Here is a 72089-nt window from a genome sequence, read left to right as displayed (position 1 = left end):
TGGTATACAGTGCCATTGTCTGACTGGGAATTCAAAGAATATATGGGGGTTATGTGCACCCACAATTTTTACTACTGGTATATAGTGCCATTGTCTGACTGGGAATTCAAAGAATATATGGGGGTTATGTGCACCCACAATTTTTAATACTGGTATACAGTGCCATTGTCTGACTGGGAATTCAAAGAATATATGGGGGTTATGTGCACCCACAATTTTTACTACTGGTATACAGTGCCATTGTCTGACTGGGAATTCAAAGAATATATGGGGGTTATGTGCACCCACAATTTTTAATACTGGTATACAGTGCCATTGTCTGACTGGGAATTCAAAGAATATATGGGGGTTATGTGCACCCACAATTTTTAATACTGGTATACAGTGCCATTGTCTGACTGGGAATTCAAAGAATATATGGGGGTTATGTGCACCCACAATTTTTAATACTGGTATACAGTGCCATTGTCTGACTGGGAATTCAAAGAATATATGGGGGTTATGTGCACCACACAATTTTTACTACTGGTATACAGTGCCATTGTCTGACTGGGAATTCAAAGAATATATGGGGGTTATGTGCACCCACAATTTTTACTACTGGTATACAGTGCCATTGTCTGACTGGGAATTCAAAGAATATATGGGGGTTACGTGCACCCACAATTTTTGCTACTGCTATACAGTTCCATTGTCTCACTGGGAATTCAAAGAATATATGGGGGTTATGTGCACCCACAATTTTTAATACTGGTATACAGTGCCATTGTCTGACTGGGAATTCAAAGAATATATGGGGGTTATGTGCACTCACAATTTTTACTACTGGTATATAGTGCCATTGTCTGACTGGGAATTCAAAGAATATATGGGGGTTATGTGCACCCACAATTTTTAATACTGGTATACAGTGCCATTGTCTGACTGGGAATTCAAAGAATATATGGGGGTTATGTGCACCCACAATTTTTAATACTGGTATACAGTGCCATTGTCTGACTGGGAATTCAAAGAATATATGGGGGTTATGTGCACCCACAATTTTTAATACTGGTATACAGTGCCATTGTCTGACTGGGAATTCAAAGAATATATGGGGGTTACGTGCACCCACAATTTTTGCTACTGCTATACAGTTCCATTGTCTGACTGGGAATTCAAAGAATATATGGGGGTTATGTGCACCCACAATTTTTAATACTGGTATACAGTGCCATTGTCTGACTGGGAATTCAAAGAATATATGGGGGTTATGTGCACCCACAATTTTTACTACTGGTATACAGTGCCATTGTCTGACTGGGAATTCAAAGAATATATGGGGGTTATGTGCACCCACAATTTTTACTACTGGTATACAGTGCCATTGTCTGACTGGGAATTCAAAGAATATATGGGGGTTACGTGCACCCACAATTTTTGCTACTGCTATACAGTTCCATTGTCTCACTGGGAATTCAAAGAATATATGGGGGTTATGTGCACCCACAATTTTTAATACTGGTATACAGTGCCATTGTCTGACTGGGAATTCAAAGAATATATGGGGGTTATGTGCACCCACAATTTTTACTACTGGTATATAGTGCCATTGTCTGACTGGGAATTCAAAGAATATATGGGGGTTATGTGCACCCACAATTTTTAATACTGGTATACAGTGCCATTGTCTGACTGGGAATTCAAAGAATATATGGGGGTTATGTGCACCCACAATTTTTAATACTGGTATACAGTGCCATTGTCTGACTGGGAATTCAAAGAATATATGGGGGTTATGTGCACCCACAATTTTTAATACTGGTATACAGTGCCATTGTCTGACTGGGAATTCAAAGAATATATGGGGGTTATGTGCACCCACAATTTTTACTACTGGTATACAGTGCCATTGTCTGACTGGGAATTCAAAGAATATATGGGGGTTATGTGCACCCACAATTTTTAATACTGGTATACAGTGCCATTGTCTGACTGGGAATTCAAAGAATATATTGGGGTTATGTGCACCCACAATTTTTACTACTGGTATACAGTGCCATTGTCTGACTGGGAATTCAAAGAATATATGGGGGTTACGTGCACCCACAATTTTTGCTACTGCTATACAGTTCCATTGTCTGACTGGGAATTCAAAGAATATATGGGGGTTATGTGCACCCACAATTTTTAATACTGGTATACAGTGCCATTGTCTGACTGGGAATTCAAAGAATATATGGGGGTTATGTGCACCCACAATTTTTACTACTGGTATACAGTGCCATTGTCTGACTGGGAATTCAAAGAATATATGGGGGTTACGTGCACCCACAATTTTTGCTACTGGTATACAGTGCCATTGTCTCACTGGGAATTCCACAAATAATTTGGAGATTCATTCACCCTACATCTCAGGCTCTTGCCATATTCACCCAGGTTGTCAGTGCTGCACCAGCTCGTTCCCAGACAGCTCGGCCCGAAAAACACGTTACCTATATAGAGGATTTGGACAATGAAGACAACATGTTCTAAATCTAATGTCTGCACCTTCTCCAGAATTAAAATAAAGGCAGCGTTTAACTTTCAAATAGCACTGCACAAAGGAAGAGCTTATCAGCTTGTCTCATGACATGCTACTGAAAAGTTTCATTTGTGTATCTTAATGTAAATATAGTTGTGTAAGCTTTTTGGGTTTTAGGCACTGCCAAGTTATTTATTACCACCCGCTCCCTTATAATGATGATGACGCCAAAGTCACTGTGGGTGTTCAGAGCTCACAGCTTTGGGTGACATTTGTCTTGCTCTCTGTCGGTACCAGCTGTCTTTTTGGATACCGTAAAGTTATGTTGACTTTATTAACAGCTATAGAAGCTTTAGCCAGGTTGTGACGGTGTGTAACCCTAACAACACTAAGTGGGATACACATTAATAGTCAGTCTATGTACGCTAAACGTATCACTGAAGTAATTTTTTTCCCTCTCCCCTAATATAAGAAAGGAACAGACATTAGACCTAGACCGGGGTTCGAGGCTTGAAAAAATCCAGTATTATTTGTTCTTCATGATGTGAAATATGTGTTGAAAAGCAACCCAAGATGAAGTCAGCCATGTGTGCCAGTGTGTTACTTGGCATGCCTTTGCTGGCCCCAACTGTAAGGGTCACTCTCCATTTCCTCCATTTTCCACTCCCCTTCACACCATTTGTGGTGAAGCAATGGGATGCACTGAAGTGCACCCTCTAGCCTCGTGTGGAATAGGGACATCAGATGCCACTCCAACCCCCTCGTCTTCCTCCGCCAGCCAACGGTGCGAAGATGAGAGGAGTGTGCTCTGAATGTTTTCTGCCTAGCAGAGGCTAGTTCTCACTTACGAAAATGGCCCACTTTGACCTGTATATCAGGCACAATGGTGTAGGTTTCAAAGAAACATGGCACCAACAAGTTGGAAAACGTGGGCCATGCGTGGACCGTGTTTGAGTCTGGCAAGCTCCAGATCTGCTACCAGGTTCCAGCCATTATCACAGGCGCAAAAATGCCAGGCCCCAGGTGTAGCAGGGAAAAAAAATGCCATCTCAGCCAGGATGGCATCCCTGACCTCGGAGGCACTGTGCTGTCTGTCCCCCAAGCTGATCAGTTTCAGCACGGCCTGCTGACATCTCCCCATGCCAGTGTTACAGTGTTTTCCGCTAGTAGCTGGGGTGGAGGTTGCAGCTTCGTAGGGTTTCAGTCTACTCCTGCCATGAATTTTGGCCTGGGAGAGGAGATAGGCCACCCCAGTTTGCACCCGGGGAACAGACTCCACCACATTCACCCTGCCTGTCATTAAAGATAAGCACTGCAGCATCCCTGACCACAGGCGCTTGTCCATGTGTCGGTGGTCAAGTGGACCTTGCAGCAAAGCGCAGAGCTCTGGGCCCGACTGATGTTATGGGACACATGCAGGCGCAAGGCAGAGACAGCACACCAAGAGAAGTAGTAACGGCTAGGCCCAGCATAGGGAGGTGCCCCAGCTGCCATCTGCTGACGGAAGGCCTGGGTCTCCAGAAGCATAAACAAACACCAACATCTCCAGGGCCAGCAGTTTATCGATGAGGCTGTTACAGGCTTGGGCATGGGGGTGGGTTGTATTGTACTTCTGCCTGCAATGAAAAGCTTGGGAAATGTGGAGTGGCTGGGAAGAGGCGCATGATGGTGCAGGCCAAAAGGGCGCATGAGGGTGAACTCCCCAATGTGTCAGAGATAGGTGTGTAGGTGTCCTTGCATCATATACTTGCACCATATTTGGCTTTGGAAGTTAATTTTGTGCCAAAAAGTGGTTAAGACAGCGATCCCTCAGCTACTCCCGTTACACTGTCTATTGAAGTTACCATCTGTGGAAGTGGACCACCATTTCTAAGATCCCAAAGGAAGCAGGCAAGAGATGTGCAGTTCAGAAAAAAAGATGAGAAAATAAGTTTAGGCTGTAGAGCACAGAGGGATCGGAGAGGACAGAGCTGGTGTCGGCCAGGTATTCCCACAACATGCGCCTATACTTGTCCCTCCTGGTGACACTAGGCCCCTGAGTGGCAGTAATTTGTCCAGGGGGGCCATTAACGTGTTCCAGACCTAGGAATAAGTCTTCCAACAGGGTAGAGTTTTGCATGCCTTTGCTTCTACCCACTGTTTTTGCTGCTTAGCTTCCCTCCACATCTACTCTGCTTTCACCCCTAAACATCACCCCAGTTTATGCCTTTGCTTCTACCCAGGTTTTTTGTTGATTTAGCTTCCCTCTACATCTACACTGCTTTAGCCCCTAGACATCACCCCTGTCCATGTGGGGTCGGTGGCCTCGTCATCCACCAACTCCTCTTCCAATTGCGCACTGCCCCCTTACTGCAAACCGCACATGACCACAGCTTGCCTTGATGGCAACTGTGTCTCATGATCCCCACTTAGGTCCAGACAAGTCGGTGGCGGGTCCAAAACCCCAAAATTGGAAGGAAATGGCAGATGCTGCAGTATTTCTAACACCTGTTCCTGGTGCTCGGGCCTGGTCTGTGTTGTACCCTGCACCCTGCTTAACGCATCTGCCATATCCGAAGTTGTGCTGAGCGCATGCTAATGTTTCGTGTCCAGTGCAATGGATGGGATGGGATTTCACATAAGTCTGCCACCCATGGCCACTCATGGTTGAGCAACTGAGGGAGTTGACTTTGACGAACCCGAGGGTTTTGGAGTTGGAACTACATCAAAGGTCTGTGCTGCTCACACACTCTACTCAACACATGATATGTTTAGTGCCAGCAGTGTGGAGACGTCGCACAACAGCCGTTGTTCCAGCAGGTACAGGCGTTGTAGGAGTGCATAGAGGCTAGCAGCGGCAACTATACACTTTAAAAACTATCCGCACAAGCACCACACTTTCACCAGTAGCTCAGGAACATTGGGGTACCTTTTTCAAAAGATTAGCAGCAATGAGTTAAAAACGTGGCCCAGGCATGGAATATGTTGCAGGCTGCCAAGCTACAGAGCCAATCCCAGGTTACGGCCATTATCACACATGACAACATGCCTGGGCCCAGGTGCAGTGGCAAAAACCACATTGCCGTCTCATCGAGGATGGCATGACTCACTTTGTAGGCAGTGTGCTGTCTGGCCCCCAAGCTGATGAGCTTCAGCACGGCCCGCTGATGTCTCCCCACACCAGTGTTGCAGCGTTTCCAGCTCGTAGCTGGGGTCAATTTAACAGCGGAGGAGGGTGGTGTTTCAGCCCTCCTCCCAGGAATGTTGTGTGGGGAGACAAGTCAGGCCACCACATTTTGCGACCCGGTCCACGCCTCAACTACATTCAACCACAGTGCCCAAATTGAAAGTTAGCGTCCCTGTCCGCATGCACTTGTCCATTCGTAACTGGTCACATGGAACTTTAGGGCTAAGCGCTGAATTTAGGGACCGCCTCATGTTTGGGGGAAAGTGCTGGTGTGGACGGCACAGTGCGGTGGCGCAGTAGACACTCTGCCCAAAAAGGGCAGAGTGTCCCCCAGCCGGGATTCCAACATCTCCTGGGCCAGATTTCTTGAGATGAGGCCGTTGAAGCCTTGGGCATGTGGGTGGGTTGCGCTGTACTTTAGCATGAAATGAAAGGCTTGGGAGATGGGGAGTTGCTGGGAAGAGGCGCATGATGGCGCGGGCAAAAGGAGAAATGGCAGGAAAAGGTGAGGATAAGGGTGAACTCCCCAAAGTGTCAGAGGCAGATGTGGAGGTGTCCTGGCTCCTGGTCTGGACTGCAGCGCCAGCCCTGTCAACAGTGGAAGAGGCAGTGGCCGCCAGGCCAAACGACGATTATCCTGCGCTTGCTCTCACCCACTGAGCCCAGGGCTTGCCTTCCAAATGATGGCACCCGCAAGAGGTGGTGAGATTCCTCTCCGCAGATCTCCAAACCATCTTGGACTTGCAAATTGCACTAAATTTGTCATGTAACTGACATGTATATGATGAGTCTATCCATTGTCTGTTCATTTTGGTGAAAGTCAGCCTGTCAGCTGACAGACAGCTGTGCTTGTCAGTGATGATGTCACCGGCTGCTTGTACCCCCAGTTTTTGCTGCTTAGCTTGCCTCCACATCCACACTGCTTTTGCCCCTACACATCACCCCTATCCATGCCTGTGCCTCTAGCCATAAGTCTGCCACCCATGGAAACTCATGGTGCAGAAAGTGAGGGAGCTGACTCTGAGGAACCCTTGGGTTTTGTAGCTGGTACTCCATCAAAGGTCTCTGCTGCTCACACACCCTGCTGAACATACGGTATCTAGGGTTAGAGCGTGTGGTGACCTCGCACAACAGTAGGTGCTTCAGGCAGATGTAGGCCTTGCTGGAGTGTATTGCGGCTAGCTCCAGGTACTGTAGACTTGGGAAAGTGGGTGTCCAAGTGCCGCACTTTCACCCTTAGCTCAGCTAATTTGGGGTATGTTTTTAAAAATCATTGCACCACTACATTGAACATGTGGGCCAGGCATGGAACGTGTTGGAGGCTGGCAAGCTCCAGAGCCCTCCAACAAGCTAAAAAACCTGGCCCCAGGGGCAGCGGGGATAAACAAATTGCCATCTCATCCAGGATGGCATCCCTGACCTCAGAGGCAATGTGCTGTCCGTCTCCCAAGCTGATGAGCTTCAGCCCAGCCTGCTGACGTCTCCCCACACCAGTGTTGCAGCGTTTTCAGCTCGTAGCTGGGGTCAATCTAACAGCGGAGGAGGAGGAGGGTGGTGTTTCAGCCCTCCTCCCAGGAATGTTTTGTGGGGAAACAAGTCAGGAAAATTCTTGAAACGGGAGAGTTTTGCATCTTTGCCCTTGCTGCCTATGGACATCCCTTTGCCTCTAGCCACCATTTTCCCTGCTTTGCTTGCCTCCACATCCACACTGCTTTTGCCCCTAGACATCACCCCAGTCCATGCCTTAGCTTGTACCCCCAGTTTTTCCTGCTTAGCTTGCCTCCACATCCACACTGCTTTTGCCCCTAGACATCACCCCAGTCCATGCCTTAGCTTGTACCCCCAGTTTTTCCTGCTTAGCTTGCCTCCACATCCACACTGCTTTTGCCCCTAGACATCACCCCAGTCCATGCCTTAGCTTGTACCCCCAGTTTTTCCTGCTTAGCTTGCCTCCACATCCACACTGCTTTTGCCCCTAGACATCACCCCAGTCCATGCCTTAGCTTGTACCCCCAGTTTTTCCTGCTTAGCTTGCCTCCACATCCACACTGCTTTTGCCCCTAGACATCACCCCAGTCCATGCCTTAGCTTGTACCCCCAGTTTTTCCTGCTTAGCTTGCCTCCACATCCACACTGCTTTTGCCCCTAGACATCATCCCTATCCATGCCTCTTCCCCTAGCCATAACTCTGCCACCCCTGGAAACTCATGGTGCAGAAACTTTGGTTGCTGACTTTGAGGAACCCTTGGGTTTTGTAGATGGAACTCCATCAAAGGTCTGTGCAGCTCACACACCCTGCTCAAGATATGGTATTGTAGGGTTTCAGCATGTGTGAATGACGGACAACAGCCTGTGTTTGGACAGATGTAGGCCTTGCTAGAGTGTTTTTAGGCTAGCAGCGACTCCTGTGCACTTGCAAAAGTGGGCGCACAAGCGCCGCATTTTCAACAGTAGCTTCGGTACATTTGGGTATGTTTTTAAAAAACTTTGCACCACTAGGTTAGACGTGGGCCAAACATGGAACGTGTTGGAGGCTGGCAAGCTCCAGAGCCGCTACCAGGTTCCAGCCATTATCACAGGCGTAAAAATGCCAGGCCCCAGGTGTAGCAGGGAAAAAAAAATGCCATCTCAGCCAGGATGGCATCCCTGACCTCGGAGGCACTGTGCTGTCTGTCCCCCAAGCTGATGAGCTTCAGCACCGCCTGCTGACGTCTCCCCACACCAGTGTTTTAGCGTTTGCCGCTAGTAGCTGTGGTGGAGGTTGCAGCGTCGTAGGGTTTCAGTCTACTCCTGCCATGAATTTTGGCCTGGGAGAGGAGATAGGCCACCCCAGTTTGCACCCGGGGAACAGACTCCACCACATTCACCCTGCCTGTCATTAAAGATAAGCACTGCAGCATCCCTGACCACAGGCGCTTGTCCAAGTGTCGGTGGTCAAGTGGACCTTGCAGCAAAGCGCGGAACTAAGGGCCCACCTGATGTTGAGTGACACGTGCTGGTGCAAGGCGGGGACGCCACACCGGGAGAAGTTGAGACGGCTAGGGACGGCATAGTGAGGTGCCACAGTTGCCATCAGGTCCGGGAAGGCGGGAGTTTCAACAAGCCGGAACGCCAACCTCTCCTGGGCCAGCAGTTTAGCGATGTTGGCGTTCTAGGCTTGCGTGGGTGGGTGGTTAGCGGTGTATTTATGCCGGCGCTCCAATGTCTGAGAGATGGTGGGTTGTTGTAAAGAAGCGCCTGATGGTGCCTTTGATGGTGCAGGAGAAGGAGATAAGACAGAAACAGGGGAGGATGAGGGAGAAGTCAACAAAGTGGCGGAGGCAGATGAAGTGATGTCCTGGCTCGTCCTCTGGAGTGCATCGCCAGCACTGTGAGCAGAGGCAGTGGCATGAACGGCGGGCGACGTTTGTCCTGCCGTTGCTGCCTGCCACTGATTCCATTGCTTGGATTCCAAATGACGGTGCATTGAAGTGGTGGACAGGTTGCTCTTCTCAGGGCCCCTACTCGATTTCGAGAGGCAAATTGTGTAGACGACACTATATCTGTCCTCGGCGCATTCCTTGAAAAAACTCTACACCTTCAAGAAACGTGCCCTCGATGGGGGAGTTTTTCTGGGCTGGGTACAAAAGGGAACATCTTCGGACATTCCGGGTCTGGCCTGGCTTCGGCAAAGCAGCTGACCTCTGCCTCTGGACATGTCTCTGCCTCTAGCTACCCTTTTTGGTGCTGCACCTGCCTCAACATCCACACTACTTTCCCAGCTTGACATCTGCCTTGTCCAGGTGGGGTCGGTGTCCTCGTCGTCCACCACCTCCTCTTCCAACTCCTGTCTCGCCTCCTCCTCCTGCACAATGCGCATGTCAACTGGCTGCCCTGACAGCAACTGCGTCTCATCGTCGTCGATGAGGGTGGGTTGCTGGTCATCCGCCACCAAATCGACCGGAGATGGAATGGAGGAGACTCTAGTGTTTGAGCATCTGGACACAGATACTCGTCTGTTAGGTCCGTGGAATCGCGAAATGGAGGGGCAGGTTGCGGTACAGTCAAAGGAAGGGAGAACAGCTCTGGGGAGCAGGGACAGTTGGGGTTATTGTTCTGGGAAGATTGGGAATTTTGGGTGGAAGGAGGACAAGACTGTTGGGTAAGAGGAGGTAGAGGCTGACTGGCTGGTGGACAATGTGCTTTAAGCGTTATCCGACAGCCATTGCAAGACCTGTTCCTGGTTCTCGGGCCTACTAATCTTTGTACCATTCAGCCTAGTTAATGTGGAACTTTTGTGCAAAGCGCAGAACTTAGGGCCCGCCTGATGTTAAGGGACACACGCTGGTACAAGGCTCAACTCACCCTAAGTGCCAAAAACACTGCTGGTGCAAGGCTCTACTCATGCCAAGGGCCTCAATCTCTGCTGGTAGCTCAGCTTAAGGTCATGTAACTTTGTTTGGAAGGGCTCATGTTAAGGGCTAGAAAAGTGAATTTTGGAAGGTCTTACCACATCACACACACACACACACACACACACACACACACTCAAAATGACAGTTAAGGGTGAGGGCTTTTGGAATTCCCATTGAAACAGGAATAATTTGTGGTTGTCATGGGGAACGTGATTTAAAGGGGTGGTTGTTACTGTTTGTTGAGCTTAAATTGGGGTTTGTGTCCATCCATTTGGGGAGTAAAGAAGGTTTCCAGGTATTTTCCCACTTTGATAGAGGTTTTTTTGAATGTGGAAAGTGTGTAGTTGTTAGGCAGTGATGTTGGGGTAATAGAGGGTCTTTGGTGTGTTAGATGCCCCCAGACATGCTTCCCCTGCTGTCCCAGTGTCATTCCAGAGGTGTTGGCATCATTTCCTGGGGTGTCATAGTGGACTTGGTGACCCTCCAGACACGGATTTGGGTTTCCCCCTTAACGAGTATCTGTTCCCCATAGACTATAATGGGGTTCGAAACCCGTTCGAACACACGAACATTGAGCGGCTGTTCGAATTGAATTTCGAACCTCGAACATTTTAGTGTTCGCTCATCTCTAATCATGACATCTAATATGGATCTAATATAGACATTTGAACACTTGTACATCTCTGCAAAAATTGTAATATTTTTTACATGTGTCTTATTGTTCTTTTAACAACTTGATGAGAATGCTCTAGGCTGAAACATTACTTTTTGGTCACTTCAGCTACTTTCATTACTTAGTATAGAAATTTGATGATTCCTATGACTAGAGTGCTCTGGTATTTCTCTACATTGAACTTGGCTCACAACCAGACCACTAGCACCATTGACACTGAGCGTGGTATCACATAAATATTATTTCTCCTAAGAGTACAATCAACTCGTCTGTTCATAGGATCTTGAAGGTTGGAACCACCTTTAGCATGTAGGACAGTACCACGGGATAATTCTGCATCTGTCATATTCCACTTTATTAGGGAGCCCCCTTCTGTTGAACTGTTCTTCTTGAACAGGAAAAAAGTTATTAAATCTCCTGTACATCATAAAGGGTTTTTCTTGGTGAATCCATTCTGCTATTGTTGCCTGATGGCAGAATGTAATGAACATTCAATTTCTTGAAAGCTGTGCAAAGGAGTGCTTTATCTCTTACATGAACTCTTTAGCGTAATCTTTGACCTATGCCACAACATATTGGATATAGGTATTGTTTGTGGGTCTAGGTCTTTGTACACTGGTGACATCTGTTGTACTCATATCCATGAAGAAGACGAATGTCAAAATCAACACAGCCTATATGTCTGTGCTTAGACACATACTTCCCACACTAGTATTCTCTGGTTCCAGAATCAGCAGATGACATCTACCAGGATAAAACAGGCATTAGCATAGGTTCAAATATGCATCAAGCCCAAAAGAAGAGAAGAGTAGAAAAAACAACCACTCTAGAAAGTTGAATAGAAAGCAGTGACTACTGCATAGACACAGTAACAGTTCAAAAAGCTTCAAAGGCTCCAAGGAGAAAAGGCCTTATAAGATCCTTTGCATAGCCTAGAATGCGCTAAAATAGCTTACCCATCCACACTGGCCACTCCTGCCCAGCCATTGTGGCACCATGTGCCAATAGAGACTATCCATCTGTCCTTCCAGTACACGGGTAGAAATACCCCATATTGTGCTGCTGGTAGGATGCAAGGGAAGGGTAAAATAATACCCATGTTAGTTACACCCACACCATTGGGTAAATCTAGAAAGATGAAAAAACTGTGAGTAATTGTTGATGATAAACTAAATTAAAGTATGCTAAGCCAATCTTCGGTATTTAAAGCTGACAGGTATTTTTCTGTATTAAGAAAATCATGGTTTCTAGAGAGGAACATATAATGTTACCCCTGTATAAAACATTTCTGCAACCACATCTTGAGTATACCATCAAGTTGTGGACACCAGTTTATAAATAAACACCAAAGAGTTGAAGAAAGTTCAGAAAAGGGCAAACAAATTAATAAGTTTTATGAAAATAGACTATCGAAATGAAATGTATTCAGTCTAGAGAAAAGAAGGTTGAGAGTGGATATGATGTCCTTTCATAAATATGTAAATGTCCTGGTACTATAAATTATTTGTTCTATGAACTGAACAAAGAACATTGGCTAAGAACAACTAACTCCTTATAGTTACAGGAAGGGGAATTTCATCACAAAGTTCAAACATAACTTTACTGCCTAAACTGTAAAATTATGCAACATACTTCCATAGGATTTCCATAACTGAAAGTGTGTCAAGCTTTAACAAAAAGGTTAGATATTTACATTTTAAACTGAAATATACAGGATTACTGGTGTTAATGTGGAATGTTAATAAAGACAGCAAGGGTCAGGAAGACATTTTGTTTAAACTTTATGACGAATTTGGCAGAGTGTGTTTTTCTTTCCTCTGAATCAATTGGGGAGGGGGGTTATGTATATGGCTGAATTTGATAGACCTAAGTCTTTTTTCAGTCCTCTAATTATGTAGCTATTAAAATTGCAGCAAAGGTGATACCTATGGGTTTGTGCAGGGCTGGCGTCAGCACTCGGAATAGTCAGGCAAGTGCTGGGGCCCACAGAGCCTCCGGGGGCCCCCCGGCACTTGCTCGAGCCAGCACTTGCCTGTCCCGATTTCAGCTCATCGGCGTCCGACGGCGTCATCACATCGCACCTACACACGCAAGCCGGGCCGCAGCTTTAAAGCAGGAGCTGAGCTCACAGCTCCTGCTTTAATCGCCTATGTGAATGGAGTGAGAGAGCGGAGAGAGGAGCGTCAGGGGAGCGATGGAAGGTGAGTGTAAGTGTTTGTTTTGTATTAAATATCAAGGTGGAACATAATGAAGGGGGCCCATGAAACTGGGGGGCAAATGAAGGGGAGGGGGGGGCAATGGCATGACACTGGGGAAGATGAAGGGGGTGGTGAGAGAACGGCATGAAACTGGGGACAGAGATGGAGGGGGCCCAATGTAACTGGGGGGCAAATGAAGGGGAGGGGGGGAATGGCATGACACTGAGGAAGATGAAGGGGGTGGGGAGAGAACGGCATGAAACTGGGGACAGAAATGGAGGGGGCCCAATGAAACTTGGGGGGGCAAATGAAGGGGAGGGGGGAACGGCATGACACTGGGGCAGATGGGGGGGTAGAACAGCATGACACTGGGGCAGAGACGGGGGACATGAAACTGTGGGCAGATGAAGGGGGAGAACGTGATGAAACTGGGGACAGAGATGGAGGGGGGACATGAAACTGGGGCAGAGGAAGGGTGTATATGAAACTGGGGGAGAGATGGAGGCGGGGCATATAATTTACGGGTGACTGTAGGAGGATTATATTGTGTGGGAGCACATGATAAATGAATGAGAATGGGCGGAGTCAACATAAAAGTGAGTGGAGCCAAATTTGCAGTGGCAGCACATTTTGCCCCTCTTTCTACTCTTTAAAAATTGGGAGGTATGGCGTTGCTGACGCCACACTCCTGCGTGACGTCACTCGCTTCATCTGCGACACACAGTGTCTCAACTCCCCCACCTCCTTTACAATGGGGCCCACTGAGGCTCTGTCACCCAAGGGCCCATAAAAACCTGGAGCCGGCCCCGGGTTTGTGCAAAATAAGGGACCACTGAACATTATTGTTAAGAGAATTTTGCAAATTTTAATCACACTTACTATGTATATTAGGGTTCTAAGAAAATATTGTTATTTCCCTTTTGTATTCTTATTAATATAGTAGACCTTGTATTTTGCCCACCAATGTATAGTAAAACAGTCAATGTCAGAATTGTTATTTTCAGAATGCACAATGCAACAGAATGATAAACTATCCTTTATGCTAAAATGGTAGAAACCATGGTTAGGTTCCTTGTCCCTAAAAAATAAAGCTATCTTTATTTTAGTAATTGGATTTTTTCTTGAATTTTATTATTCGTTTCTTTAATTACATTTTGTTTTCTACTTTTTCTCTTGTAATATACAGTCCTATGAAAAAGTTTGGGCACCCCTATTAATCTTAATCATTTTTAGTTCTAAATATTTTGGTGTTTGCAGCAGCCATTTCAGTTTGATATATCTAATAACTGATGGACACAGTAATATTTCAGGATTGAAATGAGGTTTATTGTACTAACAGAAAATGTGCAATATGCATTAAACCAAAATTTGACCAGTGCAAAAGTATGGGCACCTCAACAGAAAAGTGACATTAATATTTAGTAGATCCTCCTTTTGCAAAGATAACAGCCTCTAGTCGCTTCCTGTAGCTTTTAATCAGTTCCTGGATCCTGGATGAAGGTATTTTGGACCATTCCTCTTTACAAAACAATTCAAGTTCAGTTAAGTTTGATGGTCACCGAGCATGGACAACCTGCTCTCAAATGATCTGAAAACAAAGATTGTTCAACATAGTTGTTCAGGGGAAGGATACAAAAAGTTGTCTCAGAGATTTAACCTGTCAGTTTCCACTGTGAGGAACATAGTAAGGAAATGGAAGACCACAGGGACAGTTCTTGTTAAGCCCAGAAGTGGCAGGCCAAGAAAAATATCAGAAAGGCAGAGAAGAAGAATGGTGAGAACAGTCAAGGACAATCCACAGACCACCTCCAAAGAGCTGCAGCATCATCTTGCTGCAGATGGTGTCACTGTGCATCGGTCAACAATACAGCGCACTTTGCACAAGGAGAAGCTGTATGTGAGAGTGATGAGAAAAAAGCCGTTTCTGCAAGCACGCCACAAACAGAGTCGCCTGAGGTATGCAAAAGCACATTTGGATAAGCCAGCTTCATTTTGGAAGAAGGTCCTGTGGACTGATGAAACAAAGATTGAGTTGTTTGGTCATACAAAAATGTGTTATGCATGGAGTCCATAAAAAGCATTCCAAGAAAAACACTTGCTACCCACTGTAAAATTTGGTGGAGGTTCCATCATGCTTTGGGGCTGTGTGGCCAATGCCTGCACCGGGAATCTTGTTAAAGTTGAGGGTCGCATGGATTCCACTCAGTATCAGCAGATTCTTGAGAATAATGTTCAAGAATCAGTGACGAAGTTGAAGTTACGCCGGGGATGGATATTTCAGCAAGACAATGATCCAAAACACCGCTCCAAATCGACTCAGGAATTCATGCAGAGGAACAATTACAATGTTCTGGAATGGCCATCTCAGTCCCCAGACCTGAATATCATTGAACATCTGTGGGATGATTTGAAGCGGGCTGTCCATGCTCGGCGACCATCAAACTTAACTGAACTTGGATTGTTTTGTAAAGAGGAATGGTCCAAAATACCTTCATCCAGGATCCAGGAACTGATTTAAAGCTACAGGAAGCGACTAGAGGCTGTTATCTTTGCAAAAGGAGGATCTAATAAATATTAATGTCACTTTTCTGTTGAGGTGCCCATACTTTTGCACTGGTCAAATTTTGGTTTAATGCATATTGCACATTTTCTGTTAGTACAATAAACCTCATTTCAATCCTGAAATATTACTGTGTCCATCAGTTATTAGATATATCAAACTGAAATGGCTGTTGCAAACACCAAAATATTTAGAACTAAAAATGATTAAGATTAATAGGGGTGCCCAAACTTTTTCATAGGACTGTAAGTGGGTGGAGAAGGGATGGTCAGGATTTTCTACTTTTGAGGCTTATATTGTCATTGTTATTGTGAGGTGCTAGCTTTTTAAAATTCCTTATGCAGATCAAAAAAATTTTTAAATTGCACCTTTTAATAGTCCATATAATGTACTGGAAAACAATTTTGAAAGAGGTGGATTTGGAAAAAAATACAGTTGTCATTTTATTATGGGTTTTGTTTTTACAAAATGTACTGTGCAGTATTATTTATTTATTTAGCTCACTTGTACAGCACCATCATATTCAGCAGCGCTTTTTTAGAAATTGTCAGTCACTGCACCACATAGGGCTCACAATCTACATTCCCTATCAGTATGTCTTTAGAGAGTGAGGGGAAACTGGAGTACCTGTAGGAAACCCATGCAAACATGGGGATAACATACAATCCTTGACAGGATTCGAACTCCAGTGCTACAAGGCTCCAGTGCTAACTACTGAGCCACCATGCTGCCCCAGTAAAAACTTCAACATGGCATTTGAAATTAATTGTCCATAATCATGGTTGAGCACATCATAGACCCTGCTGCTGCATCTGTGCTCTGTGAAACAGCAGAGACCTACAAACAGGATTGTTTTAACACATTGGTGGGCTCAGTGCAAAGGTTTCATAAGTGGGCCACCTCCCCATATTCACCCACTATTATACCCATCTGAAAGCTGCCAAAAACTGTGATTTTATATGGTGACATTCAATGGGTGAAAATGTGTTATGTGACTGATGGAACTTTTTCTTCCTTAAAGAAATATTTTATACATTCATCTCTAGTAACAATCATTATTGCCATTATTTTAGCATGTAATGGATATTGCTAGAGAGGCCGGTCAGCATACAGGCTCAAATGTAAAGTTTATTGATGAATTTGTATATGTTGTGTAATTGGTATAACTATTTTGGTGCTGTCACCTCGACAATGGTAAATGTTTGGGTTACATAATTTTCTGGTTATGTTCAGAGGAGTATTACATAAAAATATCCCTGTGATTAGGCTCAGAGGGGTATTACATTATCCCTGCATGTGACAATCAGAGAGAAAAAGTATATTATGCTCTCTGATTGATAGCAGAGGTGATTACACAGACAGAAGTCCTCACTACCCCTCTCTTACCACACAAAAAACAAAACAAAACACACACTAATAGTCACCTCTCCTTTCTCCCCTGCTGTCTTGATATAGAGTCTGCAGGGAGCTGCAGGTGCAATGTCAGTGACTTCATCATATCGTACCTGCAGCTCCAGGGGAAGAGAGGATGAATGGTGAAGTAGGGAACGTCATCATTGTATGCAACTGGAGCAGCCAAGTGGGACAGCATATGCAAGACTGTCCTGCTGTCCCAACAGAATCCCTGTTGGCCCTATGGTTAAAGCAGCTCTGCCTACAAACGATCTCATCTAATCAACGCTTAAGTGGAAACCATGTTTAACCCCTTCCAACATCTGCCATAATAGAACAGCAGAAGTCATGTCATTGTCTTCAAATATGGCAGCTGCTCAGAAGCTGAGCTGTATTATACAACAGAGACCTGGCGGGAATGCATTTACCCTAGGCTTTAATTCTGTCAAAGATGGCTGAGGTGCTACTTTCTCCATGGTTCATTGGTGGCCCATTTTGTGGTGGATAATTGGCCCCCTGTTAGGAATCAAACACAGCCTAGGGATTAGTAGTTAGTCCCAGCACCAGACACATTGATCAAATGGCAAAATCTGTGCTGAGCGTCCAGCACACTCTGAGCCATACCAAATCCAACCTTCCAGAGATGTTCATCAGAGCCACTGATGATTGGGTATGGACTTGGAAGCTACTGTCGGGCAGGGCGGTTACAGATCAGAGAACACAGGATGCAAAGTACACCACTAGTCTCAAAAGACCCAGAAACTGACATCACTTACCGGAAGACTTCTACAGACAGGATGAAGGTCTAAAGAAGCAGAAAGCAGCAGATGGCAGTGACCAGAAGGTGGCAGCAATACACCAATAGAGTAGTCATCCAATCCTCATCCAATCATTAACAAGAGGTCAAGAAAGAGGTCAAACAAGCCGGGTCAGTAACAGGAGAGCAGAGCAGTACCAAATCGTAATCAAGGAGCAGGAGTCTAAAGGCCGAGGTTGTAGCAGTAGAGAGTGGAGTTATAAAGTCAGGTGATGAGAACAGAGACTGTGACATATCCAAGAAGTCAGGCAAGAAATACACAGAACACAGGAGAGGAGAGCTAACATCCAATACAGACCGAAATGCCAGCGGTGAACGGGAGCGGAAGTGAGGAATAAATAGTTTACTATACAACCTCTAGGAGGATCATTACCTGCCCCAGGCTCAACCAATGACAACCCTGAGAAGGGAGTTCAGGTGTATGGACATTTGTAGTCCATGCCAGGAGGAGCAGTGGAGGACACTGACAGGAAAAGTTCACTCGGGCCTACACAAAGTTAACCAGATTCCTGTCAGGACTCCCTGTATCATCATCCCCAGTATCCATAGCTGGGAGAGGCATGAGAGGAGAAGTAGTTGGAAGAAAAGTCTGCCATAGAGCCTGTGTTATCCCTTGGCACCTTTCTATAACCATTAGAGATGAGCGAACAGTGTTCTATCGAACTCATGTTCGATCGGATATTAGGCTGTTCGGCATGTTCGAATCGAATCGAACACCGCGTGGTAAAGTGCTCCATTACTCGATTCCCCTCCCACCTTCCCTGGCGCCTTTTTTGCTCCAATAACAGCGCAGGGTAGGTGGGACAGGAAATACGACACCGGTGACGTTGAAAAAAGTAGGCAAAACCCATTGGCTGCCGAAAACATGTGACCTCTAATTTAAAAGAACAGCGACGCCCAGCTTCGCGTCATTCTGAGCTTGCAATTCACCGGGGACGGAGGTTTCCGTCCAGTTAGCTAGGGCTTAGATTCTGGGTAGGCAGGGACAGGCTAGGATAGGAAGGAGAAGACAACCAACAGCTCTTGTAAGAGCTAAATTCCAGGGAGAAGCTTGTCAGTGTAACGTGGCACTGACGGGCTCAATCGCCGCAACCCAGCTTTCCGCGGATCCTGAATGGAATACACTGACAGTGTATTCCCGTATACCCGATATATACCCCCGATACCCGTTCCAACGGTGTGCCCCCCCACCTTCACCCCAGAAATACCCTGCAAGTCCCCTAGCAATAGAATTGGGGCTATATACACCCACTATTTTTGCTACTGCCATATAGTGCCATTGTCTCACTGGGAATTCAAAGAATATATTGCGCTTACATATAACTTCAATTCCAGGGAGAAGCTTGTCAGTGTAACGTGGCACTGACGGGCTCAATCGCCGCAACCCAGCTTTCCCAGGATCCTGAATGGAACACACTGACAGTGTATTCCCGTATACCCCATATATACACCCCAAATCCCCGTTCCAACGGTGTCCCCCCCCCCTTCACCTCAGAAATACCCTGCAAGTCCCCTAGCAATAGAATTGGGGCTATATACACCCACAATTTTTGCTACTGGTATATAGTGCCATTGTCTGACTGGGAATTCAAAGAATATATTGGGGTTACGTGCACCCACAATTTTTGCTACTGGTATATAGTGCCATTGTCTCACTGGGAATTCAAAGAATATATTGGGGTTACGTGCACCCACAATTTTTGCTACTGGTATATAGTGCCATTGTCTGACTGGGAATTCAAAGAATATATTGGGGTTACAAATACCCTCATTTCTTGCTACTGCCATATAGTGCCAGTTTCTGACTGGTAATTCAAAGAATATATTGGGGTTACATGCACCCACAATTTTTGCTACTGGTATATAGTGCCATTGTCTGACTGAGAATTCAAAGAATATATTGGGGTTACAAATACCCTCATTTCTTGCTACTGGTATACAGTGCCATTGTCTGACTGGGAATTCAAAGAATATATTGGGGTTATAAATACCCTCATTTCTTGCTACTGCCATATAGTGCCAGTTTCTGACTGGTAATTCAAAGAATATATTGGGGTTATAAATACCCTCATTTCTTGCTACTGGTATATAGTGCCATTGTCTGACTGGGAATTCAAAGAATATATTGGGGTTATAAATACCCTCATTTCTTGCTACTGGTATATAGTGCCATTGTCTGACTGGGAATTCAAAGAATATATTGGGGTTACAAATACCCTCATTTCTTGCTACTGCCATATAGTGCCAGTTTCTGACTGGTAATTCAAAGAATATATTGGGGTTACGTGCACCCACAATTTTTGCTACTGGTATATAGTGCCATTGTCTGACTGGGAATTCAAAGAATATATTGGGGTTACAAATACCCTCATTTCTTGCTACTGGTATATAGTGCCATTGTCTGACTGGGAATTCAAAGAATATATTGGGGTTACAAATACCCTCATTTCTTGCTACTGGTATATAATGCCATTGTCTGACTGGGAATTCAAAGAATATATTGGGGTTACAAATACCCTCATTTCTTGCTACTGCCATATAGTGCCAGTTTCTGACTGGTAATTCAAAGAATATATTGGGGTTACGTGCACCCACAATTTTTGCTACTGGTATATAGTGCCATTGTCTGACTGGGAATTCAAATAATATATTGGGGTTATAAATACCCTCATTTCTTGCTACTGGTATATAGTGCCATTGTCTGACTGGGAATTCAAAGAATATATTGGGGTTACAAATACCCTCATTTCTTGCTACTGCCATATAGTGCCAGTTTCTGACTGGTAATTCAAAGAATATATTGGGGTTATAAATACCCTCATTTCTTGCTACTGGTATATAGTGCCATTGTCTGACTGGGAATTCAAAGAATATATTGGGGTTATAAATACCCTCATTTCTTGCTACTGGTATATAGTGCCATTGTCTGACTGGGAATTCAAAGAATATATTGGGGTTACAAATACCCTCATTTCTTGCTACTGCCATATAGTGCCAGTTTCTGACTGGTAATTCAAAGAATATATTGGGGTTATAAATACCCTCATTTCTTGCTACTGGTATATAGTGCCATTGTCTGACTGAGAATTCAAAGAATATATTGGGGTTACAAATACCCTCATTTCTTGCTACTGCCATATAGTGCCAGTTTCTGACTGGTAATTCAAAGAATATATTGGGGTTATAAATACCCTCATTTCTTGCTACTGGTATATAGTGCCATTGTCTGACTGGGAATTCAAAGAATATATTGGGGTTACAAATACCCTCATTTCTTGCTACTGGTATATAGTGCCATTGTCTGACTGGGAATTCAAAGAATATATTGGGGTTACAAATACCCTCATTTCTTGCTACTGGTATATAGTGCCATTGTCTGACTGGGAATTCAAAGAATATATTGGGGTTACAAATACCCTCATTTCTTGCTACTGCCATATAGTGCCAGTTTCTGACTGGTAATTCAAAGAATATATTGGGGTTACAAATACCCTCATTTCTTGCTACTGGTATATAGTGCCATTGTCTGACTGGGAATTCAAAGAATATATTGGGGTTACAAATACCCTCATTTCTTGCTACTGCCATATAGTGCCAGTTTCTGACTGGTAATTCAAAGAATATATTGGGGTTACGTGCACCCACAATTTTTGCTACTGGTATATAGTGCCATTGTCTGACTGAGAATTCAAAGAATATATTGGGGTTACAAATACCCTCATTTCTTGCTACTGGTATATAGTGCCATTGTCTGACTGGGAATTCAAAGAATATATTGGGGTTACAAATACCCTCATTTCTTGCTACTGCCATATAGTGCCAGTTTCTGACTGGTAATTCAAAGAATATATTGGGGTTACGTGCACCCACAATTTTTGCTACTGGTATATAGTGCCATTGTCTGACTGGGAATTCAAAGAATATATTGGGGTTACAAATACCCTCATTTCTTGCTACTGGTATATAGTGCCATTGTCTGACTGGGAATTCAAAGAATATATTGGGGTTACAAATACCCTCATTTCTTGCTACTGGTATAGAGTGCCATTGTCTGACTGGGAATTCAAAGAATATATTGGGGTTACAAATACCCTCATTTCTTGCTACTGGTATATAGTACCATTGTCTGACTGGGAATTCAAAGAATATATTGGGGTTACAAATACCCTCATTTCTTGCTACTGGTATATAGTGCCATTGTCTGACTGGGAATTCAAAGAATATATTGGGGTTACAAATACCCTCATTTCTTGCTACTGCCATATAGTGCCAGTTTCTGACTGGTAATTCAAAGAATATATTGGGGTTACGTGCACCCACAATTTTTGCTACTGGTATATAGTGCCATTGTCTGACTGGGAATTCAAAGAATATATTGGGGTTACAAATACCCTCATTTCTTGCTACTGCCATATAGTGCCAGTTTCTGACTGGTAATTCAAACAATATATTGGGGTTACGTGCACCCACAATTTTTGCTACTGGTATATAGTGCCATTGTCTGACTGGGAATTCAAAGAATATATTGGGGTTACGTGCACCCAAAATTTTTGCTACTGGTATATAGTGCCAATTTCTAACTGGGAATTCAAAATGCGCAAGGCTCCCGGAAAGGGACGTGGACGAGGCCGTGGGCGAGGTCGGGGGAATGGTTCTGGGGAGCAAGGTAGCAGTGAAGCCACAGGGCGTCCCGTGCCTACTCCTGTAGGGCAGCAAGCATTGCGCCACTCCACAGTGCCAGGGTTGCTTGCCACATTAACTAAACTGCAGGGTACAAACCTTAGTAGGCCCGAGAACCAGGAACAGGTCTTGCAATGGCTGTCAGAGAACGCTTACAGCACATTGTCCAGCAGCCAGTCAGACTCTGCCTCCTCTCCTCCTATTACCCAACAGTCTTGTCTTCCTTCCTCCCAAAATTCCGAAGCTTCACAGAACAATAACCCCAACTGTCCCTGCTCCCCAGAGCTGTTCTCCGCTCCTTTCATTGTCCCTCAACCTGCCCCTCCACGTCACGATTCCACGAACCTAACAGAGGAGCATCTGTGTCCAGATGCTCAAACACTAGAGTCTCCTCCATCTCTGTTCGATTTGGTGGTGGATGACCAGCAACCCACCCTCATCGACGATGATGTGACGCAGTTGCCGTCAGCGCATCCAGTTGACCGGCGCATTGTGCGGGAGGAGGAGATGAGACAGGAGTTGGAAGAGGAAGTGGTGGATGATGAGGACTCTGACCCGACCTGGACAGGGGGATGTCAAGCGGGGAAAGTAGTGTGGATGTTGAGGCAGGTGCAGCACCAAAAAGGGTAGCTAGAGGCAGAGGCAGAGGTCAGCAGCTTAGGCGAAGCCAGGCCACACCCGGAATCTCCCAAGATGTTCCAGTTCGTACCCAGCCCCGAAAAACTCCCACCTCGAGGGCACGTTTCTCGAAGGTGTGGAGTTTTTTCAAGGAATGCGCCGAGGACAGATATAGTGTTGTCTGCACAATTTGCCTCTCAAAATTGATTAGGGGCTCTGAGAAGAGCAACCTGTCCACCACTTCAATGCACCGTCATTTGGAATCCAAGCACTGGAATCAGTGGCAGGCAGCAACGGCAGGACAAAGGCCGCCTGCCGTTCACGCCACTGCCACTGCCTCTGCCACTGCCTCTGCCTCTGCCACTGCCACTGCTGACTGTGCTGGCGATGCACTCCAGAGGACGAGCCAGGACACCACTTCATCTGCCTCCGCCACTTTGTTGACTTCTCCCTCATCCTCCCCTGTTCCTGTCTTATCTCCTTCTCCTGCACCATCAAAGGCACCATCAGGCGCTTCTTTACAACAACCCACCATCTCTCAGACATTGGAGCGGCGGCAGAAATACACTGCTAACCACCCACACGCGCAAGCCTTGAACGCCAACATCGCTAAACTGCTGGCCCAGGAGATGTTGGCGTTCTGGCTTGTTGAAACTCCCGCCTTCCTGGACCTGATGGCAACTGCGGCACCTCGCTATGCCGTCCCTAGCCGTCACTACTTCTCCCGGTGTGCCGTCCCCGCCTTGCACCAGCACGTGTCACTCAACATCAGGCGGGCCCTTAGTTCCGCGCTTTGCACAAAGGTCCACTTGACCACCGACGCGTGGACAAGTGCATGCGGACAGGGACGCTACATTTCACTGACGGCACACTGGGTGAATGTAGTTGAGGCTGGGACTGCTTCCCAAACTGGCCCAGTGTACCTCGTCTCCCCGCCTAACATTCCTGGCAGGGACACGAGAAGAACACCCCCCTCCTCCTCCTCCTCTACCGCCTCCTCCTCCGCCACCGCCTCCTCCTCCGCCACCGCCTCCTCCTCCGCTGTTAGATTGACCCCAGCTACGAGTTGGAAACGTTGCAGCACTGGCGTTGGTAGACGTCAGCAGGCTGTGCTGAAGCTGATCAGCTTGGGGGACAGACAGCACACTGCCTCCGAGGTGAGGGATGCCCTCCTCGATGAGACAGCAATATGGTTTGAGCCGCTGCACCTGGGCCCAGGCATGGTCGTTTGTGATAACGGCCGGAACCTGGTAGCAGCTCTGGAGCTTGCCGGACTCCAACATGTTCCATGCCTGGCCCACGTCTTCAACCTAGTGGTGCAACGTTTCCTAAAGAGCTACCCCAATGTTCCAGAGCTACTGGTGAAAGTGCGGCGCATGTGCACCCACTTTCGCAAGTCGACAGTAGCCGCTGCTAGCTTAAAATCTCTCCAGCAACGCCTGCATGTGCCACAACACCGGCTTTTGTGCGACGTCCCCACACGCTGGAACTCAACGTTTCAGATGTTGAATAGAGATGAGCGAACACTAAAATGTTCGAGGTTCGAAATTCGATTCGAACAGCCGCTCACTGTTCGAGTGTTCGAATGGGTTTCGAACCCCATTATAGTCTATGGGGAACATAAACTCGTTAAGGGGGAAACCCAAATTCGTGTCTGGAGGGTCACCAAGTCCACTATGACACCCCAGGAAATGATACCAACACCCTGGAATGACACTGGGACAGCAGGGGAAGCATGTCTGGGGGCATAAAAGTCACTTTATTTCATGGAAATCCCTGTCAGTTTGCGATTTTCGCAAGCTAACTTTTCCCCATAGAAATGCATTGGCCAGTGCTGATTGGCCAGAGTACGGAACTCGACCAATCAGCGCTGGCTCTGCTGGAGGAGGCGGAGTCTAAGATAGCTCCACACCAGTCTCCATTCAGGTCCGACCTTAGACTCCGCCTCCTCCGGCAGAGCCAGCGCTGATTGGCCGAAGGCTGGCCAATGCATTCCTATGCGAATGCAGACTTAGCAGTGCTGAGTCAGTTTTGCTCAACTACACATCTGATGCACACTCGGCACTGCTACATCAGATGTAGCAATCTGATGTAGCAGAGCCGAGGGTGCACTAGAACCCCTGTGCAAACTCAGTTCACGCTAATAGAATGCATTGGCCAGCGCTGATTGGCCAATGCATTCTATTAGCCCGATGAAGTAGAGCTGAATGTGTGTGCTAAGCACACACATTCAGCACTGCTTCATCAAGCCAATACAATGCATTAGCCAGTGCTGATTGGCCAGAGTACGGAATTCGGCCAATCAGCGCTGGCCAATGCATTCTATTAGCCCGATGAAGTAGAGCTGAATGTGTGTGCTAAGCACACACATTCAGCACTGCTTCATCAAGCCAATACAATGCATTAGCCAGTGCTGATTGGCCAGAGTACGGAATTCGGCCAATCAGCGCTGGCTCTGCTGGAGGAGGCGGAGTCTAAGGTCGCTCCACACCAGTCTCCATTCAGGTCCGACCTTAGACTCCGCCTCCTCCGGCAGAGCCAGCGCTGATTGGCCGAAGGCTGGCCAATGCATTCCTATGCGAATGCAGACTTAGCAGTGCTGAGTCAGTTTTGCTCAACTACACATCTGATGCACACTCGGCACTGCTACATCAGATGTAGCAATCTGATGTAGCAGAGCCGAGGGTGCACTAGAACCCCTGTGCAAACTCAGTTCACGCTAATAGAATGCATTGGCCAGCGCTGATTGGCCAATGCATTCTATTAGCCCGATGAAGTAGAGCTGAATGTGTGTGCTAAGCACACACATTCAGCACTGCTTCATCAAGCCAATACAATGCATTAGCCAGTGCTGATTGGCCAGAGTACGGAATTCGGCCAATCAGCGCTGGCCAATGCATTCTATTAGCCCGATGAAGTAGAGCTGAATGTGTGTGCTAAGCACACACATTCAGCACTGCTTCATCAAGCCAATACAATGCATTAGCCAGTGCTGATTGGCCAGAGTACGGAATTCGGCCAATCAGCGCTGGCTCTGCTGGAGGAGGCGGAGTCTAAGATAGCTCCACACCAGTCTCCATTCAGGTCCGACCTTAGACTCCGCCTCCTCCGGCAGAGCCAGCGCTGATTGGCCGAAGGCTGGCCAATGCATTCCTATGCGAATGCAGACTTAGCAGTGCTGAGTCAGTTTTGCTCAACTACACATCTGATGCACACTCGGCACTGCTACATCAGATGTAGCAATCTGATGTAGCAGAGCCGAGGGTGCACTAGAACCCCTGTGCAAACTCAGTTCACGCTAATAGAATGCATTGGCCAGCGCTGATTGGCCAATGCATTCTATTAGCCCGATGAAGTAGAGCTGAATGTGTGTGCTAAGCACACACATTCAGCACTGCTTCATCAAGCCAATACAATGCATTAGCCAGTGCTGATTGGCCAGAGTACGGAATTCGGCCAATCAGCGCTGGCTCTGCTGGAGGAGGCGGAGTCTAAGGTCGGACCTGAATGGAGACTGGTGTGGAGCGATCTTAGACTCCGCCTCCTCCAGCAGAGCCAGCGCTGATTGGCCGAATTCCGTACTCTGGCCAATCAGTGCTGGCCAATGCATTCTATTAGCTTGATGAAGCAGAGTGTGCACAAGGGTTCAAGCGCACCCTCGGCTCTGATGTAGCAGAGCCGAGGCTGCACAAGGGTTCAAGCGCACCCTCGGCTCTGATGTAGGAGAGCCGAGGGTGCACTTGAACCCTTGTGCAGCCTCGGCTCTGCTACATCAGAGCCGAGGGTGCGCTTGAACCCTTGTGCACACTCTGCTTCATCAAGCTAATAGAATGCATTGGCCAGCGCTGATTGGCCAATGTATTCTATTAGCCTGATGAAGTAGAGCTGAATGTGTGTGCTAAGCACACACATTCAGCTCTACTTCATCGGGCTAATAGAATGCATTGGCCAGCGCTGATTGGCCAGAGTACGGAACTCGACCAATCAGCGCTGGCTCTGCTGGAGGAGGCGGAGTCTAAGATCGCTCCACACCAGTCTCCATTCAGGTCCGACCTTAGACTCCGCCTCCTCCAGCAGAGCCAGCGCTGATTGGCCGAATTCCGTACTCTGGCCAATCAGCACTGGCTAATGCATTGTATTGGCTTGATGAAGCAGTGCTGAATGTGTGTGCTTAGCACACACATTCAGCTCTACTTCATCGGGCTAATAGAATGCATTGGCCAATCAGCGCTGGCCAATGCATTCTATTAGTGTGAACTGAGTTTGCACAGGGGTTCTAGTGCACCCTCGGCTCTGCTACATCAGATTGCTACATCTGATGTAGCAGTGCCGAGTGTGCATCAGATGTGTAGTTGAGCAAAACTGACTCAGCACTGCTAAGTCTCTGCATTCGCATAGGAATGCATTGGCCAGCCTTCGGCCAATCAGCGCTGGCTCTGCCGGAGGAGGCGGAGTCTAAGGTCGGACCTGAATGGAGACTGGTGTGGAGCGATCTTAGACTCCGCCTCCTCCAGCAGAGCCAGCGCTGATTGGTCGAGTTCCGTACTCTGGCCAATCAGCGCTGGCCAATGCATTCTATTAGCCCGATGAAGTAGAGCTGAATGTGTGTGCTTAGCACACACATTCAGCTCTACTTCATCAGGCTAATAGAATACATTGGCCAATCAGCGCTGGCCAATGCATTCTATTAGCTTGATGAAGCAGAGTGTGCACAAGGGTTCAAGCGCACCCTCGGCTCTGATGTAGCAGAGCTGAGGGTGCACAAGGGTTCAAGTGCACCCTCGGCTCTCCTACATCAGAGCCGAGGGTGCGCTTGAACCCTTGTGCAGCCTCGGCTCTGCTACATCAGAGCCGAGGGTGCGCTTGAACCCTTGTGCACACTCTGCTTCATCAAGCTAATAGAATGCATTGGCCAGCGCTGATTGGCCAGAGTACGGAATTCGGCCAATCAGCGCTGGCCAATGCATCCCTATGGGAAAAAGTTTATCTCACAAAAATCACAATTACACACCCGATAGAGCCCCAAAAAGTTATTTTTAATAACATTCCCCCCTAAATAAAGGTTATCCCTAGCTATCCCTGCCTGTACAGCTATCCCTGTCTCATAGTCACAAAGTTCACATTCTCATATGACCCGGATTTGAAATCCACTATTCGTCTAAAATGGAGGTCACCTGATTTCGGCAGCCAATGACTTTTTCCAATTTTTTTCAATGCCCCCAGTGTCGTAGTTCCTGTCCCACCTCCCCTGCGCTGTTATTGGTGCAAAAAAGGCGCCAGGGAAGGTGGGAGGGGAATCGAATTTTGGCGCACTTTACCACGTGGTGTTCGATTCGATTCGAACATGGCGAACACCCTGATATCCGATCGAACATGTGTTCGATAGAACACTGTTCGCTCATCTCTAATGTTGAATAGAGTGGTTGAGCAGCAGAGACCTTTGATGGAATACCAGCTACAAAACCCTAGGGTGCCACAAAGTCAGCTGCCTCAGTTTCACATCCATGAGTGGCCATGGATGAGAGACCTTTGTGACATCCTACGGGTCTTTGAGGAGTCCACAAGGAGGGTGAGCTCTGAGGATGCAATGGTGAGCCTTACAATCCCGCTCTTGTGTGTTCTGAGAGAATCCCTGATTGACATCAGGGATAACTCAGATCACACAGAGGAGTTAGGGATAGCATCCGATCCGTCACAGCTGGAGAGTAGGTCCACACATCTGTCCGCTTCACTGCGTTTAATGGAGGAGGAGGAGGAGGAGGAAGAAGAGTTGTCCGATGATGTGATGGTGATACAGGAGGCTTCCGGGCAACTTCGAATTGTCCCATTGTTGCAGCGCGGATGGGTAGACATGGAGGATGAGGAGGAAATGGAGATTGAACTTTCTGGTGGGGCCAGAGGAGTCATGCCAACTAACACTGTGGCAGACATGGCTGAGTTCATGTTGGGGTGCTTTACAACCGACAAGCGTATTGTCAAAATCATGAAGGACAACCAGTACTGGATCTTTGCTATCCTTGACCCCCTGGTATAAAAACAACATCTCGTCTTTTATTCCGGTAGAGGGGAGGGCCAATCTTATCAATGCTTGCCACAGGCAATTGGTGCAGAATATGATGGAGATGTTTCCAGCATGTGACGTTGGCGGCAGGGAGGGCAGTTCCTCCAGTAGGCAACCAAGTTCTCACCGGTCCACACAAACGAGGGGCACACTGTCTAAGGTCTGGGACACCTTGATGGCACCCCCTCGCCAAAGTGCCGCCACAGAGGGTCCTAGTGTCACCAGGCGTGAGAAGTATAGGCGCATGTTGCGGGAATACCTTTCCGACCACAGCCCTGTCCTCTTCGACCCCTCTGCGCCCTACACGTATTGGGTGTCAAAGTTGGACCTGTGGCTTGAACTTGCCCTATATGCCTTGGAGGTGCTGTCCTGTCCTGCCGCCAGCGTCCTATCTGAGAGGGTGTTCAGTGCAGCCGGTGGCATCATCACTGACAAGCGCACCCGTCTGTCAGCTGAGAGTGCCGACCGGCTCACTTTGATAAAAATGAACCACCACTGGATAGAGCCTTCATTTTTGTGCCCACCTGTGTAAAGCACCCCAACATGAAACTCCATGTCTGTACTCAACCTCTCCAATTCCTCCGCATCCTCATACTCATCCACCATAAGCGTTGCACAATTCTGCTAATACTAGGCTCCCTCCACCCTGATTTCCCCCAACTCTGCTGGTTAGAGGCTCCCTCCACCCTGATTTCCACCAACTCTGCTGGTTAGAGGCTCCCTCCACCCTGCTTTCCCACAACTCTGCTGGTTAGAGGCTCCCTCCACCCTGCTTTCCCACAACTCTGCTGGTTAGAGGCTCCCTCCACCCTGCTTTCCCACAACTCTGCTGGTTAGAGGCTCCCTCCACCCTGATTTCCACCAACTCTGCTGGTTAGAGACTCCCTCCACCATGAATTGGTCCAAACTGGGCTGTTTAGAGGCTCCCTCCACCATGAATTGGTCCAAACTGGGGTTTTTAGAGGCTCCCTCCACCATGAATTGGTCCAAACTGGGCTGTTTAGAGGCTCCCTCCACCATGAATTGGTCCAAACTGGGGTTTTTAGAGGCTCCCTCCACCATGAATTGGTCCAAACTGGGCTGGTTAGAGGCTCCCTCCACCATGAATTTGCCCAAACTGGGGTTTTTAGAGGCTCCCTCCACCATGAATTGGTCCAAACTGGGGTTTTTAGAGGCTCCCTCCACCATGAATTGGTCAAAACTGGGGTTTTTAGAGGCTCCCTCCACCATGAATTTGCCCAAACTGGGCTAGTTAGAGGCTCCCTCCACCATGAATTGGTCCAAACTGGGCTGTTTATAGGCTCCCTCCACCATGAATTGGTCCAAACTGGGGTTTTTAGAGGCTCCCTCCACCATGAATTTGCCCAAACTGGGCTGTTTAGAGGCTCCCTCCACCATGAATTGGTCCAAACTGGGGTTTTTAGAGGCTCCCTCCACCATGAATTGGTCCAAACTGGGCTGGTTAGAGGCTCCCTCCACCATGAATTTGCCCAAACTGGGCTGTTTAGAGGCTCCCTCCACCATGAATTTGCCCAAACTGGGCTGTTTAGAGGCTCCCTCCACCATGAATTAGTCCAAACTGGGGTTTTTAGAGGCTCCCTCCACCATGAATTGGTCCAAACTGGGCTGTTTAGAGGCTCCCTCCACCATGAATTGGTCCAAACTGGGGTTTTTAGAGGCTCCCTCCACCATGAATTTGCCCAAACTGGGCTGTTTAGAGGCTCCCTCCACCATGAATTTGCCCAAACTGAGCCGTTTAGAGGCTCCCTCCACCATGAATTGGTCCAAACTGGGGTTTTTAGAGGCTCCCTCCACCATGAATTGGTCCAAACTGGGCTGGTTAGAGGCTCCCTCCACCCTGATTTCCACCAACTCTGCCGGTTAGAGGCTCCCTCCACCATGAATTGGTCCAAACTGGGCTGTTTAGAGGCTCCCTCCACCATGAATTGGTCCAAACTGGGCTGTTTAGAGGCTCCCTCCACCATGAATTGGTCCAAACTGGGGTTTTTAGAGGCTCCTTCCACCATGAATTGGTCCAAACTGGGGTTTTTAGAGGCTCCCTCCACCATGAATTGGTCCAAACTGGGGTTTTTAGAGGCTCCCTCCACCATGCATTTGCCCAAACTGGGCTGTTTAGAGGCTCCCTCCACCATGAATTTGCCCAAACTGGGCTGTTTAGAGGCTCCCTCCACCATGAATTGGTCCAAACTGGGGTTTTTAGAGGCTCCCTCCACCATGAATTGGTCCAAACCGGGGGTTTTTAGAGGCTCCCTCCACCATGAATTTGCCCAAACTGGGCTGTTTAGAGGCTCCCTCTATCATGAATTTGTCCAAACTGGGCTGTTTAGAGGCTCCCTCCACCATGAATTTGCCCAAACTGGGCTGTTTAGAGGCTCCCTCCACCATGAATTTGCCCAAACTGGGCTGTTTAGAGGCTCCCTCCACCATGAATTGGTCCAAACTGGGGTTTTTAGAGGCTCCCTCCACCATGAATTGGTCCAAACCGGGGGTTTTTAGAGGCTCCCTCCACCATGAATTTGCCCAAACTGGGCTGTTTAGAGGCTCCCTCTATCATGAATTTGTCCAAACTGGGCTGGTTAGAGGCTCCCTCCACCATGAATTTGCCCAAACTGGGCTGTTTAGAGGCTCCCTCCACCATGAATTTGCCCAAACTGGGCTGTTTAGAGGCTCCCTCCACCATGAATTAGTCCAAACTGGGGTTTTTAGAGGCTCCCTCCACCATGAATTGGTCCAAACTGGGCTGTTTAGAGGCTCCCTCCACCATGAATTGGTCCAAACTGGGGTTTTTAGAGGCTCCCTCCACCATGAATTTGCCCAAACTGGGCTGTTTAGAGGCTCCCTCCACCATGAATTTGCCCAAACTGAGCCGTTTAGAGGCTCCCTCCACCATGAATTGGTCCAAACTGGGGTTTTTAGAGGCTCCCTCCACCATGAATTGGTCCAAACTGGGCTGGTTAGAGGCTCCCTCCACCCTGATTTCCACCAACTCTGCTGGTTAGAGGCTCCCTCCACCATGAATTGGTCCAAACTGGGCTGTTTAGAGGCTCCCTCCACCATGAATTGGTCCAAACTGGGCTGTTTAGAGGCTCCCTCCACCATGAATTGGTCCAAACTGGGGTTTTTAGAGGCTCCTTCCACCATGAATTGGTCCAAACTGGGGTTTTTAGAGGCTCCCTCCACCATGAATCGGTCCAAACTGGGCTGTTTAGAGGCTCCCTCCACCATGAATTAGTCCAAACTGGGGTTTTTAGAGGCTCCCTCCACCATGAATTGGTCCAAACTGGGCTGTTTAGAGGCTCCCTCCACCATGAATTGGTCCAAACTGGGGTTTTTAGAAGCTCCCTCCACCATGAATTTGCCCAAACTGGGCTGTTTAGAGGCTCCCTCCACCATGAATTTGCCCAAACTGAGCCGTTTAGAGGCTCCCTCCACCATGAATTGGTCCAAACTGGGGTTTTTAGAGGCTCCCTCCACCATGAATTGGTCCAAACTGGGCTGGTTAGAGGCTCCCTCCACCCTGATTTCCACCAACTCTGCTGGTTAGAGGCTCCCTCCACCATGAATTGGTCCAAACTGGGCTGTTTAGAGGCTCCCTCCACCATGAATTGGTCCAAACTGGGCTGTTTAGAGGCTCCCTCCACCATGAATTGGTCCAAACTGGGGTTTTTAGAGGCTCCTTCCACCATGAATTGGTCCAAACTGGGGTTTTTAGAGGCTCCCTCCACCATGAATTGGTCCAAACTGGGGTTTTTAGAGGCTCCCTCCACCATGCATTTGCCCAAACTGGGCTGTTTAGAGGCTCCCTCCACCATGAATTTGCCCAAACTGGGCTGTTTAGAGGCTCCCTCCACCATGAATTGGTCCAAACTGGGGTTTTTAGAGGCTCCCTCCACCATGAATTGGTCCAAACCGGGGGTTTTTAGAGGCTCCCTCCACCATGAATTTGCCCAAACTGGGCTGTTTAGAGGCTCCCTCTATCATGAATTTGTCCAAACTGGGGTTTTTAGAGGCTCCCTCCACCATGAATTGGTCCAAACTGGGGTTTTTAGAGGCTCCCTCCACCATGAATTTGCCCAAACTCTGCTGGTTAGAGGCTCAATCCACCCTGATTTTCAAAACAAATGTTGGTGCCAACCTCAACTTACTACAAGGGCCAAATTCACTGCTGGTGACAAGCTCTCCTCACTGCAAGTGCCAAATACACATGTTTCAAGGTGTTTTCCTACTGTCAGAGAGGTGGTATTGAGTGTGTAAAGTGTGTAGTTGTTAGGCTGTGATGTTGGGGTAATAGAGGGTCTTTGGTGTGTTAGATGCCCCCAGACATGCTTCCCCTGCTGTCCCAGTGTCATTCCAGAGGTGTTGGCATCATTTCCTGGGGTGTCATAGTGGACTTGGTGACCCTCCAGACACGGATTTGGGTTTCCCCCTTAACGAGTATCTGTTCCCCATAGACTATAATGGGGTTCGAAACCCGTTCGAACACACGAACATTGAGCGGCTGTTCGAATCGAATTTTGAACCTCGAACATTTTAGTGTTCGCTCATCTCTAATAACCATGGCTGGGGGAATGGACATTTTGGTACTACTACCCCATTTTGAAGCTTCTGTTGTACCTGTTCCCAGTTGCTGCATTAAAGTTATCACCCTGTTCAAATGCAACCACTAGCTTCATACCTAGAGTCTTACCTGCATCACCATCACACCGCTTCAGAGAGGAGAGATCCACTCTCCAACTGGAAGTGCCCTGAAGAAAACTACTACCACCACCATCCAGGTAGCACTACAGTATCCCTCTCAGCGTTGTCTGGTCCAGGAGCAGGACTGGAGTGCATGGTTGAGTGTGGTCAGTCTAGCAGATGGCACATCATCCATCATCACTACACCGGTTGCCTCCATTTGTTTTGCAGCAATTATACTACTTGTGGTCTAAAGCATTGGCTAAGGCAGACCTGGGCAATGTACGGCCTGCGGGCCACATCCGGACCTCTGACTGCTTCTGTCCGTCATAGCTTGTGGACATTTGTTCAAAAACCTGTGATGATGTCATCACAGCCTATTACCAGGATAGGCTATGACTCGCTAGTGGGCGGAGCCACACAGGACTGTGTGCTTGCTGCAAGCTGCCAGCAATAGAGGCTGCTGGATGATAAAGAAGAGAGAAGAGACAGCATGTGTGAGCAAGAGGGGGGAACTAGGGGCAAATGTAGGGGGGCAAGTAAACTGAATGCACATGGAGGGGGGACATTAAACTATTGGGCAGATGGAGGGTGACTAGGGTTGAGCGATCGTGTTCGGAAAAAATCGGATTCCGATCGGCGATCGAGAAAATTTCACGATTGCGATAGGAATTCCGAACACGATCTTTTTAGGTGGGATCGAGATTGGTAGTATTTCCCACAATGCCTTCACACTGAGTATGTAGTGTATACTTAGTGTGAAGGCTCCGCTGCGGTTCCATAGGAATGAATGGAAGCAGCCGGCACACAGCCTTAACCCCCTGCGTGCCGGCTGCCTCCATTCATTCTAATGGGAGACTAAAGTAACATCTCTAGTAGCTACTTACCTCCAGAGATGGCTGCACGGCTGCTCTTCGCCTCGCTGCCGCTTCAGCTGCAGTCTTCTTCGCCTCGCTGCCCCCTGCCTCCCAGGTTAGGAGAGTGTGGGCGGGTACAGGGCGGGGAGACGTTACGTCTCCCCTCCCAGTACCCGCCCACACTCTCCTAACCCACCCACACTCTCCTAACCTGGCAGGGAGGGGCAACGAGGCAAAGAAGACTGCAGCTGGAGCGGCAGCGAGGCGAAGAACAGTGGAGCATAGGAGCAGTCATCTCTGGAGGTAAGTGGACACCAGGGGGGACTAAGTAGCCAGAGGATTAAAATAAAATCCTCTGGCTACTTAGTGATTCAATACACAGCGTGGATTCTAACAATTGTTAGATTCCATGCTGTATAGTGAATAGGATTGCTTTTAAAATCCGATCTCCGATTAATAAAAAAATCCCATTGACTTGCATTGGGATCGGAATTGGGATCGAGATCGGGCTCGAATGAAAAATGATCGGAAATCAGATTTTAAAATCAATCCTGAAAAGTCAAGATCGGCTCAACCCTAAGGGTGACATTAAAATGGGGCAGCTGGAGGAGGATAATAAACCATGGAGGATAGCTGGAGGGGGACATGTCTGCTTCTAGGTGCCCCCAGTTTAATGTCCCCCTCAACTATCCCCACAGTTTAAAGTCCTCCTCCAGCTGCCCAAGTTTCTGCTAGTTTATACTGGGGCACCAGGAGAGGGACTTAATACTGTGGTACATTTGGAGGGAAATGTTATAATGTGGGGGTGTATAATGTTAGGGTGACTGTAGGTCGATTATACTTTGTGGGGGCACATGGAAAGATTATTGAGAATGGACCTGGTCAGCGTAGAAGTGGGTGGAGCTAAATTTGCCACGGTGTGCATGGCCCACTAGAACCGTTACAATTTCTCATGTGGCCCCCTGGGAAAATTAATTTCCCACCCCTGGGCTAAGGATATCTCTATCTAACTATATATATTAAATTCTGAACTACACAAATTTATATACCTTGTGAGACAATGTCAGTAGTCTTTGGAGTTGTGTACCAATTCTTTTTGCAGTTTTCTTATCTTTTTGTTCTATCTAAAGCTCAAAGCAGCACAGCTCAAAACCAGTAGGAGGTGCAAATCCAGAGGGAAAGGGCTACCTTTCCAAGTTGTATAGAAAAAACAAAGCCAGCAGCACTTTAAAGCGACGTTTCAGTTCCTGGACTGGAACCTTTCTCAAGCAATAACGCAATGACACAAACAGCATTATAAAAGGTATGCAATACCCAGTTCAATTATCATAATAATAAAAGAATTATCTCAAAATACAAGTATTATAAACTAAAACAGCGCAGCAATATAAATAGATCTAGTGCAAAAAAAATTAAGATACATATATTAACAATGATATGTAAAAAAGTGCAAACAGAATATAAAAAATGATGAATATAGTACAAATTGATAAATTAATAGTTCAGGTGTTGTATGTATATAAGAACAATATGGTAAATGGAACTGGCCCACATACGCTAGGTTCACACCTGCGTTCTGGTTTCCGTTCTGTGCTTTCCGTCTTCTGCATCAATGGGTATACTCAATGTTTTTAATGGCAATAGCTTATAAATAAATACACATATAAATAGAAAAAAAGTTAAAATAATAAAAAGTTAAAAAAACAAAAAAAAAACAAAGAAGTAATAAAGAAATAATACAATAAATAATTAATACTTATTAGGGGAATAATTCTTAGACAACAAAATCTCCAGAATAAGCATAGGGTTTAGGGGAGAACCCTGGCCACAAATATGGCCGAAGGTCGCCACTAGGCGATCAATCAGACTATACGGTATGGGTAAGCTGGTGAAACCTCTACCCCATCATATTGGTTAGTTGATGACATCTCAATCTAATCTTAGACTGAGGGATCATCCCAACCTTACCAGCCTTTGGGATCAAAATTAAGTTGAACCTGTATTATATGGAGATAGAAATATGTCATAACCCCTGTCTACTTTATCTATCTATCTATGTATCTATCTATGTATCTATCTATGTATCTATCTATCTATCTATCTATCTATCTATCTATCTATCTATCTATCTATCTATGTATTATCTATCTATCTATTTATCTATCTATCTATCTTTCTTTGCCCCATAATCCTCTTAGTTTAATGCAATTACCTTTTAGAAATAGTTTTATTTTATGTTTTTCACCTTTTGAAATATATTGTTCTTTGTCGTTAACAAAGATGGAAATGACCTCAATTAACTTTTCATATTTCCCTTTCATTTGAAAAGTTCACTGTAGGAATATTTTTGTTCTTTGGTCATCATTTGCATTTAATTTTAAGGTATTTAAAGAACAGCGGAGACTCTTAATTCCCTGATTTTTCATTCAGTCTGTGGCTATATTTTCCATTTCTCTTTTGACACATCATTGCACTTTGTTTCTGCAAGCTGTGATGACCCTATGCGATAGAATTTACAAATGTATCTAGAATCTTCTGTCTTCGTTCTTTCAGCTTTCTAAAATTTAACAGTCATAGATGGAATTGCCAAATTTTATAGTCATATTATAGGTCCAAAGAACTTGTGCAGTAATAATACATTGGTAAAAACTACTGATATAAATATAACCTTATATTTGATTTGCTATCACAGTGGCTTGCAAAAGTATTCATACCTGTTGAACTTTTTCACATTTTGCCACTTTACAACCACAAACTCAAATGTATTTTATCAAGTCTTTTATGTGTATTTTAAGACATAGACAAACACAAAGTAGCAGACAATTGGGAAGTGGAGAAAAAATGATTAGTGTATCTAATCCTACGGCATGTGGTACTGTGTGTAGACGCGTGTATCCAATCCTATGGCGGGTACATCTGTGTGCAGATGCATGTATCTAATCCTCTGGTGTGTAGAACTATGTGCAGATGCGCGTATCCAATCCTCTAGCATGTGGAACTGTGTGCAGACGCATGTATCCAATCCCCGTCATGTGGTACTGTGTGCAGACGCGTTTATCTAATCCTTTGATGTGTGTAATAATAATAATAATAATGTAATAATACACTGCTGCTGCATGGCTCTATTCACCCCAAGGGCCAAAAAATAAAACACTGCTGCTGCATGGCTCTACTCACCCCAAGGGCCAAAAAATAATACACTGCTGCTGCATGGCTCTAGTCACCCCAAGGGCCAAAAAATAATACACTGCTGCTGCATGGCTCTAGTCACCCCAAGGGCCAAAAACACTGCTGGTTCAAGGCTCTACTCACTCCAAGTGCCAAAAACACTGCTTTTTAAAGGCTGTACTCATGCCAAGGGCCAAACGCACTGTATTTTAAAGGCTCTGCTCACTCCAAGTGCCAAAAACACTGCTTTTTAAAGGCTTTACTAACGCCAAGGGCCAAAAGCACTGTATTTTAAAGGCTCTGCTCACACCAAGGGCCAAAAACACTGGTGGTGCAAGGCTGTACTCACGCCAAGGGCCAAAAGCACTGTATTTTAAAGGCTCTACTCACGCCAAGGGCCAAAAGCACTGTATTTTAAAGGCTCTACTCACTCCAGGGGCCAAAAGCACTGTATTTTAAATACTCTACTCACTCCAAGGGCCAAAAGCACTGTATTTTAAAGGATGTACTCACGCCAAGGGCCAAAAGCACTGTATTTTAAAGGCTCTGCTCACGCCAAGGGGCAGAAACACTGCTGGTGCATGGCTGTACTCACGCCAAGGGCCAAAGGCACTGTATTTTAAAGGCTGTACTCACGCCAAGGGCCAAACACACTGTATTTTAAAGGCTGTACTCACGCCAAGGGCCAAAAACTCAATCTCTGCTGTTTAAAGACTCAACTCACCCAAAGAACCAACAAATCTCTGCTGGTGCAAGGCTGAACTAAGTTAAAGGGCCTAAAACTCTGCAGGTAAAAGGCTGAAGTCACCTAAAGGGCCTCAATCTCTGTTGGTAGCTCAGCTTAAGGGCCTGTAACTTAATTTGGAAGGGCTCATGTTAAGGGCTAGAAAAGTGAATTTTAGAAGTTCTTACCACATCACACACACACATCCACAATGACAGTTCAGGGTGGGTACTGTTGGATTTCCCATTGCCTATTCCATCTGTGGTTGTCATGGGCAACATGATTTAAAGGGGTGCTTGTTAATGTTTGTTGAGCTTAAATTTGGGTTTGTGTCCATCCATTTGGGGAGTAAAGAAGATTTCCAGGTATTTTCCCACTTTGATAGAGGTTTTTTTGAATGTGGAACATGTGTAGTTGTTAGGCTGTGATAGTGGGGTAATAGAGGAACTTTGGTGTGTTATATGCCCCCAGACATGCTTCCCCTGCTGTCCCAGTTGCATTGCAGAGGTGTTGTCATCATTTGCTGAGGTGTCATAGTGGACTTGGTGACCCTCCTGAGTCGAATGGTGGGATCCCCTGAAACTAAGCATTTTCTCCCATAGACTATAATGGGGTTCGATATTCATTCGAATAGTCGAATATTTAGAGGCTATTCGAAACGAATAACGAACATCAAATATTTTACTGTTCGCTCATCTCTACTAATGAAATCTATGGAAAAATATTGGTAGAACTGCCTTGTAGGTAAAATTACCTTAGTGTCATATAAAAGATGGGAATCTTTCTTTTGGCACAAGAAGCATATTTCATGTGTTTTATGATGCTCAAGATATATAGTCATGGCTGTAAGTTTTGGCACCCCTGAAATGTTTTCAGGAAATGAAGTAATTCTCCTAGAAAATTATTGGCAATACATGTTTGGTTACACACATGTTTGTTTCCTTTGTGTGTAATGGAAAAACATTAAAAAAAAGGAAAAAAAAAGCCAGGAATTTCATGCAAAACTCCAAAAATTAGCTGGATGAAATTACTGACACTCTCAACTTAATATTTGGTTGCACAAACTTTGGAAAAAAAAATAAAACTGAATTCAATAGCTTCCTATACCCATTAACAAGCTTCTTACACCTCTCAATGAAATATTTGACCACTCTTCTTTTGCAAACTGCTCCAGGTCTCTCATATTTGAAGGGTGTCTTCTTCCAACAGCAATTTTAAGATCTCTCCAAATGTGTTCAATGGGATCCAAACTCATTGCTGGCCACTTTAGTAGTCTCCAGCGCTTTATTTCCATCCATTTCTGGGTGATTTTAGAAATATGTTTGAGGCCATTGTCCTGCTGGAAGATCCATGACGCAAATCCAGCTTTCTGACACTGGGCCCTACATTGAGACCCCAAATCCTTCGGTATTCTTCAAATTTCATGAAGTCTTTCACACAGTCAAGGCACCCAGTGTCAGAGACAGCAAAACAACCCGAAAACATCTTTGAATCTCCACCATATTTGACTGATGGTAGTGTGTTCTTTTATTTGTAGGCCTCATTCTGTTTTTGCTAAACAGAATGATATGCTTTACCAAAAATCTTTATCTTAGTTTTATCTGTCCACAAGACTTTTTCCCATGAAGATTTTGGTTTGCTCAAGAACTTTTAGCAAAATGCAGTCCACCTTTGTGTCAGCAGTGGGGGCTCTCCTGGGTCTTCTGCCACAGTGTTTAATTTCATTTAAATGTCAATGGATTGTTTGCACTGACACCCTGAGCCTGCAGGACAGCTTAAATTTCTTTGGAACATGAGTGGGGCTGCTTATCCACCATCTATCTGACCATTTTGTGTTGCATACTTTCATCAACTTTTCTCTTCCATCCACGTCCAGGGAAATTAGCTATTGTGCCATGGTTTATAAATTTCTTCTTTATGTTTCACACCATAGCCAAAGGAACATCAAGACCTCTGGAGATGGCCTTGTAACCTTGAGATAGTTGATATTTTTTCCACAATTTTGGTTAAGTCCTCAGACAGTACTCTTCTCCTCTTCCTGTTCTCCATGCTTTTGTGCAAAACACACAGGCACACAATGCAAAGAATGATTCAACTTCTCTTCTTTTCATCTGTTTTAAGGAGTGATTTTTGTATTGCTCACACCTGTTATTTTTCACAGGTTGGTTTGAATGAACATCACATGCTTGAAACAAAGTTATTTACCCACAATTTTGAAAAGGTGGCAACAATTTTGTCCAGACCATTTTTGGAGTTTTGTGTGAAATTATGTCCAATTTGTCTTTTTTCTAGTTTTTTTTTTTGTATTGTTACATTACACACAAAGAAAATAAACATATGCATAACAAAACAAGTGTAATTGCTATAATTTTCTGGGAGAAATACTTCATTATTTGGAAAAATTTCAACACTTACGGCAAATTACTGTAACTGTTTATAATAATCCCCCCACCCTCATTTTCTGAAGTGCTGCCAGAAAAACAAAAACTTTGGACAGTTTTGTTATGCTTTAAAATGTACCTGAGTATTCATGAAAAATGTAAATATTTTCATGCTTTTGCAAGGCAGTCTGCTCTATGACTGGCCAGCCTGTTCTATGACATTGTATTATGAGCAGTAATAATTAAATTGGGGGATAAAACCAGTTTTACAAGGGGCCACACGGTGGCTCAGTGATTAGCACTGCAGCCTTGCAGTGCTGGAGTCCTTTGGTTCAAATCCCGCCAAGGGCAAAAAAAACATCTGCAAGGAGTTTGTATGTTCTCCCCGTGTTTGCATGGGTTTCCATCTCATATCCCTAAGACATACTGATAGGGAAAAAATGTACATTGTGGGGCTCACAATCTACATTTAAAAAAAAAAAATTAAATTTGTCTCTGAGGCAAGCGTGTCTACAACTAGGAGCAGTCTGTCCCCTTCCCCTATCCATTATAAATGGTTTGTATACATGTAATTATGCCAGAAGAAACTGTATAATAGCAAGAATAGCTGAGAAAATTACAAATAACCATGATAGAGGAAAACCAGAAACATGGAACTGCAAATATAAGACAAATACATGCAGGTACCCACTCCATTCTATCATCTACCATGCATACATGACACAGAAAAAGAGCAGTCTATGTACACATTCAAGAAAGTTGCTTGCTGTATGTGATTAATATCCTAAAATCATCCAGAAGTAGATAGAAACGTACACAGAAAACATTTCTTACATTGTAAGCTATGCAGAATCCTTAGTCCTTTGCACAGAGCAAAAGTTTGCAGAAATGCTGTTAGGAAAATCAGCTCCTCCCAACTGTATTCACTGTTTGAATAGATCACCCCCCCCCATCCCCTTCCACTTGCTGTGATTCATCTTGCATCTGTGGAGACAAAACTAGTTTATCAACAGATCACAGTATAAGAACTGCTATGAATAAAACTTAAGTTTTCATAGTATTTATTAAATAATCATAAACATTTACCTCAATATACAAAGAGTGTGCAAACCAAACTGTGCATAACCAAAACACATGCAATATCCAAACAGGCAATTAAAATACAGTAAATAAAGTAAGATATCGAACAGACCACTCATAATCCTTTATTCCATCAGAATGTCACTAATATATATTTGCATCCATATATATATTCAGAATTGCTCGTCCTATTCTGTGACTAGTTGTAATTGAATTACAGAAGACATATTGTTGGGTTGATGGCAGTGATACTCTAGCTACTGATTATTAGTCTATCAAAAGGTAGACACATGGGTGGGGGACTACTTTATACTTTGTTACATAGGTGTCAAATACTGGCCTGCTGTCCAAATCAGGCCGTCAGTGAAATTAGATTTGGCCTACAAGAACATAACAATTGTCTACTAGAATGTCTAGTAGATTAGATCAGATTGTAGCTAACTGTATTAAAGCTTCTACGTGTAAGTATAACCAAAGATTGTTTCCATAGGAAAATGTCCATTGTTATATCTGATGAGAAAGAAGAACTTACTCAATTGTAGACATTTTTTCAATAAATATCGAGGTTGGCCTGCTACTTTGTCCAAGTTATTGATTTTGGCCCACTGTGTATTTGAGTTTGACATTCCTGCTCTATTAAATGAGACTAAGTTGTCTGAACAGTGACTGACCGTTTAAATACATTTGATGAGTTTTCTATGCAATTTTCTTCATTTTCTCCAACAGATCACTTTCCATTTTTTTCACTATGTTTGATTGACACATAAAGCCACAATATACTGGACTACTTGTGGTATGAAAAACTATTTGGACTTAGCACAGAATTGGTTGTTTTTTCATTTGCTTCCTAAATAAATGTCATTATTAATATTTCCTGTTATTTCGTTGCTCTAGAGTCACTGTGTAATTCCTTTAAATATTAGGATATCCTGCTGTTTCTTGGGTTTATATGTTTTCTGCTCTCTCCCTTTGTTTTCACAGTGTTAGAGATTACAACAAGTGGGAGGAAGAGATTTTTAACCAAAAAATAATGGACAGAGTTTGGACAGCCACAATGGATAAACATAAGCCAAATGTGTGAAATTACAAAAAAAGTGAAGTCGGAATAAGTGCAGAGCCTGGGCAATCTGCATGTGGTGGGTTTGCTGATATAATTAGGCACAGGGAGGTCATGATATAAACTAGTGGCTAATGACTGGACATAAAACGGCAGAACTGAACTGGACTTCTTCTATGGCAGTTACTTTTCCCAGGTTTCACGAAATACAAGAAAATGGGAACTGAGCAATGAATGATGGGAAATTCAATCTGATGATAACTCAAACAGATGGTGGTGACAGTCAGACAGATGGTGAGAAACAATAAATGAACAGACAACAACTTAGTAACTCTACAGTATGTGTTGTGCAGCAGGTGTGGATCCACTGTGTCACCCAACCAGTTTGGCTTTGGGCAGGGGTGCATCTAGCCTTTCTGTTGCTTGAGGCAAAAAGTGAATAATGCTGCCAAGGGTGCATTATTAGGTTTAGGGACAATTTATTTTTCATATAGGGCTAGGTTGTTTTGGATAGCTTATCCCATGAATAAATGAAATCTTCATTGAAAAACTATAATTTTTATTTACTTTTGTCTGATCTTAAAAATTGTTAACTGGTTAATTAAAGAGGACCTTTCACCATATCTGGGCACAGGCAGTGTTATATACTGCCAGAAAGCTGACAGTGCGCTGAATTCAGCGCACTGTCGGCTTTCCCGATCCGTGCCCGGTGTAAAGCGCTATCAGTCCCGGTACCGTAGCGCTTTACAGTCAGAAGGGCGTTTCTGACCATTAGCCAGAGACGTCCTTCTGCCTCGCGGCGCCAATCGCGCTGTACTGTGGAGCGGGGAGGAACGCCCCCTCCCTCTCCTGATAATGCTAGTCTACGGACAAGCTGTGCGAGCAGAGGGAGGGGGCGTTCCTCCCCGCTCCACAGTACAGCGCGATTGGCGCCGCGAGGCAGAAGGACGTCTCTGGCTAATGGTCAGAAACGCCCTTCTGACTGTAAAGCGCTACGGTACCGGGACCGATAGCGCTTTACACCGGGCACAGATCGGGAAAGCCGACAGTGCGCTGAATTCAGCGCACTGTCAGCTTTCTGGCAGTATATAGAACTGCCTGTGCCCGGATATGGTGAAAGGTCCTCTTTAAGTAAATACATATATATGTATTGCATTTGTTCACAGTACTGTGCACACACTCATATTTACCAGCTAGAGAGATACTTATGTTGAACTAATATGAAGACTTCAGAGAACAACATCAGCAGGAGGTGCATTGGGCTACGTTCGCTCTTTAACCTGTATATAGGTATGTGGTCTTTGTTGTAAGGGACAATGAAGTCATTAAATTTAGGAATAGTCCAGGTGTCAGTAGCAGATACCCCCAGCAAGTTGACTAACACTGATGCATAGCCCTGTGAGATCAGACAGGATAGTAGTTTAGGTATGGCAGAGGTCAGGGGTGCCAGAGTGTGTTCATAGTTGGTAGTTCAGGCAATAGATCAGGTCAGACAGTACAGGATCAGACACAGAGGTAATTGGTCAGGATGCAAAAAGCACACCTTCACAGGAAACTAGCAAATCAAGAACCTGAATTTCTCTGGTATCTTTCTTTGGGGGCTAAATGCCTTTAAAAAAACAGATTCCACTGAACATTGAAAGGTACACAAAATTTGATCATCAGGCTAGCCCTTTAATAGACATCAAGGGAGCATCTTTTCCTATATCTATCCTTCAACACAAACCCTAATACATACCACTGACTGTCCCTTCCCCTAAACATCGGTATACTTTTAAATAAATGAAGGCCTGGAGTGTCCTAATTATATCAAAGTTCTCCAGCCAAGGTTCTCAAATGCGTTTCCTGTCAAGATATATAGGGGTTCATTAGGAGATAATACAGTATAATAACTGCTGATCCCAGTGCTCTGGGAGTGAGCACTGGTACTTAGAATAGATGACACCACACACTAGCAGATGACGTTCTCCATTGGAGAAACCCGTCCCTTTTGATGACTTCATGAGTGATCAGCCAATCATAGCCCAAGAAAATAAATGTCATATAAGCAACCAGGATGCTCCATGATAGGGAAGTATATAGTTTATATTTATATGTATAGATCATATTAATCCTTCTGCTTCTACTTGCTTGATTCTGCTTACAAGACAGGTTACTCTGACCTCTCATCAAATTGTTTAATGAATATTTGTGTTCAAACTACTAACAAAACAAGATAATATGTCCTCCATAATAAAGATCGTGGGTCATAAATAAGGCTAAGTTGAAGACCAACTTAACATCCATATCGCCATCTACACACCAGCAGGATCATAGATTAGATAACTATAGATATAATGAGAGAGGTTAGGTGGGATTGGCTCTGTGGTGTCTTATCCTTCAGGATGGGATTTAATCGTCATTGCAGGCATGGAGGAACATGAATGCTTAAGGTGTCAGGTGTTAACATAGGTGAGGGTGGGTGGTTCAAGAAGTTGGCCTGAAGAAAACATTGTTGGAGTAGAGATGGGCTAACCAACTTGTACTGAGCTGGGTTTGACCTGCATATTCCTAATAGTTTGGGATCTCTTTTGGCCCTCCTCACGGCATCCGGCACTCTCCTGTTGACGTCATGTGCCTTGGGTCTCTGCTGTTGGCCCAATGAGAGGCTACACAGGCACACCAAGCATCATGAAGCCATGAGACTAGGCATACCCAATTACAGGCCTCAGCAGTTACCTCATGTGCATGACATCACCGAGGTGGCTGAGAGAGAGCGCCGGACACCACAAGGTAAGGTTCTGGACTTCCCAGGTCATCATTAATGTTTGGTGGTAGCACATGTCCTTTCTTGGTGTGAGGCTTAAGGCCCTAGAGTTGAAGAGGAAAGGTTCCGGTTCACACAAATGTTGACAAGGGTCTGAGCTTATGGTAAAATTATTGTGTGCAGAGGGAGGAGATTAGGGGACTGCCAATTGTTTTTAAGCTTTGTGGACCACATCTGTCATCATTTTCTGATTACTTATAAATAAAGTTACAGTACAAAACACCAGATGATGAGCTTAGCTTTGCTACATCTGTATATAGTTTTGATGAATGTAAACATTGGATGAAATCTATTTTACATTTCTGTCAATAATTTATTGATAAGACGTATGCAGAACATGATTACCGAAGTAAATGGTCCAGGAAATAAATAGAAAATAATACACAATTTTCTATTTCATTTTCCCTTTGAAATACTCATTCCAAAGACTTGGTTCTGAAAGATATTTAAATGAGTACATCTGAAGAACCTGATACCTACTGAACCTACGGTGTAAATTAGTACTGTAAAAAAGCCTATGATTTATTTCTGTTTATTCAAACAGTCAATCTTTTAAACCGCACTGGGAATTATTAGACAGACAAATTAAAACAACAGATGGACAAGCAGAAGCATGCTCAAGGACTCCTTTTCCGCTAGCCTCCTGACAATATCTTATATTCACTGGTGTTCCATTTACAGTACCTATTTAAAATGAAGAGCCTTTCTTTTTTTCTGCGTAGCTGTCAATCTCAAAAACCCAGAAGATACGCATCTGAAAGTGTGATTGCAGCTTCCTTCCATATAATTTGAGTTTCAATAGCAATCAGCAAGTAAAGTAGCTTTCATATTTTGTTAACAATGTAAAATAAAGGCAGAACCTTTTTTAATATTGCAGACATTATAAAGATATGTTATGTCACATTGAGCAATTGACACTTCTATTTTGCACAAAAATTGTCTTTTTAAGATGTTACATCTAATTTTCTTTTATTTTTACCTTCGAAAAAGCAAGGGAATAATGTTTTGAAAACAAGAGACACTTTCGACGATCAAAGCCTTCTTAAATATTGGCCAGCTGGGGCACACACTATATTGGATTAACTCTGTAATCCTGCATCGAAAAGCAATGTCATGTGCAGTATGAATTGTACTATTAGGTAAAATATTAATACACATTTAAGTTCAGAGGATTATTTGAACAAAAAAACATCTGCTCCAGGATTAATTCACTCCTGTCATTACAAGTTGAAAAATTGTGAACACAATATGTTGTGGATTTTAGTATTTACATGTTGAAATAGTGTTTTAGTTTCAGTATCTATTATGTTTTTAAAGAAATTTTCAGCCACATGATGTATGGCATTGTTGTCATGAGAAATAGAGAGTTTCTTGACTCCTTTTTGCGCTACACGTCAGTTGTTGCTTCAAGCTCTCAAAGAGTATAATCAAGACACTCACGAGCATTGCTGGCAACTCCACTTTAAATGTCTGCTTCTAATAGCTTTGGTTCCTCTATGGATAAAACGTCTCCCATTCATGGCAAATAATACAGCAGGAACGGCCAGACATTTTCAGAACTACTTTTTTGTAAATTTTGAGATATTTTCAGATATACATTTTACAGAGTGCACAAACATCCAGCTGCTTCTGTAAATTACTAGAAATCCCAAAAACATGTCAAACTAAAAAATACTGAAGTAAGGCACTTGATTCCTCCAGGACTTAAGTAAAAATAAATTACACAACATCATTGTGATGCCTGCCCCTTTTCTTTAAGTGCTCCTTTGTCACTATAAAAGGCATAGTAGCTGGTAAGGCTAAGCTTATATAATGTTATATGAAGAATCCAAGCAGAGACCAATGGGCCCTCATGACATATAATGGAGAACACTGGAATTCTATTGTATTTCAGTTATTTTGATGGCAAAAATAGTGATATATGCTATCATATTAATGTTGTCAAAACCCTTGACACAGACAAAGTAAACAGCACTTGACCAATTTCCTTGCCTTCCATATGTTCAGCCTATAACATACTACCTTGTTAATGTATTGCAGTCTAGCTGCCCAGTCATGCAGTACCCAGCTATTCTTCAGTAAGAGCACTGGGTGTCTGTTAATATTACCTGAAGATAACTCTCAAATAATGTTGCTAGGGAAAGGGAAGACAGAGATAGTGATCCCTAAAATTCGACCCACCCCATGTCCCTACCTATTTACTGCAATTGTCCTAATGACAGTGACAACTGGACGGCAAACCCTACTCTTGATACATAGAACAGGACAGACAACACAACACAGGAGAGGAGTCAGCAAACCAAGGGAAGGGTCAAACCAGAGAGACAAAACAGTACCAAATCACCAACCAAAAGAGTAGACAAAAAAGCCAAAAAGCAGAGGTCAGTAAATACAATATAAGAGCAAGTGAAAATACTTAGCGAGGTCAGAGACACAATAGCCAGCAACCATGAGTGGGCTGATTAAGGAAGTCCATAACTTGATTGGCAGATAAGCTGTTAATTACAAGCACACAAAAGTAACCCTACCCATGCCAACACAGAATGATAAGAGTCCAGGAGCAGGTAATCATGAGTAACCACACCTCTGCCGCCATACATTGCGGCCAGAGGACAGCACCGGAGTTTGATTTGGTCAATTATGTCAATTATATCTATGGAAACGCCGTCTGTTTCCTTATAGACCTCTGTGAACTTTCTGTGCAAAGCGCTGCGGGAAAAACGACAATGTGTTGGCGTTACGGTTTTTCCCATAGTGCTTTTTTGCTGCAGGACACTGCATGGGGCCTTAGCCTTTATGACATTTTTTATACCTAGCACTGTAAATGGTCTTATTTAGATAAAAAAGGTGTCCATTGTGCATAGTAGAAATATGCCATTGGCAAGCTTAGAAGTTGTCCTCTTTATCACATAGTAGAACTGGTAATGGTGCCTTGGCCAATCATACTGGTTGAAATTCAAGATGAGCATAAGATGAGCATCTGCTACAAGGAAAACCTGATTACAACCACTTCAAATAATGAAACTGGCATAATTGGTGCAGGACAATTATTTCAAATCACAAAGACTTACAACTCCAATTAAAAAAAAAAAACTTGAAATGCTGTGTAAAATCAAAAGAAAAAGAGAATGCAAATTAAAAATTTCTAAATAAGTTAATTTCTTCAAATGAAATGGAAAAATGTTTAACTTTTAATGTCTAATATATTTCCTACTAGCAGTACCCGCGACTTCGTCCGCGGAACCCTGACCCCCTGCGCGACCCACCTGTAGCGCTGCGCAGGCTTCTTCCTTTGCCTTGTGTCCACAGAGGCTCCCTCATCTCCCCCCTGGTGCCCGCCAACCCCCTTTTTTCCTACCCAATCCCTCATGTGCTCGCTTCTTTCTCCTACCCCGTGCCCCTTTTCCTCCCTAGCCCCGTGTCCCTTCCCCCCCAACCCCATGCCCCCTTCCCCGTGTTACCTGCCTGGGGTTAGGAGCTAGGCCTGAGAGGGCAATAGGGAGTTTGTGGCTTGCTATGCTAAAAAGTGTGTGGGATTGCAGAGCTGGTGGTATGAGTTGTGGATTTGTGGGGGTCCTGGCAAAAACGTATGTCTGCAATTGTGACGAAAAGTAGCCTATCGTTCAATCCTGCCTAGGAACTATGGTTGTTGAAAATTTGAGCCAAATCGGTTGAGCGGTTTTTGCGTGATTGAGGAACAAACATCCAAACAGCTAAACATCCAAACATACAAACATCCAAACACACGTACTTTCACATTTAGGATAGTGAATCTAATATGGTGATATAAAATTTTCAAATCATTGTATTCTCGTTTTCTTTACAATATACATAGCATTCCAACTTTTTTGGAATTAGGGTATACTGCTCAGTCTGCCAATAAAACCAAAATGTAGTAATTTGCATGTTGGCATAATGCGAAACAATTTACATAATCTGAAATCTGAGATTTTTGCTTAAAGTCCTATTAAGAAAATTTAAAGTACCGAAAAGACGGTTTTGGAAATCACAGTGTGTCCGCTGCATGTATTTTTCCGCATCCACTTTGCTGTAACTGTAAAATGCTGTGGTTTTTTTCTGTGTAAATTCTGCAGCAGGCAAGTCGTGGCGTTTACACAACGTAGGGCCCTGGCCTTAAGTAGCCTCTTTGCTTTAATAGAAAAGCTATTGCCTATTTCAAGTTCTATTCCAAGTTCAGTAAGCACGAGTCTAGCTAATGCCAGATCTTTATATCCGCTGACTTACTACTCTCCCCTTTTACAACAATTTTTCCAGAAATTGTTAAATGCTAATGAAATACATACAAAAAATAAAATGCATAAAATAATTTTTGAGTGTTTAGTGTAGGTAAACTTTTATTTATTGTTTCATAAATCAATAGTGCAAGCTCAATTAAAAAAACTGTGCAAAATACATCACTAAAGGAAAGTGCATGTGTCTTTAAAAAGGACCTTTCACGTTCTTGGGCACATGCGGTATAATACACCGCTAGAAAACTGACAGTATGCTGATTTCTGCGGTTTTCCCATTCTGTGTCCCTGATGAAGAGCTATCGGAGCCTTTACCATAGCTCTTCAGTGTCAGAAGGGCATGTATGAAAGTCTGTCAGGAAGCCCCTCCTCATGATAGTGGCTATTGCGCTGTACTGTGAGAGCGGGCATTCCTTACTGACCAACCATTAAGCAGTGAGGAACTATTCTTCGGAATAGTGCCTATGCCATATTACAATAAGGAAAAAAGGGTTTGGGTTCCTAGGGTATTGGGCTGATACTTATTTCCTTAAGTCATGTTCTGTCCCATCCCCTGGTTGAACTAGATGGATATATGTCTTTTTTCATCTGCGCTGTTACAATGTTACTAATAAATGCAGCTCTTTATAATTTTTCCCCAGTGGCTCACATTTCTTAATGTTTATTTTGGGATTAACTGATACCTCAAAAACTGGAACTGAACATTATGTTGCAGAAAAGTTGCAAATTGTACATAAAAAATATTGTTTCTGTGCTGCTTTTGCTACAAGTTATAAAACCAGTAGGCAGTGAGCCATCTTTCAGTCTGGAGACATATATGTAGTTTTTTTACTGTTTTTTTTTATGCAGAATTGGCTTCTGTTTTTGAACCAAAGCCAGGAGTAGATCTAGTAGGAAGCAGCAATAAAGTCCTTTCTTTACCATTTCCATTCCTTGTTAATGTAGTAGTAATAATAATAGTAATACCTTATTATTATCATTAAATTATATAGCGCCAACATATTCCGCAGCACTTCACCAATCAGAGGACAATATGAGACATTACAATGTGACAAAGAAATTGACATCAAATAATAAGTGAGGAGCCTGCTAGTAAGAGCTTATATTCTATGAGGAAATAGGGAGACATAAGAGGTAAGCAGGCTTGTTTGTTACAATGGTCCAGCCATCTGGACCATTAAATAAGGTCAAGTAACTGAAGCTGTATGAACCGGTCACCAGCTGGTATATGTGAATATACAATATACACTAAGTGCAGGGAGTACAGTGTAACTTCTAGATGGACGGGTTTGAATCTGTGGAATAGAGGAGGAAGGATAGAATAGGAAAAGAAACATTAGTTTAGTGTACAGAGGTGTACAACAATGTGATCAGGTCCTGTGATAAGCCTGACTAAATAGATGTTTAGAAGCTACTGTAGTTGGATAGTAATTCGATTGTCCTGGGTAAAACATTCCTGAGCACTGGTGAGGCTCGAGAAAAGTCTGCAGAACAGAGAGGTAGAGAGGTGTAACACTATGGATAGATTTGTAAGTGAGTGTGATCATTTTATATTATATTCTGCGGGGGATGATCAACCAGTGAAGTGACTGCACAAGTTAGATGCATTTGTATACCGGTTTCACAGAAAGATGAGTATTGTGGTTGCATTCAGGACAGATTGTAGTGGGGAGAGTTTAGTAAGAGGAAGCAAAACTAGAAAAGCATTGCAATAGCCAAGATGACATAAAATCAGAGCAACAATGAGGGTTTTTGATGTTTCCACAGTGAGAAAAGGGCGGATACTAGAGTTGTTTATGAAGTACAGGTGGCAAGAATATGTAAATGTCTGAAAATTGAGATTTGAGTCAAATAAAAACCCCAGACAGCGGGCATACGGCCTCGGTGTAATAGTGAGACTGCAGACACAAATGGTGGTATCAGGGTGAGGTCGATTAGTAGATGGAGTGAACACAAAAAGTTCCGTTTTTGAGAGATTCAGTTTCAGATAAAGAGAAGATATGACATTAGAGACATCAGAGAGGCAGTCACTGGTATTTTGTAGTATTGCAGGAGTGATGTCACAGGATGAGGTATATAGCTGGGTGTCATTGGCATATAGATGGTACTGAAAGCCAAATGCGCTGATAGTTTATCCAATATTGGCTGTGTAGACCGAGCCTTGAGGAACCCCAACAGCAAGGGGAAAAGGAGAGGAGATTGCACCAGTGAATGATACACTAAATGAGCAGTCAGAAAGATAGGAAGAAAACCAAGAGACAGCGTTTTCCCTGAGGCCAATAGAGTGGAGCATAATGAGGAGGAGTTTGTGGTCTACAGTGTCACATGCTGCTGAGAGATCCAGAAAAATAAGTGAATAGTTCCCTTTACATTTAACCATCAGGAGATTGTTGGAGACATTTGCAAGGATCTTTTCTGTAGATTAGTGCACAAAAACCTGATTGTAAGGGTTCTAGAGGAGAGTTAGCAGAGAGATGGATTAAGCAGGAATAGAGCAAGCATTCTAGGCAGGGATATAACTAGCCAAACTTTTGCCTTAGAGCCCCCAACTGCATAATGCTCCCTTACCTGGCCCCCACACAGTATAACGCCCCAATTATACACAGTGTGATGTACCATAACATCCCCTTCACATAGTCTAATGTCCCAAAATCTGTACCAAAAAAGTAACAAAACTCGAAATCTTGCTTCAGTATTAGAGTCTATGCACATGTGCTTTGTCAGTGTGCAAGCAGTGTTTTTAATGGCAAGCACAGTGATCCATTAGTTTGTATGGCCCGTTTAGCTCCTGTTGCAGAGAGAAAATTTTTGGATTATAACACTGGACAGTGTTTTTCCAAAAGCAAAAGGGTTAAATGTTAGAAAGACTTCATTCTTAAGTACTAGCATTTGGTTTCATAAGGATTTTATTAGTGGGTTGGTTTTTGTGGTGCAGTATTTTAGTTTCTTTGTCTATGATTAACACATCAGAAAAGTGCTTTATGTATTTTTCTTTTCATATTTTGTTTGTTTTTAATATGGACATAGTACATGAATGATATTTTATTTCCTTCCTATGTGCTGCTCTTTTTGTGTGTTTTGTTAATTGACTTGTACCTGCAATCTGAACAAGAGAGGTGGATTTTTGTTGTTTTTGTTGTTTGAATTCTCTTCATATAAAACATTGGTTTTATGTTTAATGTGTATAATACATGCCACTCTAGTTTGTAGTATATCTGTATAGCCTGCGCTATAGTGCATGGAGGCTGCGGCCCACTCTTCTTTCTGCACCATGTCCCTAGAGGGGGAGGACCGGAACCTCCCAATAGTATGTGGGGGTTGCCGGTCTCCTCCTGGGAACCGGAACTGACTCTTCCAGGGTCAGGGGCTCAGCAGTGAGGCTATTTAGGCCTCATTCTGGCTCCAGCCTGCCGCTGGTTGTTCAGTTCTCCTGGGATCAGCTAACCCTGTGATCCTGTCCTTGCCTGTCCTGCCTTTCCCTGCCTCCTATTGTGTTCCTGTCTGGCCTCCATGTATGACCCTTCTTGCCTCCTAGACCACCTCCTCTTGACCTTCGATTCTGATACCTCATGACCTCCAGTTTATGACCCAGCTTGCCTGAAGACTACCTCTCCTTGACCTGAGACTTGGTACCTCATGTCCTCCAGTTATGACTCAGCTTGCCTGAAGACTACCTCTCCTTGACCTGCGACTTGGTACCTCATGTCCACCAGTGTATGACCTGGCTTGTCTGATTACTCTTCTCTGATTACTCTTCTGCTGTACCCTCTGATATCTTGTGTCCTCCAGTGTATGACCTGGTTTGTTCGACTATGCCCTGACTATGTTTGGATACTGCGTGATCTCCTGAATACCAACCCAGCCTGTACGTCTACCCTGCAGTGCTTCCACCATCTCCTGGTGACCATCCATTACTGTACTCGACCCTGCTGACCAGCTTCATCTGTTTCTTCACTTACCTAGGTGAGTGGTTTTCGGGTTTTCTGGTTCCACTGTAATTTAGGGTGCAATGTGCATGTGACACTCTCTAGGCAGCTGCGGTTCTGGGTCCCAGAATTTACCAGTCCATCTCCACCATCAGGAGCTCTGGCAAAGACCTCTGGGACCTGGTTTCTCTCTGGTTTGGAGAGCATTGGATGATCAGTGTTGTTTTGCCTCAGCGTGCAGGGGAGTTTGGTTGCCCGGGACTAACTGTCCATTATATATTGCACAATATCTCTGTACTGAAAAGAATAGTTGACTATGCTTTCTGGAAGGAATAATATGCTACATTACAGTAAAACAAGCACCAACAAAATCACATTTCCAGTTCTATAGTACATACTATGCTTCCCCTACAACCATAAAAAGAAAAACCAATATTGCAGTTGGAGCAGAAATACATTAATGATTTGCTGCTTTCACTTATGTAGCATCTTCTATGTCCATATTGTGACTTTAATAAGACTTTTAATAGCACTAGGAATATGATAAAACCTTTTGATTCATGTAGCTCAAACTAGGTCTCAAAAATTGGATGATAAATCAAACTAGGCTTTGGTTATAATAACGCTTAATTTATATGCACTTTTAATCTAATGACTGAATACAGTCGCCCTTTTATTCATGCGGGTTTGTCAGGCTTTGACAGTCATATAGCTAATTGAGCTTATAGAACTAATGTACTGACCTATTCACGAGCATCTTCTTTGAAATGTATAATTGCCTGTATAAAACAAATTTTATGTTTTTTTCTGACCAAAAGACGGGAGTCTCATGAAATAAGTAACATTTTCAAGTCTTAACTTTAAGGCACGAGCCCCACGTTGTGAAAACGCAGCTTTTTTTTGTTGAAGATTTTGTTGTGTTTTTTTTTTTTTGAGCCAAAGCCAAAAATAGCTACAAAAGGAATGGGAAATATCTAGAAAGTTCTTATACTACTACCTTCTGCTCCATCCACTCCTGGCTTTGATTTTAAAAAAACACAACAAAATCTGCAATGTGGAGTTCCAAGCCAGGGCCCCATGGGTCGGAAACACTGCGATTTGGCCGTGGTGGAAATGCCGTGAGAAAATCGTGGCATTTTACAGTACTTGCAAAGCGGATGGGATTCATGCAAAATTTTGGAAATCGCAGCATGTCAATTATATCTACGGAAATGCCGGCGGCTTCCCTGTAGATATAATTGTAACAGAAAGTCTGCGGAGGAAAACTCAGTGAACTTTCTGTTTAAAGTGCTTTGGGAAGAACCGCAATGCGTTTCTACCGCATTTTTTTCCCTGCAGCTCTTTAGAACTGTGGAATGTCCCATGGGGCCTTAGCCTTAGTCTAAAGGTATGTTATATAAAGTTAAAAAACCTATTTAAAATCCTCTAAAATAATTTTAAGACTTAAAATCTTGTGCAGATAATTAAAGATGGGCGTGCAGGTACAGATGTAAAGACTAGATCTCTCTGTACTCACATGAAATAACATAACCAGCTCATTTGGAAAAATGTAATTTTCATTATTTCACTAGGAAAACTGTCCCTACTTGATATCGTCACATGGGCCTCTTTTTGTAAATGTGGGGAAAGGTGCACAATACCTTTAATATGTGGAACAGCAATTATGGGCAGAAACAATACACGGTTTTCATGGCCCACTGGGTCATTGCTTTGAGTGTCGGAGCCCACCTTCTAGAAAAGTAGCAAGGCTTGGTGTTTTCTAGTACTGGCATCAACTCATGGGTTCAGGGCAGGCACAGTTTAACACCAGACAGGACCCACCTGCTCCCTCAAATCCCTTCACACTGGACCATTTCACATACCCAATTCACCAGAGCAAGCCATTGCTTTCAACCCCCTCCCTCATTTTATAGTTCTATGGTGAAGCACACATTGAGTGGCACAATTTCTGTATGCAGCAAACCAGACACAATGGAGTGGATAACTGTCTGTAAGAGGAAGAAGAACAACTTCTACCTAATGATCATGTTTGGAAGATACTCCACCTTTTTCAGCTGGCAGGCCAAGGAGTAGTCACACAGAGTGTGCATGTGAAATTCTGTAACTTGTCACTCCACCAATACAACATTGATAAGGCATGTGCTCCCATTCAAGGATATCTGGCAGGATAATCCAGGTTCTTTTCTGCCTCTCAAGTTCTGTTCTCACAGTTATAGAATCCATTCCATTTCAGAGTAAATTATAGATTTGTCAGCTGGCAGCCCAGGCTTGCTGATAGTGTCTCACAAATTTTTCTTCAAACCTTGCAATTGTCACTCATCATTGATGCATATGCCTCTATTAAATTTTTATGCCTTTTTTTTATGAAGTTAATTGTTTAACACTTCACTTTCAAGTGGCAAGCATGCTTACAGCGTTCCACAAATTTGTCTTCAAATTCTATAGTTGCTAGTGCCAAAATAAAACAAGCAATCCCACTATTACTTCTTGTAATAAAGACCAAATGTTAGTGTGTCTGCCCCCCTAAATGAATAATTGTTTGTGACTTTTTTGTTAAAAAGCCAATTCATTACTTTTCAACTTGGCTTACACAACCACTTTGTGTCCCAAATAACAAGCTTGTAACTACAGATGGGCGAATCGCTCAAGATATTTTTTTTTTTCCGGTTTGAGACCAAGATACATTTCAGGTCGAACAAGGTCGTATGAACCACACCTTAAATTGGCTTAGTATAACACCCTGACACTAGGTTTACCCTAGTGTTCGGCTCTCCATTGTTTGGGTCCATATGAGTACCCGAAAGATGGGGAGCCTGTCCACTAAAAAGCAGTTACCCTTGGACATCCATGGTCCCCATAGACTATAATGGAGTCCGCTGGGTTCCATCATTCTAGGGAGGCAGGTCATCTTTGGACAGGAATTCAATACTGGCACTATCACCCTGCATATGAGTGTCTGACCACCGTATTTTAAACAAAGTTGATCATTTTGATGCCCATTGATGCATTTTTTTATCAGTTAATAATAAAGGTGAAGTTTTATAATGAGTATTTGAGGTTATCTCTATTGGAGTTTACACTCTTTCTGTGAATTACTATGGGTTTACACTCGGTTTCCGTCAATTTTACACTGAAATTGGTGGAGAGAAAGGTCCTCCTTTCAGGACTTGTATCTTCATTAATTTTAGGCAGAATCAGCTATTAAGTCTTCTACAGAGATGTGAACCTAGCCCTAGAGCTCCTAGGAACCTATCGATTCAATTTCTAGCTCTCTAAGGCAAACACAGCCAATTATGTTAAAGTGTAACTGACATGTTCTGTATGTCCATACATTTAAAACACTCCAAAACTTGCCCTCTTTTTGGCGAACAAAGTGCTTGCCCTGTTTTTTAGGCACACATGTTGGTTATATTGCAAAAAGCAATGGTTTTATAGAAGTGCTACAGGCTTATTGTTATTTGGGAAATAAATTTGTGGCTGTGAGCCAAGTAAAAAAGTGAAAAGTAAATAATACCGTGATGGGAGGCGATATGAAATACTTTTTTTTATACCACACTGTGGCACTAACAGTTTGATATATAAAGTACTTTTTATCAATGTAATTTTGGAGAATGTCTAGTGCTTTGATCACACTTGATTAAAATTTTTATCAGTGAAAAAATAATTTAAAAAAAATGGCAGTTTGCCACTTTTTTCCCACCACATTGTTCACCATAAAGGAAAAATAATTTTATAGATTTGTAGACCAGGCATTTTTTGACACAGGGATACCTAATGTGTATGTGTTTCACAGCATTTAAGCACTTTTATATGTGTTCTAGGGAAAGGGGTTGATTTGAAATTGTATATTTTAACTTTTAAGTTTTTTTTTTTTTTTTACTTTTTTTTTTTTTTTTTGCATTTATTAGACTCCTAGGGGGTCTGACCACTAATGCAATGCATTGTAAAATATTGACATTCATATGGCAGGCATAAAGCAACCTGCCATATAAATGAAAGGCAGACAAGTCAAGGAGCCTTCAATAGGCTCCTGGCTGTCATGCCAATGGAATGCTCTGGGTGCTGACAATCCATGGCAAAATGGCGCCTCCGTCAGTGCCAGAGGTGTTAATGCCCGAAATCAGAATAATACAGCAGAAACCAGGTGGCTATGACGGCCGCTCAGCTCCTTAGCAGCTGTCATATATATATATATATATATATATATATATATATATATATATATATATACTCGATGTTTAACCCTTTACTATTAACCCTTTTCCCGACATCTGCCATATTTGAATACCCCACCCGATATTACGGTGGATGTTGGAAAGGGTTATTCTTATCCTACTAATATTAAAAATGTGAAAGTTTGGATGTTTGTTAGTCAATGACGCAAAAACGGCTGAAAGGATTTGAATGAAATTTGGCACATAGTTTGTAATCTCAATTAAACCATATGCTACTTTTTATCCCAGTAAATGACACGACTTCACGACTGTTATGAATTTATGTTCACATACCATATTACACTGCTCTTGCAGCAGCTTATCTCAGGTTCTGATAAAGCCAGGTCTGTTATCTCTCTATGTAAACACTCAGATAACCCTCAGTCATTTCTGTACTGCATTTGCATATTATCTGATCTGCTCCAGGCAGTGCTGACACACTGGATGGAAAAACACTTTTAATCCAAATTGGCAGATTGACTATTTTAAACATGCCGGGGAAAAAGAACATCTAATTTGTGGCAAAATTCTAAAACAATGAGAAATATGAAGGTAGCCAGAAGTCAACAGAGTTCTCCTCAAGTGGAGCTGAGGGGGATCATCGACGCCAACAACACACTCATAATATTTCATCCCGGCGAGCTGCTGAGATGCCAGAACAATCACGGCACAGTGTGAGGAATTTTTCATGTAGAGCAATTATTTCTTTGTGACATATGTATCTCACTTGGCATGTCATATGTTAAACTTGTGTTTTATATTGGAGAAGGTTTGAGCTTTTGGTTTAATTTTGTGGCTTACATTTTATGGCAGCCTCTGGAGGTATCACCTGCAACTTTTCAACTCGTATTTCATGAATATAGCAACACATTAACTCCACCCATAACTGAATCCCAAAATAGCACAGAAAATATCTTTTACTATTCCAATATTGTGTGTGAATATAATATATAGCATTTAAACATCAGTTTGCAATTGCATTGCCTGCGATGTTTTATTATTTTATCATTGTGTTTTAAATGAGTCTATTATGCAGACTAAAATTATAGCGCAGCCACTTATCGTTCCAATCTACATTAACATGGCTCCCTGATAAGTATGATCGTGTATAGAATATCATCCTATAGTGGGAATTTAAAAAATGCAGCCTCTTTGCTCAATCCCTTCTTTCCCTTTCACTTTTTTCCTTTTAATGCTTTGGGAGACAACTGTAGTTTAGCTCGCAGGCCTGAACTGCAGGGGTGGAATTGACAGTAGTAAAACCAAAAAGATTCAGCAAATAAAAGATAATATAGATTGTCTCCCGTCGTGTCTGTTTTCAAATTACTGTGTTTAAATGAACTTCTGTTTCTGCTGACTGTCTTTAGTTTTTCTTTTGTCAGCCTACAGTGACCTTTTCTTGATATATATTTCCTGTTGTGTCTTGTAGGATTTTACATTTCGTTATTTTATGCTTTTCTACATACAAGAAAGTGTTTGGACAAGGATATATGGATATATTATTGCAGTAGCCTTTGCTGACTTTGTGATCCTTATCTCACGTAATGATCTGTTTTGTAAAGTGTTCGGCGAGAGAATGCAATTAAATGGATACACAAAATGGGCTTCTCAGAATTGCTCCCAGCTTCTACGCTCATGCTTCCTTTTACCCTTTAACATAAATAGGACCTCAGCACATCAAACTGTGAAACCATTGGTTTAAAACAGCAGTGCCACTGAGTTCTGCAGAACCGAGTCTATAAAAGACATAATGTAATTAAATTACAAAAATGTCAAAGACGGAATAAAATCTTATTTTAGCCTTAGCTTAAAAATATAAAACAGAATAGTCATGCACAGTGTTACTTCACAGCCATGGTGTAGTTGTTTTTTCAAACTAAGACCAATGTTTCTATCAATACAATATATAATCTGTGTCTATAAATTAGTAATTTTTCTACTCCTAAGAATATTCAGGATGCTGGAAGGTGTTTGAGGCCAGGACCCTACGTTGTGGAAAACGCACAGCAAAAAACACAGCTTTTTACAGTACCTGTAAAGTGGATGGGATTTTGGATAATTCCATCCAGAAGTTGAAGAAAAAAAACCTGCAGCGAAAAACACTTGCGTTTTTTATAATTTAATCGTGTTAACTATACCTATGGAAATTATGCGTTTCTGCCACTTTCTTCTCTGCTGTGTTTTTCTTTTGCTGTGGCCTTAACCTAAAAGGTAAAAGTGCAAAAATGAAAAAATTCTCTGAGGCTAAGGCCCAACATAGCAAGCCACAGCCAAAAAACACTGCGGGAAAAACTGCAGTTTTTTTTTTTAAGTGCTTTTCACAGAAAGTCTGTGGAGTTTTCCTCTGCAGATGTTCTTCAATTATACTGATACGGAAGATGTTAGTGTTTCCATAGGTATAACTATGATGCTATGATTTACAAATACACAACGTTTTTTAAAAATTGCAGCATGTCCGCTGCAGATATTTTTCTGTAATGTGTGGATGGGATTAGCTAGAATCCCATTCACTTTGCAGGTACTGTAAAGCACTGCAATTTTTGCCGTGGTGTTTGTCAGCAGTAAAACAGTCGCAATGCATTGTGTGAGATATTATATTGACTACCATTGTACCTAAAAATAAATAAATGTACTATTTTTTTCATATAAAACTGCAAATGAAGCCCAAGTACAATGGGGGGGGATCAAAGTCTCTAAGAGCTGAGTCTCAAAGCTTGAAGGAGGCGCAGAAAAGATGAGGGAAGGTGAGTAAAATTGTTACTTTTTTTTACACCTCCTCAGGGCCTCCACTTATTATACTTTGGGGTCTGAACAGTGGTGAACCTAGTCTCTCTGCTGCCTGGGGTGAATGATCAAAAGACGCCCCCCCCCTATTGAGTCGGGGGGTGTTCATCTTTTGATTGTCCGCCTCAGACAGCGTGGGGGGGGGGGACTGTTGGGGTGCTAGCAGTAACATTACAATATATAAAATGCAGTATAATAATCAGAGCCCCAGGGGAGGTGAGGGAACATAACAGTGTTACTCACCTCTCTGGGATCCGATGTTACTCCTAGCAGGCTTCGGGCCTATATGGTAATGCCCAGATGTCACGTGGTCTGGGATATTACCATATAGGCCCAAAGCCTGTGCTAGCAGTACCATATAGGCCCAAAGTCTGTGCTAGCAGTAACAGGCTATTACTACTCTATAGCCCTCCGCAGCCTATAGTACAAGGGGAAGCGGGGGCGGCATGTCCGGGGAGGTTGGTAAATAGGCCGGTACCTGCTGGAGGATACTCTAGCAGGTAGCGGCCTATTATAAAACAAAAAATAAAGTTACTATATTTACCGACATGAGCACTGCTCCTGTTGCCGCTGCATCTTCTTCTCCCGGCAGTACACTGCATCTCAGCATAGGTGGAGTGATGACGCCGCCTACGCCGATATATAGACATCTGAACCAGCACAAGGAGAGCAGCAGCATTCCTTGCACTAGTTCAGAGAAAAAAACAAGTAAAAAAAAAAAAAATCGTCCCGACTGCGGCCCCCTCCGGTCCGCCATCCGAGGCAGCCGCCTCACGTCGCTTCATTAGAAGTGCGGCGCTGGGTCTGAAAAGAATGAACCTTTGGGCTGAACAATCCAAACTTGCAATTAAACAAATTTTTAGAGGTTTGCCAATTCTTAGCTCTAAAAAGTGTTGTGTTTGCCACATCATCATGTACATTTAAAAAAAAAAAAAAAAAAAAATATATATATATATATATACCATATATACTCAAGTATAAGCCGACTATTTCAGCACAGTTTTTATGCTGAAAAAGCCCCCCTCAGTTTATACTCGAGTCAGGGTCCACAGAGCACAGCGACCTGCAAGGACCTGCACAAATTAAACAAAGGGGGAGGTCCTTTAGTGCTACTGCTCTATGATTAGCTTGTCATGTAGGTCACGTGACTGTGTTGTCATCAAAGGTCCTGTAGCCACTAGAATATAACATCTGCAGATATGTCAGTGGCCATTATGTGCAGGATTCATTGTGTCTTATAGAAGATGTCTGTCGTATGGAGGACAGGCAGCTACAGTAAAGTGAAAGTAAAACACGCAGGTAACTGCTGGAGTTACTATTCCTAGTAATGTCAGGCATTTGGGGTTATTAATTTAGTTTCATTAACTCCATGTGCCTCACATTAATAGCAGTTAACCCCATCATGTCCCTCATATTAACCCCTGTGTGCCCCATATAAGGGTTACTAATATGTGAGACACATGGCGGTACTAATAAAGGACCTTAATTATGAAGATACCTAATTATTACCTCCATATGTCCCACATATCAGTAACTCTTATGTGAGGCACACAGGGGGTTAATGTGAGGGACATGATGGGGTTAACTGTTATTACTATGAGGCACATGGAGTTACTAAGCTGTAATGCACATGACCAGATTTTTTATCTGCGATGATGGATTCCCCCCCCCCCCTTCCCCTCGGCTTATACTCAAGTCAATAAGTTTTCCCAGTTTTGTTGTAAAACTAGGGGCCTTGGCTTATATTCGGGTCGGCTTATACTCGAGTATATATGGTATATTAAAATCGCTAATTAAAATACACTAGAATTTTGGCACAATTTACAACACAGAACAGGCTATTTGCCTTACACCACATTTATAAAATGTTTATATAACGGTGACTTATTGAAAAGTGGGCATGGCTTACCAGGAAAGAAGTGCAGACTCTTAACGGCAAATGATTTAAGATGTGACAATATCTGTAAAATTTGCGCAACATTACGGCTCAAAATTCTGGGACTAAGGAAACCAACCAATGAGCTATAAACAACAGTGGAATTTATCATATTATATAGGCAATATTAACCCCTCCATTTTCTTTTTGACTCCCTACCTTCCAGAAGCCATACCTTTTTTTTATTATTTTGTACACAGAACCTGTACTTCATCATATTATGCCCTGTCGCATTGCCACACATGTTTTCCCAGCTGCCACCATTCACACAGATATGTAATGCAGCCTGGTTCATCATATTATGTCCTGCCGCACTGCCATACATGTTGCACAGCAACCACCGCTGCTGCCACTCAGCCAGACATGTCCTATAGCCTTGCCCATCATGTTATTCTCTGCCCATGCCCATATTAAGAACTATAACCGCAAGAATAAATATAGAGAGAACATCAAAAAAGGGTTTATGCAACTTTGGTTATCGAGACACTGTTCAATTGGAATCTCATTTGAGTGACACCTGTAGAACATATACCAGAGTACAATGTAGATATGACATTCTTTGCCGTCATATTTGTATCATGTTATTTTTAATTATGGTATAAAATGTACTAACATTTTATTATCACTAGATACATTTTCTGAGATTGTTTACACAGCTATATAGACAGAAATGCTCATTGAATCTTAGTCTATACATGCTGTGTTAAAAAGTTTTATGATAACTACAACATAGCTTGCTATTTTGACTATTTTTGATCATTTTCGCCTTCTGTAGTTGCTAGAGGAATGCTGTGAACTTGTAGTCCGGTTTATAGCAGTTACATAGTTGAACTTGCAATTTGACCTTTCCCAGCTTTCGTTTTTTACTGAAGTAATGCTTCAAACATTCCGGACCAGTGCAGATAACTTTACTTTACAGATATATATATATCCACGAGATACATTATGTTAAGATAACGCGATGGATACGTATACTAACAAGAAAATATCTTTCTTTAATGTTATTCTGCCTCATGCTGTGTTGTTGCTTTACTATGAAACAGTGATGTCATCTTTAACCTTTGACATAGGATTAAATACGTCTGATTTTGACTTTGTATTCTAGACATGCCTGATGAAGAGTTCTGCTTGAACGCGAAATGCAGAGTATTTTTTTTAAATCTTTTTAACTATTTACAATACTTGTTACTCATTTGATTATAGTAAAGCATCTTATAGGCTAATTGAATTTTTGCAGTGATCACAATCTGTAAGTGGCAACCGATCGAATCCCATTAGATCAGAACAATAACCCTGCTCTGACTCAAAAGACAGTGGATAATTTTATACCGCTGGTTTTCCTAAAACACTCAGGTAAGGAGTATTTGCCACATGTGCTGCAGCCTAGATGGAGGGAACCAGAGGATGAGAGTATTAGTAGATGCATGCCACTAGATAGGCAAAGTACACTTAACCACTCTTCCGAACTCTGCTTCTAGGCCGGACAACGACACAGGGGCCTGGCTGTACTACCTGATGGTGGTGGTAGTAGTTTTCCCTGGGGCGCTTCGAGATGGAAAGGGAGCCTCTCTAAAGTTTGGGAATTTATTCAACAACTGAACAAATAAACCAGAAGCTTCCAAATGGGGATTGTACAGTCATGGCCAAAAGTTTTGAGAATTATACAAATATTAATTTTTACAAAGTCTAGTGCTTCAGTTTTCCTAATGGCAATTTGCATATACTCCAGAATGTTATAAAGAGTGATCAGCTTAACAGCAATTACTTGCAAAGTCAATATTTGCCTAGAAAATGAACTTTATACCCCAAAACACATTTCAACATCATTGCAGCCCTGCCTTAAAAGGACCAGCTAACATCGTTTCAGTGATTGCTCCATTAACACAGGTGTGGGTGTTGATGAGGACAGGGCTGGAGATCAATCTGTCATGATTAAGTAAGAATGACACCACTGGGCACTTTAAAAGGAGGCTGGTGCTAGGCATCATTGTTTCTTTTCTGTTAACCATGGTTATCTCTAAAGACACACGTGCAGTCATGATTGCACTGCACAAAAATGACCTAACAGGGAAGAGTATCGCAGCTAGAAAGATTGCACTTCAGTCAACAATCTATCGCATCATCAAGAACTTCAAGGAGAGAGGTTCCATTGTTGGCAAAAAGGCTCCAGGGCGCCCAAGAAAGACCAGCAAGCAACAGGACCGTCTCTTAAAAGTGTTTCAGCTGCGGGATTGGGCTACCAGCAGTGCAGAGCTTGCTCAGGAATGGCAGCAGGCAGGTGTGAGTGCATCTGCACGCACTGTGAGGTGGAGACTCTTGGAGCAAGGCCTGGTCTCAAGGAGGGCAGCAAAGAAGCCACTTCTCTCCAGAAAAAAACATCAGGGACAGACTGATATTCTGCAAAAGGTACAGGGAGTGGACTGCTGAGGACTGGAATAAAGTCATTTTCTCTGATGAATCCCCTTTTCGATTGTTTGGGACATCTGGAAAACAGCTTATTCGGAGAAGACGAGGTGAGCGCTACCACCAGTCTTGTCTCATGCCAACTGTAAAGCATCCTGAAACCATTCATGTGTGGGGTTGCTTTTCAGCCAAGGGAATCGGCTCTCTCACAGTCTTGCCTAAAAATACAGCCATGAATAAAGAATGGTACCAGAAGGTCCCCCAAGATCAACTTCTCCCAACCGTCCAAGAGCAGTTTGGCGATCAACAATGCCTTTTCCAGCATGATGGAGCACCTTGCCATAAAGCAAAGGTGATAACTAAATGGCTCAGGGAACAAAACATAGAGATTTTGGGTCCATGGTCTGGAAACTCCCCAGATCTTAATCCGATTGAGAACTTGTGGTCAATCATCAAGAGACGGGTGGACAAACAAAAACCTATAAATTCTGACAAAATGCAAGCATTGATTGTGCAAGAAGCTTAGATTATAAAGGATAATCTGTTTTCCTTTAGTCATAACAGCAGCACAAGTGGGGTATTCTGCCCCTGTGTGCTGGTAGGACAGATGGAATTTTTAATGGACTGCTATCAGTCAGGATTTGGTCCAGAAGTTGATTGAGAGCATGCCAGGGAGAATTGCAAAGGTCCTGAAGAAGAAGGGTCAACACTGCAAATATTGACTTGCTGCATTAACTCATTCTAACTGTCAATATAAGTTTTTGTTACTCATAATATGATTGCAATTATATTTCTGTATGTGATAAAAAACATCTGACAAACACACATAAAAACCAGAGGGCAGCAGATCATGTGAAAATATAATATTTGTGTCATTCTCAAAACTTTTGGCCATGACTGTAGACTCGCAGTATTCAACTCCACCAGCCTTTGTCTTGAGAGGGTGCCCAGTAATGTTAAGGCTCTAGTGTTATACTGTACTCTAACTCCACTCTTCATCCTCCTCCAGCAGCAGATACTGGGGGCTATACTCCAGTGCAGTGGCGTAACGATCGTGGTTGCATGGTTGTGAATGTGATCGGGCCTAGAGGAGTTACCGGGCTCACAGCCAATTGGACCCTACGCTTTTCATCAAAACAGACTCATCAGAGATAGTTTTTACTGCTAACTGCTTTGAATCTGTTTAACCCTGGTGAGTCTGTTTTCATGAAATGTGTAGGGTACTTGGAAATAGCAGATTAGCTAGATATCTTTGTGGGTTCTTGTCTGGAGTCCTGTGTCTTTCCGATCCTGTTGGCATGGCACTAGGCCAGTAGTCTCAGGACACGGAGAGAGTGGCGGTATTTTAGAGCTCTTGACATCCTCCCATGCCTTAGATATAAAAGATAGGGCTGTACAGCTGCTCTATAGTCCCTTTATCTGAGTTGGCAAAGCAAAGAATCTATGTGTTTTTGCTACTCTAGGGGAGGAGCAGTAACCTATCATTTTTCATTACATGATATGTTCTACTGTTTAAAGGGGTATTCCCATAACTCTTGTTCTGCAGCCTGCAGGCTCTGTGCTCTCTTCACTTCCTGGATTTCTCGGCATATTGGTGGGCGGGGTTTCACTTGCTCTGCTATCTGCTATGCTTGCAGTCAGAGGGATTGGTTGTAAATGCATTACCACAGTATAAAGCTGATGTGGAATTGATGTAGCAGAGCTGGATTTGAGTCAGCTTGCATTACATACAGAGGTAAAGGACTCCTTATCTCAGCCCTTATCAGCCAAACTCAATTAAACCATCTGATAATTAGAAAAGCTGAAGAAAGACAGCACAGTAATCCCAGAGCTCTCACCTCCCCCATCTGAGGAGCTCCGTTGCTTGTCAGACACACACAGCTCAGAGCTGCTCCCAGCACTCAGCCCCTCCCTCGCCCCCTGAGAACAGGGAGCTACTTGGGTCACTTGGGAACTGATCAGATAAGCCCAGTGGCCGTAGAAACAGAGTGTAAACAATGCAGTAAATAAATTAAGATAGTGGCCAAACAAAGCAGTTGTGATAAAGCAATGTATTTAGGAAATGCCTTAAATCCACAAAACTAGCAGTATAGATAGGATGCTTTTCATGGGACAACCCCTTTAATGTCAGGTGGTAATAAAGTAATATCAGATTTTAGCCCTTTGAGTTACTTCTTTATTTTTAAGAATAATAATAAAAGTTTTATTCAATCAGTGTCCCCAGTCTGAGGCTTCTGTGATTCTGAATTAGTTGGGGACTTATTTTAGTATTGAGTCTGTGGTCATTCCCAATATTATATGCATTCACCTTTTCATTTTAAGACTACAACTTCCTGTCTGAGTTTTTTTTTTTCTAATTACAATAAACAAGGCACTGTAAATTGCTGCCGCCATGCTTTTCTCATGGTTAACAGTATGTTACCTGCTCTGGAGTTGATTCGGGCATAAACCTTAGGGTGAAGTGAATATATGCTTTTGAAGGGGATCACTTGGAGAAGGAAGCAAAGGAGAACATTTGAAACAATGAATATGTCGAAATTTTCTCTTTGCTTCTTTTGGCTAAATTTAATTTAGAAAAAAAAAATAAAAAGAGAGGATGGTAAGAAGGAAGAGGAGGAAAAACACACATGCATCTTATTCCACAGACTTTGCTAACTGGCTTAAGGCCTCTGCCATCCCGGCCAGTGCCATTGGTGAAATAGCGTCCATTCAGGCCTTTTTTTGCTACATTGATGCAAAGGCGAGGCATATTGTGCATATGGGGTCAGGCATGGCACAGGTATCATGAACAATTCCGACAACACAAATTAATGAGGCCCAGTATTGCATGCGATCAGAAGGACATTGTGTTGTGACTTTGGGTTATGGCACCAGCACGCCTCAGTCATTCCTATCCCAGCACGACCGATGAAAATGACCATAGCGGGACTGGATATGAGTCAGGAGGCTCAGGGACATAGGCTCAACAATGGTTCTGGCTCTGTTGCCAATTCAATGTAGTGCAGTGTAAAATTGGGTTCAGTTGCAAATTTCAAAACACCTGTTCCTTCTGCAGTGGCACGTCTCCAGGTATGGCACGATGCTTGCCATAAAGCATTTGCCCAATATTGGACAAGGGTTTGATGCCAACTGAAGGCTTTTAGGATGGTTTTCGGATTCCAGTAACAATACCTGCAATCAAAGTTTTTTTCTGATACTAAATGCCCTGACACAAATGTAACTTTTTTAAATAATTAAATTGCATACACTTAAAGAAAATCTATTCTTTCAGTAAAAAAAGGCCAATAAATCCAATAAAAGTGATCAGAATTTGTAAGATATCCTGATCCTTTGTTAACGTGAGTGGTCCACTATTAAGAGTCATGCATTTTTGAGAAAGAAGTTTTAACCTGTTTGTACAAAGCTTCACTTTCAGAACTAAGTAGTATTCAGTAGTTGATACCTTTTTAATGGCTCACTAATAATGATGACAGCGTACAATGTTTTGGAACTCTAGGCTCCTTTCTCAAGTAAATTTAAAAACCATTTCTGAAGGATGCATATTTATGTACAAAAGGACACATAGGGATAGAATTCTAGGAGGAAGGGGTAGAGGGTTATTAGATATTGGTAGAAACAATGTAAACAATTCCAGGTTCTTATCAGTTCTCAGGGTCTCAGGTCAGTGAGTTCTGTAAAATGCCATAAACCCATGTGACAGATTTAACCCCTTCTCAAGTGTTTGAAGCAGGGTCATAAGTTTATACTCATAAATCCGTCGCTCTTTCCTTGATTTAAAATTCCCTCTTAAAACCAAAATTTTCATATGATTGGTGATATTATGATCCTCATTGCAGAAATGTTTTGACATGGGAAGGTCCATTCTTCGTTCTCTAATTGTATGGCGATGTGAATTCATACGCATTCTAAGCTGCTGTCCCATCTCTCCAACATACAGATTTTCAGTGGGACATTTGGTGCACATTATTAAATACACTACATTAGGTGTGTTACAGGTGAACATACCTCAGATTTGATATTCCCTGTTAGAGTTTGGTATCAGATGTCAGTGGTCAGTATGTGAGGGCATGTTTTGCACCCTTTCTGTCCGCATGGAAATGTTCCTGTGTTAGTTGGAGGTGACAGTGAGCTGCTAACAACCATATCCCTGAGGTTTGGTGGCTGTCTGGAAATATGGATTTTAGACGGTGGTCTTTTTGCAGTAGTGGATGTAATTTGCGTGTGATTCCTCTCAGCGTCTCCAGGTGGGGGTTATATGTGACGACCAGGGGCACCCGATTGTTTTCCTGTTTGGTATTGTATTTTAATAAATCCGATCTTGGTATTCTGGTGGCCCTGGTGATTTGGCTATCAGTTGTTCTTGGATGGTAACCCTGCCTTAAGAATGTGTTTTTGAGGCCTCCAAGGTGTTTGTCTCGATCTGCAGGGTTTGAACATATGCAATGATATCTGATGGCCTGGCTGTAGACAATGGAGTTCTTTATGTGTTTAGGATGAAAGCTATCCCATCTTAGGTAGGTTGGTCAGTCAATCGGCTTCTGATATTGCAATGTCTCAATTTTGTTGTCCTGTATCTTGATGAATGCGTCCAGGAAGCTTATTTCAGAGAGGGAGTAATTGAGTGTCAGGTTGATGGTGGGATGGAACTGGTTGAATTGTTCATGGAAGGTTTTCAGCTGTTGTTCAGACCCAGTCCAAATGATTAGGATATCGTCAATGAAGCGATAGTAGGCCAGAGGTCCGGTGGTGCAGGTGGATAGGAAGTCACTCTCAAGCTTGGCGATGAAGAGATTAGCGTGCTGTGGCACCATTTTACTCTCCATTGCGGTGCCAGTCTGCTGTAAATACATGCAGTCACCAAAAGAAAAGTAATTGTGGGTGAGGATGAATTTTGTGAGTTTCACCACCAATCCAGCATGCATACCTCGCTTTTCCATGAAAAACTGCCAGGCGTTTACACCGTCCTGGTGTGGGATGTTGGAGTACAAGGATTCTACATCCATGGTGGCCAGGATGGTTCCATCTGGAAGGGGACCTATAGAGGATAGTTTATTTAATAGGTCTGTGGTGTCCTGAAGGTAGCTGGCTGTATCCTTCACTAAGGGTTTAAGAGTACCCATCCAGAGTACTCCACCCATCCAGAGATCTGTTCAGTGAGAGTCCCAACACATGAAATGATCGGTCTCCCTGGGTTCCCAGATTTGTGCAGTTTTGGAAGCATATAAAAGGTCCCCGTCCTTGGACTTGCTACTGTGAGGCCGCTTAGACTTTTGGCTCCATAATTAGAGAACGAAGAATGGACCTTCCCGTGTCAAAACATTTCTGCAATGAGTATCATAATATCACCGATCACATGAAAATTTTGGTTTTAAGAAGGAATTTTAAATCAAGGAAAGAGCGACGATTTATGAGTATAAATTATGACCCTGCTTCAAACACTGGAGAAGGGGTTAAATCTGTCACATGGGTTTATGGCATCTTTCAGAAATCACTGACCTGAGACCCTGAGAACTGATAAGAACCTGGAATTGTTTACATTTTTTCTACCAATAACTAATAACCCTCTACCCCCCTCCCTCCTTGAATTCTATCCCTATGTGCCCTTTTGTATATAAATATGCATCCTTCAGAAATGGTTTTTAAATTTACTTCAGAAAGGAACCTAGAGTTCTGAAACGTTGTAACCTGTCATCATTATTAGTTAGCCATTAAAAAGGTATCAACTACTGAAGACTATCAAGTTTTTGTTTTTTTATATTTCCTACCCACTGGCTAACACAGTACAAGAACAAACATTTTCCTTTTCAGAACTAAATTAAAAACTAGTTTCATAGCTGTCTAAGATGATTTGGATCAAGTATACATTTATTTTTTATTATTATTACTTAGAATAATTACATTTATTATTAATTTTGTACTATAAATATATGAAGTAGAAATGTTCTACTCAGTACTATTTACTTTTCCGAGCTCTGACACAGAGTATTACCTGTAAAAGGTACCATTTTACTTCTGTTTTATGTACAATTTTTCTATGCTATTGAATAAAAGCCTTATATTTATTCACTTTCAAATTTTTTCATCTCCATAGTGGAACACATAACAAAAAAATGGGCAGCACAACAAAAAATAGAACACATTGTGAGCAGCCAAACAACAGTAGAAAATAAATAGATTTGCAAAGTACAGCTGTTCTAACTTAGTGTACGGTCTGCAATTTGAATCAAACATAATGTAACTTTTTTACTGGATCAATAAGTTCAGATAACATTGCTCAGAAACATTTTTTTTCCACAGACAAAAAAATGTCTCTTAACAGTTTTCTGAAAGGTTTCCTTTATCCACCTGCTGCTACACTTTTTCCTTAGAAACCTTCTTTTTCATAATAAAAATAGACAAATAAGTGGCATGCATGAGGTCAGTGTTACCTTTTGATTTTTTTAACCTCTTCCCACACATTTTTGTTGTCATTTACACCTTTTACTCCCCATTCCAAAATTTCCCTAACTTTATTTTTTCATTGACAGAGTTGAATGACGGCATATTTTTTTGCGGGATGAATTGTACTTTATAATAGCACCATTTAATATTCCATAAACCATACTGGGAAGTAGGAATGAGTGATCCCGATCTTTTCCTGTGGGATCGAGATCAGAGGTTATCTCAAGATCGGCTCAACCTTATTCATGTATATATCATAAATAGGGTTGAGCGATCAGGATCGGGAAAGATCGTATCCTAAA

The sequence above is a fragment of the Leptodactylus fuscus genome, chromosome 4 (genome assembly GCF_031893055.1).
Source record: "Leptodactylus fuscus isolate aLepFus1 chromosome 4, aLepFus1.hap2, whole genome shotgun sequence".
Taxonomy (NCBI): domain Eukaryota; kingdom Metazoa; phylum Chordata; class Amphibia; order Anura; family Leptodactylidae; genus Leptodactylus; species Leptodactylus fuscus.
This window is presented reverse-complemented; position numbering follows the sequence as displayed.